Genomic DNA, 72,089 nt, shown 5'->3' with positions numbered 1-72,089 from the left:
AAGGAAAATCACTACTAAAATGAGTGAGAATACAAATATCTCTGGCAGTTATAATAAATGTCAGGAATTGGGGAAGTATAACTGAAGAATGAACCCCTAGAATGCATGGAGCAAAGTCACCTGATGTTTTAAATACTACTCAAAATACCATTAATGAATTGCCTAAAATGGAATAATATGGCTTTCAAATTATACATGATGTGGAAGGATCAGAGGTAAAAGAATAACTGAACGGGGTAGAGGGAATTATACTTCACCCCTGTAATGTGCACAAGTAGCGCTATGTGCAGGACAGCGGATGAATGTGCACACAGTGTGTGGTTAAAATGTTCCCCAGATACTCTAAATAATAAGGATCAATGTGAGATAAAGGAATTTGAGAATTCTATTTGCTTCAGATTTGAAGTTTGGGGATGGCACAACATGCTGAAATTGCTAAAATGAGTGGTAACACCTCATAACGTAGCTCAGGTAAACGACACGAGGGGTACAGACACAGGGCAGAATCTTAAAGAGATCTGAGTGTCATGGGCGATGGTGAGATGGTGTGGCGGAACTAGGCTTCAAGTTCACAACGCCCATCCTGACATGGGGAACCACGTGCACCAGTTTTAATTTTTTTCACAAGCAAAATGGCGAGGTTCTCACAAGGCAGTGGGGAGGTGAAATTTGATGGAGATTATTGCTTATTAAACTGCTTGTTAAAAGCCCCATTGCTCATTACTTTTCAGCATCCCTTCTTACCAAACAGACAAAACAAACTCTCCATCAGCAAAACTCAACAAGGAAACTCGAGTGAGAACCTGGCGGATTTAGCTTTTCACTTAGACTCAAACAACCTGCATGTTGGAAACCAGCACAAACATCTGAGGGCATGCTACATTGGCACCAGCCTCATGCACTGCACATTCATGGAGATTAGCATCCAACATGAGTCAGCCTCTCAGAACCTTCATGGTTCAACTTCTGTTCCACTTGCTACTGAACTGCAATGCTGTACCTAGGGCGAGAGCAGCAACTATCATTGTAATGCTGCAGTAAGGGGATACCATGACTTGGACACATACCCAGCTCATGGACTGTCCAGGTTACATCTCCAGACTCTTCACTTGCTTTCAGAGCACTCATTCACTTTGAGCCTATCTGAATAGTCACGGCATCTCTACCTTATCTTGTCCTGCCTTTTGCACGTTGCACCGCCCCCCACCCCACCCCTCAGCCAGGGTCTCATCCAGAGATGCCAGGCTCACATTACAGCCGGCCTGCCATGCCATTTAGCCAGGAATTATGTCACAGGTGTCAGCGGGTTTAAGTCCAGTGATGGAACTTAGCCTTCACTTAGAAGTTCCTCACACAGAAAGTCAAAACAGCCTCCAGTACCAGTAAAGGTTTTACTCAGAGCAGTTAGAACAAAGATCCTCTTCTCATAAAGGGCGATAAGCCACATGAGGGGCAGAACACCACTTGGCCTCACTCCTTCTGCCCTGTTATGGGCTGTTATGCTCCTGGATTGAGACAGAGAGAGAAAAAGAGCAAGAGAGGCAGATATTATCACAGGTGAAAGTGTGTGACCGCTGTTACTGTTGGTCAGGTGGGGAGGTGTCCCAAGCAGGGAGTAGGCTGTGCGAGAGAAACTAGACCAGTGAAGAAGTTTGACTGGACAGTTAAACTGCTTTTACAGTCAGACCAACTCCAATGTTAATTATGCTGTAAGGGAACTGAGAATTACAATGAAATATGTCACCGATGAAGAAGTCTTGAGAGCAAACAAAAGAAATTAAAATCAGAAAATGCACATTCAAGATTCCAGCCTTAAGTGACTCAGAAGATATGAAGCAAGTCATTTTTGGTGACGCTTCACACGGTAGTCCGCTGGATGGTTATTTAAGCGTGACAGTGTTTATCAAATTCTTGATAGGAAAGATTAATAAATATTTCCATTGGCCTGGGAAGCCAAGAAAATAAAAAGGGGAATTAGAAGTACCTTAGCTGCCAAAACAATGTGCTAGTAGAAATTCTGGTTGGACGGATGTATTTAACCAATATTCTAAAGGAAGTCTTATTACAAGAACAATCTGAGAGAGGTTCACACATTGTATGTTACATGGATAACTATTCTCTCTGGGTTAATGCACATTCAGTGAGGTGTGTCTCTGAGAAAAAGTTGAAGATTGCCTTTGCTAGCATAAAGGAAATGTTAGAAAGAATAGATTTCAAAATAGTGTGGGTTCACAGAAGTCTTTATTTGTCAGATTTTTTCACAGAAAATGATCCTGACTCCAAGAAGTTTTTAGAGATCCTTGAAGAGTTTGCCTGGAATGTTAAGTTGAGTTGGAAATAAAGCTTCTGAAGAGCTACGATCAATATCCCTTAAAACCAGTGATCAGAAATAACATGCTAAATATGGAGAGACAGTTTATGAAAAATAACAACCATCACCACATGTCATAACAGTTTTGAAACGAAAGAGCAGGCATGTAGGCAAGTTTCCAGTAAGTTTCTCCCACACATCAAAGTGTCCTGGAAAACAGCCATATATAAGAGTTTGGAATTTCAATTAAATCATCACCATCAAGACTTTTGAAACGAGTTAAAAAAGAAGCCAGTCTTCTATTTGCAATCTTAAAATAAGCAAGAGAAAATATGAGAAAAAGGACACTCTTCCAAAATATTAGTGGGTTAAAGAGTAATGTGTATTTTCCAGTTTCTTTGGAGAAATTCATTCTTAATTATTTTAATTATAGTACTATCAGATTCAACAAGAAACCCTTGACGAAAATGTTAAAAATGGGATTGATGATATACTGTCTGACAGGAGAGGATAATGTCACTCTGCCCAACCTGTCTGTAAAATTAAACATATGCAAGCAGTGGAGTGGTGCAGATTGAAATTGCTGATGTATTATTTGTGCCTTTGGTGTTACTTCAGGATTGTCATGATCCAAATGCCATCATCATGGAAATTAACTGAAATTAAACAGCTGCTTTTTCCTGTGAGCTCTGCTGTCTAGACATTTCGATTTTCCAATCAGACGGCTGGCTGACCAGAAATACAGCAGAAAAAAATTCCACATCCGCTTTAGGGTAGTAATGAGTGCTGACCTCACAATAATTCCCTGAGTTGGCAAGTTTATCCATAGTTTGGTCTAGAGGGTTGTGAAAGTTTAAAGGGCTAGCCATCAACTTGGTAAGCATATCTGTAAGCTCAGATATCATCAGCAAGTCCCTGCATTTTGGATTCTGCTGTGAAATTTGTGCAATACTGAGATTGGAGAATGGAAACAGTTCTGCAATTAAGTCACACAGCTCCAATGTTGCGACTTCACTCCAGCTGAAAGAATTGGCCACACTAGTAATGCCAATTCTGACATCCTGTGCACTGCAATTCAACATCCCAGTAAGTATGACAACTTTGACTGATTGGGAAAGGTATAAGTAGCTACCAACACTTTAATCTTCCTTATGAACATCCCTACTCTTTTCGGGGGTGTTCACACAGACCATAGATCTGGTACAGTGCAAAATGTGACCATTTGGCACAATCATGCTATACTGACTCTTCAAACGACCATTATTGCCTCCTGCTTTTCTCCATTCTACATTAAAGTGTCTAAATAGGTTATTAGGAATATTCATAATGTAGTGTAAAACTCTTTATGCCCATGCCTGCAACTGAAATATCGCCTCACTCTCATCCTCACTTGCTCTCTCCGCTGACCTGAAATCTAACTGCTTGTTGCCTTTTCTTGTCCTCACATCTATTACGGATTTATCAGCATATCATGGGAACAATGAATAATTCTCTTTTATTTTCTTCTCTTGCATTTTCTTTTATAGAAGAGATTTTTTTCACAATGGTGGGTGTCCCATGTCTGCTGGGTGGCAAACAGCTTGGGGGCCATTCTACATCCAAAAAGTAGAAATAGACTCCCACTTCCAATAAGAAACCCATTGTGCCCCCAATTATAATGTTGGTGGGGAGGGGAATGTGGCAACAGGAAAACGGTGACTCCTTGGTAAATAGCCCAGTCAATTGTCGAAATACAAAAATACCAAAATGACATTAAAAAATTCTCCGCATTTTTCCGTTGGCTTGTGTAAATTATGTCCACACCCAACTACTCAAGCTATAGTTTTTACTAAAATGAGGGCATGAACTGATGCTAATGTTGCAGAAGAGATAGGAAATGAGAATGTGATGTTGCCTTGCCTTTACTGGTTTATTTTAATTCATCTGCTTCTCCTAGTTATTAGAAATGACAACAGAAAATATGGCAGGTTTTAAAATGGATGATGCTTCAATACAGCAGAAACTGCAATCATTTCATGCTCCTGGCCAGCTGATATTTACCAGTATAACGAACAAACAGTAGAAATCCTGGATATATTTGGAAAACTTACCAGACACATCTGTAGTAACAAAAGTGACAATAAGCTTACATTTTAACCATGGGAACTCTTCAAAATGCATGTCATTGTGCAGCAGAGGTGGTGGAACACTAGTGTACACTTAAAAGGGAGCTGCCTTGAGAGTCCTCAACATTGCCCCCAAGAAATCTCACGGCATGTTGTCAAACATGGACAAGGAAATAACCTGCTGAATGCCACATAAGATACACTGAGGCTGGAAAGGGTGCAGAATATACTGTAAGTAACAAACTTCACTGCCCATTGCCAAGACTGGCTCAATAGTGGCACTGCTGACAAAGAATGTCAATTCCTAAAGGATATAGCTGCTAGACTGGGTCTGAGTCAAGTGGCGAAGAAACCAACAAGAGGAAAAAACATTCATGACCTCATCTTCACCTCTCTGCTGTAGATGTATCTATTCATCACTGTATCAGGAGTAATAACCACTGCACAGTCCTCATATTCAGGTGGTCTTCCATTGTCCTATGTGGCACTATCACCATGCTAAGTGAGATGGGTGTCAAACAGAACTAGCAAATCAAAATTGAGCATTCATGAAACACTGAGGGCTATTAAGAGGAGCTGAATTTACTCCAACGCAACCTGCAACCTCACGGCCCAGCATATTCCTCACTCCAACATTAGCATCAAGCCAGGGACCAACACTGGTTCAATGAAGAGTGCAGGAGCGCATACCAGGAGCAGTATCCTCCATACCTAAAAGAGATATGTCAACTTGGTGAAATTAAAATTCAGGACTACTTGCATGCCAAACAGCATTAACAGTGGATTATAGACAGGGGTAAGAAGTTCCAAAGCCAACAGATTTGATCTAAGTTCTGCAGTCCTGCACATCTAGTCATGAATGGTGTGCTCAAGAAAGCAGTACATCGGAGGAAAAGGCTCCACAAATATCCCCAGCCTCAATGATAGACAAACACAGCACATCAGTGCAAAAGATAAGGCTGAAGCATTTGCAACAATCTTCAGTCAAAAGTGCTGCATTACTCATGTATCCAAAGGTCCCCAGAAAAACAGATACACAGTTTTCAGCCAATGTGATGCAAAGTAGCAAGTGACATCCACACCATACATGTGCCAGACAATGACCATCTCAAACAGAAGAGAGTTTAACCATCACCCCTTGGTATTTAATGGCAATACCATTACTAAATCCTCCAATATCAACATCCTGGGGTTATGAGGTTGTAAACTTACTTGCCGAGCCAGTGTGTTTGGTTGCAGACTTTTTGTCACCCTGATAGGTAATATTATCAATGCGCCTCAGTGAAGCATTGGCGTTCTGTCCCACTCGTTATTTATATGCCTCAGTTTGCTGGGATGGTTGGCATCACTTCTGGTTCTGTTTAAAGTATTTGTTGAGAGTTCCGGTTGGCATGCCAGGCCTCTAGGAATTCTCTGCGATGTCTCTGTTTGGCTTGTGCTATTATGAATGTGTTGTCCCAGTCAAATTTGTGTCGTTCTTTGTCCATATATATTGAGACCAGTGAGAATTGGTCGTGTCTCTTGGTGACTAGTTAGTGTTTGTGTATCTGTATTGCCAGTTTTGTTCCAGTTTGGCCTGTGTAATGTGAAAAACAGAAATATGCCAGGGAATTCCTGGAGGCCTGGCATTCCACCCAGAACTCCATCAACAAACACATTGAACTGGATCCGATATACGAGCCACTGAAAAGCAGAACCGAAGTGATGCCAACCAGGCCAGCAAACCGAACCAGATAAATAACAAACCGGACAGAACACCAATGCTTCACCAGAGGTGCACCTACAATATTACCTAGCAGGGTGACGAAACATTTGCGATCAAACCCACCAGCTCGGCAAGCAAGACTAAAACCTCACCCACAACCCAAGCTATGAATCTCAAAAACTTTATCCTGGGGTTATCATTGAACAGAAACTGAACAGGAATAGCTATATAAATACATGAATACTGCAGCTGCAAAACAGGTCAGAGGCTAGGAATCCTGGAAGATATAACCCATCTCTTGACTCCCAAAGCTTGTTCACCATTTACGAGGCACAAATCCAGTGTGTCATGGAATACTCCCCATTTGCCTGATTGAGTGAACCTCTAACAAACTCAAGGAGCTTGACACCATCGAGGACACAGCAGCTACTTGATTGTTAGTGGATGTGGTAACATTCACTTCATCCATCACCGATGCTCAGTAGCAACTAAGATGCACCATTTCATAGATGCACTGTGGAAATTCACCAGGGCTTCTTAGACAGCATCACAACCATTACTATCTGGAGGAACAATGACAGCAAATATATAGGAACACCACCATTATCAAGATCACCTTCAAGCTCCTCACCATCCTGACGTAGGAAACACAACACTGCCCCTTCACTGACGCTGTGTAAAAATTCTCGAACTCCTTCCCAGCAGCATTTTAAGTGTTCCTACACCAAATGAGCTGCAATGATTCAAGAAGGTGAGTTATTAACATCTTCTGAAAGGCAATTAGGTTTGGGTAGTAAATGCTGGCCTAGCCAGTGAGGCCCAATTCCCTGAATTAATAAAAACAAATGATTAGTACTCGAAAAAATTTTATACATTACAGAGCTATGATTACTCAGGTTATAATTATAACCTCATATGATGTCCTGGAATATTTCTATGCACATGTGCAATTGTAACAATTGACTTTAAACTTGTCTGGTGGAACACAGGAGAAAACTGCTTAGTTAGGCAATTGAAGATTCTCAAATGGTATTTTTAAACAGCATTACTGTCTGGCCTACCTCCAACAGGCCCATTTGACAGCTGATAGAACTTAAAATTTACAAAGGGAGTAAATACAAGGTCATGAGATTTTTAGATTGAAGTGGAAAAAATGCTGGTAAGTTTGAGACATAAAAATTTCCCAGGAAAACTGATGAAAATCTTTAGTCCATATAAAATGATTTCCTGTATGATGAGGAAAGGTAAATAATAAAGTAAATTGGGCAATTTGGAATAACTAACAAAGATATAGTTTTCCCTTAATTATTTATTCTTTTATGGAATGTGAGCATCATCAGCAAGGTCAGTGTTTACTCTCCTGCCCCAACTACACACGAACTTGTTCAGTCATTGCAAATGGCAATGAACAATCAATCATTTGGTATGGGCCTGAAAGTACATGTGGGCCAAAGCAAGTAATGTTGGCAGATATTAGTGAAGCAGATGAGTTTTCAATAACAAGCAATATTTCACGGTCACTGTTGATTAAGCACATTGGGACCCTGGAGCAATCTTAGGATAATGAGTTGTAAATCATGGACAGAGTGGGTGGAGTAATGGCCCTGAAAGAAACTCAGGCAGACCATGCTGGAATCCCACACTGGAAGCAGACTGCGATACTCTTTCAGGAAGTTGAGATCTTCATTATTCATTTTTTATTTTGTGTGCTGTGAACTGTGAGCTGAAGATGACCTTTGGACTGTGAGCAGCAGCTTGCTTTAAAAAGAAATAGGAGAACAAGTGGGCTGTTGTTTGTTCATGAGGTCAGGCCTAGAAGTTAATTACAGGTTGATTCTTGTTCAAAGCACGCTCTGTAAACATTTTGGTTCTGGAATAGCATTATGCTCAAAAGAGATGGCAGATGATAAACCAAAACAAAAACAGAAATTGCTAGAGCAACTCAGGAGATCTGTCAGTTTTATAGAGAAAAAGCAGTGTTAATGTTTGAGATCTGGAGACCTTCTTCAGAACAGTGTTCTGAACTAGTCTGAAGGAGGATTAATGGACCCAAAACATTAACTCTGCTTTCTCTCTATAGTTACTGCTAGAGTTTCTGAGTCTTTCCAGCTATATCCATTTCTGTTTTTGTTTCTGATTTCCAGCATCCACTGTTCTTTTTTTTTAACCATTTTCAGAGATGTTAAACTTTAACTGCGACCGTTTTAGGGAGGCAGCCAATTTGCCAGGGAGAGGACAGAAGTTGAACTAGTTTTTGAACTGTGTTTAAGACAGAAGAAGTATTCCTGCAAAAGGTAAGGACAGAGGCTTGATTCTCATTTTCAATGTATTGAAAGTACAGAACGTAGAATCTTTGTTATAGGATTTCAACAAATATTCCTCAAAGCCTACTGGGAGCTATCTACTTCCTTCAGTGTCATCAGATACCAAGCAAGACACAATCATGTGGTGGTGAAACTATAGACTATGGAGCCTGTTTAAGAGAACTAGCCACTTACATCACATTTATTTCTTTTTCTTTTGATTTTTGTCTTAACTGTATCTGTTTAAATGCTTGTCTTATGTGAGAGTGGGGTCTAGAAACAAAAATGACTAAGCTCAAATTATAACCATTATTTAGATTATTTGCTCTGCTAAAGCTACTATATTATTAATAAATCCAGGTTAAATTTTGGTGAAACAAAGTGGATGAAACCTTTTTGTTTGCATCTGTGAGAAAAACATGCAGCTACCAGTCAAGCTAAATTACTGAATTGTGCGTCATTGTGAATGGACAGTACAGCATATTTATTAAGTCTTTTGTTTAAGCCATAAAACCCCGGTATCCGTTATTCAGAAAGTTTGATCATTTGGGTCAATTCTGGGGGTCATTGAATATTTTGATTTTATTGTATTGTGAATACAAGGATAGGGAGGGTGATTTGATTTGGCATTCTGTCTCTATGTCATAACAAGGAAGATACACCAAGAGCATATTGACATGAACATAGAAAGAAGATAGTTCGTATCTTACCCATTATGACTAGATGGTCAGAGCTTGATATATCTATGATTACATTGCACAGCAGTACTTAATATTAATGCATAATAAATAGTGTTACTTTGAAGGCTAAACCAAAAAAAACCCAAATATTCTTTGGCTTTGCCATCTCTTTGTCCAGTCTATAAAGAAACCAAATTCATAGTCTGGCATCAAACACTCAATAAAAGAATCACCGTTGCTAAAAGTAGTTTATAATTCAAGATTTTAAACAATTTCTTCAATTTAAATTCCACCAGCTAGCTAGTTCGGATTTGAACACCTGTCCCAAGGGTATTAGCTAGCACCTCTGAAACAGAAACTTTAACACTGGACCACCATCTCCCTCATATTGCAATTTAGAAGTGAGCAAGGGACCATCTGGAGAGTTTTGTGGCCACTAAAAGATACTAGTTATGAAAGACTTTATACCAGTTTCACATCAGATTTGTTTACCTCACAATTACTCATTTTGAGACTGAGTTAAGTAATTATTTGAATTATCACTTGTCAGAAAGATCAAAAGCACCATAACTGCTATTAGTTTATGTCTTGCTTTAACATAAAGTAGTGTTAGTTTAAATGAAAGATTAAAGTTAGAATAATAAACAAACATGCTGTACTGTCCATTCACAATGACGCACAATTCAGTAATTTAGCTTGGCTAGTAGCTGCATGTTTTTCTCACAGATGCAAACAAAAGGGTTTCATCCACTTTGTTTCACCAAAATTTAACCTGGATTCAGCAGTTATAAAATGGCTTTGATGTGCTGGTATATATATTAGTTACTTAAAATTGTTCTATTCTTATCTATGTCATGAAATTAAACATGAAAATGCTTAGTCCTTATTACTGTTTATACTGGCATTGAAAGTCCCATTAGAAACCATCGAAGCTGCAAACACTTATGAAGCATTTGGATGTGCACTTGTGATGCCAAGGCACAGAAAGCTATGGAATAGGTGCTAGAAAATGCGATTTGAATAGTTGAGTCTCAGAGATAGTAAGAGCTGCTGATTCTGGAGTCAGAGATAACACAATGTGGAGCTGGAGGAGCACAGCAGACCAGGCAGCATCATAGGAGCAGGAAGGTTGATGTTTCAGAACATCAACTTTCCTACTCCTAAGATGTTGCCTGGCCTGCTGTGCTCCTCCAGCTCTACACTGTGTTATCTTCGAATAGTTAAGTGGCTGTATTTGACCAGCACAGAAGCGATGGGTTGTAGGATCATTTTCTGTATTATAGATCTCTACACCCCATGACTTTATGACTGAGAAACAATATGTGAGAAACCAAATGGAGAGATTTCATAGCTGGCTGAAGACAATTTGTGGTCAATTATCAAGCTCAAAAATTAATAAATAGTCTCCTTGAATGTACTGATCTGGTTTGGGGGTCAGCCTAAGTGGGATGCCTTTAGGAACAAGGTGACTTCACGATGATCTGCCTGGCAATAGAAGTCTGAATCCAGCTAATTGGCAGACTTGGAAAATGACAAATCAGCAAGCCAGGTCTACAGTATTGTGAGGCACCACTGATATTTGACAAAGCAGCTCAGCTGAAGAAATCTGGATTTTTGGTCTTGTCACTAGAAGGTTTAATTTTTTTCCATTTGACACCAAATAACCTTGTATATCAAAGCAGTAGAGAGTATGGTCCTGGTATCCAGGTAGGACTGCTAATCACATTTTCTCCACATACCCTGCCACTCCATTCTATCTTGGAACTAAAAACGAATTAAAGTATAACTTCACACAAGTTGATATTCCTAACACCTCCCTGGAACTTGGAGATTGATAGTCTATCCAGAATTAGCATGGCCGTTATGATCATTGTGTATAAGTGTGAATTCTTGTACCTTCTTGACAAAAAAACAACATTGGCCCCATTTAACTTTTAACATCAAAGTCACCCAGGCTTGTTTTCACCAGAATTCAGAACAGATTAGAATAGGCCCTCTTCATCCCTCCGTTTTACCCTAAATTAAGTAGTCCTAAAACATAACAATCTCATGAAACCTCCCATATGTAACAATTTTTTTTAACAAATACGTTTACTATTTCAATACACACAGCACACAAAAAGGAAAGCTTTTCCCATATGCCGTGATCACAACTTCATCAAAGTATAGCCCCTGCTGCACCAAAGTTTATTTATTCATGAGATGATACATTTTGATGTATCTCAACAATAGTTATGATCTCTTTGAGAACAAGTTCCAATTGTTACCTGAAAGAGTACTTCAACCTTTCAAGTATTCTTCCCTTGTGAGACAGACAAAAGACAGGGTGTCACTTCGAAAGTTAATTGAAGAAACACTTCTTTATGTAATTCCTTAGCTATCAAAATAAAACAAAAGTTCATTACAACATTTACTTCTTACTTCATCTAACTGAGCTTTAACTCTTTTCATTTAACTTTACTTTAACTTAATCAGATATTTAACTTTGGCGATGCATTTGGCTTGAAACAAATAGTATCCCGATTCGAGGGAAGCACCAACTTTTGCTCTCAGTGTAGATCTTGCCTCGTGGCTCCTTGTTCCTTTGAAGATAACTTCAGGGCATGTACATGACAAATGTGGGTCTCGAGTGGTCAAAATCAAAGTGTGCCCATTCTACCAGAAACTTCTCTGGCACTCACCCAATGAATTGACCAAGTTTGACCACAATATTTGATCCCAGCCAATGGAGTTTACTGGTAAATAATTCCCAAATGTTTACACCAAGTTGCAAACAGCAACACACCATGTTCCATTTAAGATAATAGTGGTGCCAGTATGTCTCGCAGGCCAATATGACATCTCCCTCATTTGATCAACACAGGAAGCTATGGGTTGCAGCTTCCAGGAGAAGTCCAAATTGGGTTGGACTTAGCCAAATGTCCATCTGACACGATTAAACATGGAACTGCAGATGCTGGAAATCTGAGACATAAACAGAAATTGCTGATAAAATTCAGCAGGCCTGGAAGCATCAGCAAAGAGAGAAACAGATTTAAATGTTAACTCTGTTTTCTTTCCACAAGTGCTGCCAGAACTGTCATACTTTGCTGTGAAAATATTACATCTATATATGCATATATCTTACTCTAAATTACATTGTTTGTAACATGTCTATTATGAAAATGCAGATCCTTGCCAGAAGGCCTCTGAGGTCACTTCAGGGAGAAAGGAGGAGGAAAATGGAGAGAATGAAGGAAAGAGATATCAGAGATCTCTTTCCTCTGGAAGGCTGCCTGGCTACTGGGACTCCAGTTCCCTTGAGACATCATCCTGTCATCACCATTACTTCACAGTTCCCACTTACCAACTCATTGGCTACATATGTCTCAGTGTTAAGTTGGCCAAGATCTTAGAGTAAATGTCACCAGCAAAAACAGTTCTATATTAATTTTACCCAGTGACACACTCAATAATGCACTTGAAACTGAACAGCTCGCCCGTACATCCCCTTAGTATCTGTTTTGTAGGTGCCCTTGCCAGAATTAGTGCTCCTACACAGTCCTACTTCAGAAACTGCAATACAGCCAGTGGAAGGCTGTTGGCTTCCACCAGGAGGCACTGAAGATAGCTCTTCAGGGTTCGTCAAGCAGCACTGGGACCTTCAAGTCCCAGCTGTAGACTTCACCACCTTACTGTGAGTGGTGCAGTCTGGATTGGGTGGATGACAGACAACAGCAGGAACACTAGCAGAATGACAGTTGTGGAAACTTGAATGTTACCATCCTGGAAGAGGCCCGGGAGGTACATGCACTGAAACATTGACAAATATAATAGTCTGTTGAATGGTTTAGTGGTGTGAGAGTTTGCCATTTGGAGATTTGAGTGAGTTATTTCATTTGAAGATGCTTCAGCGTCCCTTAACCCTAAATGTGAGGTTGTTGTAACCATTATGGCACAGTTGCCAGGTTGCTAGGGCAGATCTTTTTGAAACCAGTTGCTCCAATTGTTTTTTTAGATGTGTTTTAAGAACCTCCTCCATCTTTGCAGAAATGTGACTTCTTCTCCTTGATCTTCTGTACAGCACAAGAAAAAACTGAACGTGCTTTCTTTTATCTGTTGCTCCAGTTGGTCTGTTTTTCCCTTTTCCAGGACATCACTGCAGGAGTTTCTCAGGGTAGTGTCCTACCACCAAGCAAATTCACCTGACCTTCCTTCCGTCATTAAGTCAGGAGTGGGGATGTTTGCTGGTAATTGCACAATGTTCAACACCATTCATGATTCCCCAGATACTGAAGCACTCGTGTCCACAAGACCTGCACAACATTCATTCAGGCTTGAGCTGGTAAGGGACAAGTAACATTCATGTGATAAAGTGCCATCTCCAACAAAACGAAATGACATCTCCAACAATGAGGGAGCCTAATTATCTTGCCTTAATTTTCAGTAGCAATGTCATCACCAAATCTCCCCATATCAATATTGTGGGGATTACCAAGTGTAACTAGACCAGCTATACAAATTCTGTGGCTACGAGAACGGATTTGAGGCTGAGAATGGAGGCAAGTAGTTTATCTCTTGTCTGGCTAAAGTCTCTCTACCATGTACAAAGTATAGTCAGGAATATGAAATATTCTTGACTATCCTAACGCATCACCAATAACACTTAAGAAGCTCAGTGCTAGCTAGAACAAAGCAATCCATAGAATTAGCACACCCTCCACTGCTGATGTACAGGTAGTTCTCTAATAATATGATAGTTGTGTTCTTGTGTGACCTGGTGCTGTAGAAAATCACGTTATAGAGAAATTCCCATTGAAAATCACTATACTGTATAATAGACAGTTTATGTTATCCAAACAGTGTCCACTATTCGTCAATCACATAAATGAAATATGCGTTATAGCAGAAATGCCTGTACCGACGCAGCAAATGTTTACTTCCACAGCACAATAGAAATGCACGAAGCTCCTTCTGTTGCGCTTTCCAAACCCACAACGTCTACCATCTGGTAGGATAAGGGCAGCAAATATATTGTAGCACCACCAACACCTACAAGATTGCTTCCATAACCACACATCATCCCAACTTGGAACTATATCACCGTTCTTTCACTGCCACCAAACCAAAGTCATGAAAGTCTCTTCCCAAATATACTGCAAGTTAATCTACATCATGTAGACCTGTGCTAGCTCTGGATGATACTTAACCCTCATCCAAAATCTAAGACAAGTTGTCTAGTTATTACCTCCTCATATAACTTAGCACTACCTCCCCAAGGTGATTAGGGATAAATTACACGTGTTGCCCTATATCAGCAATGCTATCATCCCGTAAAAGAACTTAAAAACAGTTTCTATACAATGCATTTTCTATACAAGTGCAGCTCCCTTAAGAGGAGCAGACAGCCATCAAGATGTACAGGCAAGTTGAAAGATGTGCTGATCATGCATGCTGCCAGACACCATACTAAGTTTGGATCAAACAGTGTTTCATGCTGAACTGTCAGATGAAATTATTGAAATGAAGAGTCAACATGGTGTTTGTGTTGAATTGGCTTGAATGTGACAAGTGAGGGGTAACTGACTTCTAATATGACTTCTGTGCTGTAAAACAGACTTGGTTCAATGGTTTTCTCATGTCTTATTAACCTAATGTCATGAATTACTTTAAAATACCTTTTGAAATGTTCTCTTTCTACTACATTTTGCACATTTTGTTTACCATTTAGTACAGCTGTCTAGCTACGTGCTGTTGCTGACCTATTTTGAAGCCTAAAAATCCTTATGCAATCTATTTCCCTTAACTCAGTCCTCCAATCCTTGAGATCAATCTTGTGGTATTCTATGAGCTGTCTCCCCAATTTAAATAATCTCCTCACGTCTTAGAGACCAGACTAAACACAGAACTCAATGTATACTTTTAAAATTTCATGTATTGGAAATAGTGCGACATATAGATTATGTTACAAACTCACAAAGAAATGACTCACTGTATTGCAGATTGCACAACATCTCTGTACATTATTCCATTGTGGGGGAGAAAGAGCTGATTTAACTGACTTCTAGGTGCTTAAGAAGAGCAAATGTAAAAAAGTTCGGTGCAACATTAGCTGCTCAAATGTTATCAACATTCGCAATATGAATCGTACAAAATATTCATGGCTGCAAGTTTTTTTTTAGTTTTAGTAACTGGTGGTGTGGTAGTTATTTGTGAAATCCAAGAGTTTATAGATTTAGTTCAAAATGCACAACAGATTACCTCATGATTGAAACACTTACATTGGTTTCAGTATCCTCGGTCTAGAAAATTAAAAACCACTCTTATTTCTTAGTGATTCCAGTCCATACACACAGGAAATGAGCCACAATAAAAATGAACTATCAACGTACTAGTTGTAGCAATCAACCAGGAAGAATTGCCAGGTAAGTATATTACAAGCATGGACAACCAGCTTTTAAAGGAGAGAAATTAAATTTAAAGTTACAGGTTGCTGTTCTTAGGAAGGGTCACTTGATTTGTAATGTTAACTCCGATTTCTCTTCTCAGATGCAGCCAGACCTTCTGAGCTTTTCCAGAAACTTCTGTTTTTGTTCCAGATTTACAGCATGTGAAGTTCATTTGGTTCTTATTGAGTTTATAAGGAGATTATTGGAAAGGGATAAAAGTACACACACAGCTTTTCACATTCTCTGGAAGATCAAAGCATTTTATATCCAGGTAAGCCTTTCATAAGTACAATTACAATTATAATGTAGGAAATATGGAATCCAAATATTGCAAAGCAGCAGCCCACAAACCTCAATAGGGTAATGATCAGATAATTTGTCTTCAGTTTTGGTTGCAGTTTAAATATTATGCACAACAGTGAGGAGAACTTCACTGCTGCTGCTCCTTGAATAACACAATGAGACTTTTGACTTGACAGGACAGATGGGCCTCCACTGAACGATGACACTCCGACATTGCAGCATCACCTTAGTATTTGACATGAGTGCCAAACCTAGATTACACATTCAAGTTTCTGGAATGGGGCTCAAATCCACAACCATCTGACTCAGAGGCAGGAGTGCTACCATTCAGCCAAGGCTGAAACCAAGAATGAAAATTCTGATTTAACAAAAAAATGGAGTCTGAAAGACAGCTTAATTCATATTATGAAAAGTCAATTCAGGATGAGCCCCTTGCCAAGATATTGTCAAAACGAACAATGTTGTGGATTGGATAAATTTACTCATTCAATGTGCTAGACAAATGTATTAAATAATCTACTGCCAAATTCAAATTCATCAGGGCATGTTTTTTCAGCTGCAATGACCAATGTAATATCCACATGTTATTTTGTAGGTTATTCATCACGGAAATGAGAAATACAATTTTGGAAAACATTTCAAAAAAATAAAACATTTTTCTTTTCCGAGAATCCAAATGATTTTCACCCTTCCGATCTTCATTTCCTATCCAAGAGAGCAAGTTTCTGAATGTGCGTGAGTGTACTTGAATTGCTCTCTGATTTCCCATCTCTTCTCTTAACTAGGAAGCACCTGACACCTTCTTACAGCCTTCCTTTAAAAACCATTATATCATCCATGAGATTATTAACTGGTCTTGCTTTATTTAGAGAGACATGGCACAATCACAGTAAGCACACTAAAATGTTCTGGAGGCAACTGGAGGAGATCGGAGGCAGCAGCTTCAGCAGCAATAGCATCGCAGTCCGCTGTGGGAACAGCGAGCAGTGAGGGAGGTCCCCCAGTATTTGCGCGACAGTGAAAACAGGCAGCTGAGGTCTCCCAGACAGTGAGCTAAATGGACCAGATGGGGGCCCCAGCAAGCAACTTATCAAAGACTGTTGAACTTTTAACTTTTATTCTTTTAGTTTTCTAATTTATGTTAAGGAGGATTTTAATGTTACTACCACATTTCTTTATATTTTACTCATTCTATGAAGGACTGTAATGCCTAACTTTTTAACTTCTATTTCTTTTACTACTTTGTACCTGAATGTTTTGTACCAAGGTACCTTTGTATGGCGACGTGACACTTTTCATTGTACTCCTATACTTGTGTACACATGACAATAAAATCTGAATCTAGATCTTTAATGAAAAGAAAATGTACGTATATGTTAAAGTTTGGATTTCAGACCAATGGAATATGGATGTTAGTTACTTTTGTATGGGTTTGAAATAAAAACAAGGCTGTTAAGTCCTTTGGAATATGTCTTATTCCAATATGTGTCAGAAAACTGGTCACTGTAACCACCCTCTTGGGTTAATGGAAGATTGTTGGTTTATACTGCGAGGTTGGCGAAAGGAGTACTGGCATTAGCTTGCTTTTGGTTTGGAATAATCAAGGATCGATTGTAGCTTAGAAAGAAACCTAAAACTTGAAAACTTTCGGAACAGTTTTGCAGGAGATGTAACTGGGGTCAGAAGCAAATGTAGTTGCTCTCCTCAAAATAAGGATAAGATAGTGCAGGAAAAGCTCTGCTATTTTGGTACAAAAATTTAGCTTGTGAAACTTTCAGACCATGAGTGCTAGTTAGCTATCAGGAGATTAACAAAGAACTGGGAAATTCCAAGATTTCAGGTTGGTGAATATTCATGTAAAAAGGCTTCATAGTTCACAGGATAGAACTTGGTGAGAAACACCCAATTCAAACCTAAAATTTTGATATAGAAGACCATTTTTTTTTGGATTTGAAACTGTAAAGTAGCGGTTTTGCTGAATAGATTCTTTGTGCTTTATATTTAGGTGACTAGTTTTTTTGTAATAAACTTGTATGTCATCATTAAAGAAAATGTGGAGACGTGTGGGCCTGGGTTTCAACGAATGAGCACCATGCTAAATAAAAAAAATATATAAAACCAGATCGTAGTCTGGGATTTGATTTGTCCAGTGATAACATCAGCTAGGATTACAATAGTGATGAAAATTTAACAAAAACATATTATTGTAAACACCCTTCAAGTCAGTCAGCATATAGAGAGATAAAGGGAAATAAGTATATGTAAAGGATAAAACAAAGTACATTATCTGCATACAACACAGTTCAATAGATTTCAAGCACCTAGCAAAACATGATCCTATTTACTCTCCAACATCCCTATTTTACTGTTAATCAAAAAAATCCAGATAAACTTTCTACCTTTTTGGAATCCATACATTGACTTAGCTGCTTCTTTTCAGTTCTGGCTGAGAGGTGTGAAGCTTTTTCATTTGACTCTCACAACTGAGATCTTAGGCTTTCATAGCTTTCAATGACCAATGCAGACTTCTAACCAGACACTCCTGGTCTAGAAGTTTTCACAAAATGAAACCCTTAACTGTTTTGTTCCCTTAACTACTGTGTACATTTTTTTTCCCCCCATGAGAAAATATTTTTAGGCTATACTTCAGTTAAACTCTAAAAATGGATCCAGAGACTTTTAACTGCATTTTAAAAAAAACTTGTTCATTCTATCTTCTGCAAAGCTGATGGATTAGTGTTTCTTTTTTGGTCATAGAATCTTGTAACATAAACAAACTTCCATTAATACTCCAGTTATCTTTCAGTTATCTGCTGTCTGCCACAAACCACATAAAAGATTACAATGCAAGCCATGAACAGATAATGTTTAGATGATATATCAGTGTCGACAAAGCATTTGCTGGCTAATATGAATCACAGTGTCGTGATAAGTTGGTCACTTTCAGACTGACACAATAACTAGTGGAGTATCACAGGAATCAATGCTGGAGCCTCAAGCCATTACAATCTGCATTAATGACTTGTGTGAAGGAACCAATTGCATTATACTCAAATTTTCTGATAGTAGTATTATCTTATGAAGAGAGGAAGTTCGGCAGATACTCAGTGCATTTTAGAAGAACAAGTGGGCCAGTTGAAAGCCGTGATACGGAGATTCTGGTTTTGGACTGGGGTGGACAAGTTCAGAAGTCAGATGACATCAGGTTGTAGTCCAACAGGTTAATTTGAAATCACAACCCTTTGTAGCCTTACCCCTTCTTCAGGACCAAAGTGGCAATGCTCCCAAAGCTTGTGATTTCAAATAAACCTGTTGGACCTCAACTTCTGAATGTGTTGAAACAGATGAGATTCTGAGGGAGTTTTACAGGGTAGATAGTGAGAGGATGTTTCCCACCAGAGTAAAATCTAGAACGAGAGGTTACAATGTAAAAGTAAGGGGTCTCCATTTTAAGACCGAGATTAGGTAATTGAGTGTGTTTTCTCTTTTTTATGATTCTCAGCCTCTTCCACAGAGAGTAGCAAAAGCTGGGTAATTGCATACATCCAAGGTTGAGTTAGGCAGATTTTTCATCAACAGGGAGTTAAAGATTGTGAGGTAAGGTAAACCAGCCATGATTTTATTGGATGGTGGAGCAGACTCAAGGGTCCAAAAAACTTTGCTTTTTTTTGGTAATGTTCTGAGGAAATTACCATAATAATTTTAACTTGTGTTGCCTGGTCCTAATTATATTTTCCCTATAATTAAGGAAATGCTGTAAAACCTCTCATGATTAAACTGGCAAGCTATAGCTAACTATTTAGATAGCCTATCACTCCAGAAACATACAGGGATGGGAATGCTACTTAATAGGCTACATTCAAAAAGTAAACACACTCACTCATTTGTTTTACATGGGTTTCTATCCACTTTCTCATGACAGTTTCACATACCATTCTCAGGTATTGGCTTCAACTGCTCCTCAGCCAATTATAAGAGTGTGAATTCAAAAGAAACGTAAAATGGGCTGATGGCTCACTGTCACTCATATGACACTTATCCGCAACAAAATCCAACCCCATGAAGAATACTTCAAGCTGCATGTGAAATGTGAGATCAAAAGAAATATTTCAATATCCGTTCGCAAGGAAAATGGAATGTTGGCATTTATTGCCAGGGGAATGAAATGAGTAGGGAAATCTTGCTACAACTGTACAAGATATTCAATCAGGAACAGAACTTTGGATGCCTGAAAGAAGTAGTAATAAAAAAGAAACCCAGGAACTGACTAGAAGTCACCTACAACACATATCAATGTTTTCATAACTCTAAACATCACACAGTGAGGCAGAGCTGTCAAGTTAAAACAGCATAGCCGGGGCTGGGACATCTTCCGCTGTCATGATAGGAATGGAAACAAGAATCTGGAGCCTTAGCCAACATAAATAAGGCAAGGAGCAGAGGATCACAGATTGAGAGGTCCCACATCCCAGCCCTGTGACAGGAAGGTTCATCACAGTCTGTTCTGAAAAGGTATATCTAAATCCTGGGAAGCAGGCAAAGATGGAGTCCACTCAAAGACCCAGACTCTGATCAGGCGAGAAAATCATAAAAGCTGAAAAGTATTTCAAATAAATATTTTCTCTTGGATCATAAATGTGAGGCAAGAACTTGTTATGCTGCTGGAATGCAGTCTGAAAATAAAACCAGAGGTTGGATCTTCCTTTCCCAACATTGCTCCTCAAGACATCCTTAAATGGCAATTTTAAAAAGAAGCTTCATGAGATTGCCTGAAGGGTTTAGAATTTGATAGAGTCTGGGAACAAAATTTGTGTGAATAGTTTCTGAAGACTAATAGGAAGCTTGTAATTCCACACCAACATTTGCTTGCTGGAAGCTGAGAGTTATCTGCCCATGGTCCACAACTATTTATAAAAGGTGTTGTCTCCTGTAAATGAATTTGATCAGTTACAGCATAGCAATAAGGTCAATATCAGCTCACGTCCTCCTCCAGCTGGCCTTAGGTGCAGTTGAGAAACAAGTGTAGGGTGATGCCAAGCCAGTGGTGCAGATACAGGAAAAACAAATGTGGAAGTGATGAAGGAAGCAGCACAGAAATAGGAGGCATCTACTTGATTGACGCTTCTCTCTGTAGCGTTTTGAATTCCAACTCCAGCGCCAAGCGTAAAATGACAAAAAGCATTCTACATTGCACAGAGAGGCAGGAAAAAAAAATTCAAAGAATAAACAGTAAAAATCTTTATTGGCAATATATTTAGCATGACCCTCAAACCAGATTATCCATAATCCAAATAGCAGGTCAGGAGGCAGTAGCAAGTTTTTTAAAAATTGGACAGTGTTGCCCTGATTTGCTCCCAGTACAATTTGAGAACCTTTGTGTGGAACCTGTTGACATTCACTTAAATGCAAATCACATTTCTGTACACTTTTCAGATATAGTCATATTCAGTCAACTGTAGTACCAGCAAAGATGATCAGTTTCAGCGCTGTTCTAGATAAAACGTGGGCAAAGATTAGTACCTATTCTTCCAGTGTTACATGCAATTTTCAGATGCAATTTGGGAGCAAGGCAGAGAAAAAATGCACTCTGGTAGTAAAGTGCTCTCTTTTAAAGTAATTAGTAGCTAGTCATTCTTGGTCACTCCTGGCTTTGGCCTTAGTTCTTAGTTCTCTTGCCAATTTGTGCATTAAAATTCAACTAAAAAGTTCATTAACTAGCAGCCTAGACATGTGGCAGCAGACTCTGATGCTATTCCAGCAGAAGTACAACATAGGCTGGGATTTTCCAGTTTCAGTGTCTCATTTGCTTTGTGAAAAGGTGGTCTGAAATCTCACCTGACATTGCTTTTTATTCATTCATGGGATAAGGGGCAAACCAGCTAGGCCAGCATTCATTGCTTATCCCTAAGCTAAGAGTCAACCACATTGCTGTGGGTCTGGAGTCATATATAGACCAGACCAGGTAAGGATTGCCATTTCCTTCCCACATAGTACATTAGTGAACTAGATGGGTGTTTCTGGCAATTGACATAGGTATCTAACAATGGCCACGAAACCAAATTCCAGTTTTTTTTTGGATCAGAGATAATGGGAACTGCAGATGCTGGAGAATCCAAGATAATAAAATGTGAGGCTGGATGAACACAGCAGGCCAAGCAGCATCTCAGGAGCACAAAAGCTGACGTTTCGGGCCTAGGCGTTCATCCAGCCTCACATTTTATTATCCAGTTTTTTTTTGTTTTATTGAATTGAATTCCACCGTGTGCCACTGCACAGGGGTTCCCAGAATATTACCTGGGTCTCTGGAATAACAGCCCAGCAATAACACCCCTAGCCTGTCAACTCCCCCACAGCAACGCCTGCTATATCTTCCTCCAATCAGGCAGTTTGGAGGACAGCAGTGGGCCTTCCTTTGAAAATTAATTCTCCCACAGCTGAAATCCTGCCCAGCAAGAACGGTCAGCTCCTGCACTCGGCAGCGTCAAAGTGTGTGGCTGCTGCCTGGATGACATTGAACATCACAAGGGCCAAGGTCTTGGCTGTCTTCCTTTTGGGGTTGGAAGGTGTTCCGAGGTTGGGGAGATATGGGAAGCGGTCCAGGGGCAGGTAGCTCTTTGTGGCCCTGCCCTGTATCCAGTCATTCAACTGTTCACAAATTAGCACAGATTGAGGGAGCCGACTCCTTGGTCTACCTGTAAGGTTTACCAGTCATGTGGTCTGACTCTTATTCGTCCAACTGGAGTTGAGATTACTGTAGCCCATGTGGGAACAGATCCAATGAAAGGCTGAATTTGGGCATTTCTTCCCAGAACATAATTCAGACAGAGGTGGGATGGATTCTGTGAAGCGACAATCCTGCCTAATTAAGTTGACTTCCAACCTCCATGACTGGATGATTCTGCACTTAAAAATCAATGAGTGAACAAACCAGGATTTTTGCAAGCCCCATCTCCTAGCCTTCCCAATCTTTGAATATAATCTATAGACAGCAATATTGGGAGAAGTCTGATGTACACCCAAAATTACCATGTGGGAACAGGAAAAGTGTTAATTTACAATGGAAATGAAAATCAGAGGCAATTCATCTTCAAATCCCTATAGTGAGAATGGCTAAAAGTGGCTTCAATGGCTCTCTGAAGTAATTTGGCTCCTTATTATCTGAACCTTATGAAACTTCTGATTTGGAGCAAACACAAGCACAAACTGGTGGGGATGGGTGGGGAGCAAAAGGGAGGGGGAAATGAAGATCAAATTTTGACAAACATGCCCAAAATTATTTCACAGATTTTCGATATTGTGGGCAGCCAGGTTATTGCATTCGAATATCCCAAAAGGCAGGAAAAAGACTGTGTCAACATTTGAAACCTGCCAGATTCCCCCACACAGTTGCACACATCTATATTTTAAGAGGTTTGATACCTATAGCAATAGTGTATAAATCCCCAACATTCCAAAAAAAAATTCTTGCAAGCGAATTGTTCGCATTGACTTCTCAATAAAAAGTAGATTACAATACAATGAGGCTGGAAAAAAAGGATAAATCAAGGAAATGCAAGGAGGAAACAGGTTTTAATTTCAATAGCTTCAGGATCATCTCAGCTTGTAACCCCAGGCAGGAATATATCCAAGCTGCAGATATCTCCTGGTGTTGTGCAATAAAGTATCAACAGGTTGGTAAGCTATTACGTAGATCCAGATTCTTTGTTACATCAGTCATATTGGCAAGGAGATCCAGCTCCCTTTAAGGTTCAATTTCTTCAGTCACAACATTTATTATCACATCCTCATTGCTTCGGCGAACCACTATTGACAGGTTTGGATCCTTTTTAATGGCTTCACTGACGTCACTGGATGAAGTCACCAATTGTTTATTGATATTAATAATCACATCATGGTCCTTCAGGCCACCCCTGTGAAGGAAAATAAGAGGAGAATGGCTCATTATTCTGGAATCATTTGACATACAGACAGACTCAGGGTCATTTTACTGCTCTCCAAACATGTTTTTGTATCTGCTGAAACCACACAAACCTCTGCCAGCAGAATGAGGAGCTGGAAAAGATAAATATGCACGAGGATGACAACTATCAACTATTGTTGATGGCTGTATTTAGCAAGACTGGGGTTTGCACATTCTCTCCGCATCTACATGAATTTCCACCAGCTGCTCCAGTTTCCTGGGCAGCTTAGGTGGATTGGCCATGTTAAATTGCCATAGGTGCCCAGAGATATGCAAGCCAGGTGCATTAACCAGGGTAAATGCAGAGTCACAGGGATGGCAGGGGGTGTGGATGCAATGCTCTGTGGAGGTTCAGTTCAGACTGGATAGGCTGAATGGCCTCTTTTCACACCATAGAGATTCCTGAATTCTATGGCCATTTGGCCCAACTTAGCTCATCCATCCTCAAGGTCTCTAAGCTCTCTCAGCATTGTTTTCAACCGTACCATAAACAATTCAAAACACTTTCAAAATGCTGGGAAAATGCTGCAGATGCTAGAAATCAGAAACAAATAAGAGAATACTAGAGAAACTGAACAGTAGTGTAAACATTTCTGTTCTGAAGGTAAGTGATGTGATCTTTCATGAGATTAAGGTTCACACATTAATGCCAGTTGCTGTGGGGTCATGGGAATTGTAATCATCTTATTAGAAATTCTAAGAGATACTCTCTATTTCTGTTACTTTCTCACTGTCCATCAAAGATGACAGTTTTCCATCAGCATTACAAATTATTCTTCTGCCCTAATAACAAGAATAAAGCCCTGGAGAAACTCAACAGTTCTGGTAGTATTTGTAGAGACAGAAGAACAGTGAATGTTGAGTCCAATGTAACATTTAATTCTGAAGAAAAGTCATGACTACTTGCTCTCCATAACATCAGCAGAAGCACCACTGCATTTCCCGTAACTTGCATTAAAAACTCAAAAGCTGCTACTACTTTTGGAGCTATCTTGTCCTCTTAAATTCCTGGGTTGGTTGCACATAAAAAGTCAACTGATAAATGTTGAAATTGAAATAAAACTTGTACAAAACAGAATAAGGGCTGGCCATTTTGCAATTGCTTATGTTTCTAGTAGACTATACCATCAACATTATTGGATGAAGAACAGCAAGAAACTTGGGAGGTGGTGAGACGAGGGGCCTGAGACAGTACCTTCCCTTCCTTTTCCCCTTTTAGTTAGCTGTTTGGCATGCATTCAAATAGTCGGCATATCAACTTGCTGGTGAATGCACTGCCTCTGCTCTGCTCACGCTTACTCAAATGAACTGAGCTTCATCGACTGTCCAAGAAAAACTGCAAAGGCACAATTAGATGACGTAAACACTAGTGGTATTTTGCCAAGATAGGTCCAAATATAAAATAAGTCCTGAGAACAATCCACGCTAAATCACAGGAGTCAGAAACTAGCTATGTAATTGCTAATAAACAATTTGTTTGACTTCCTTTATTTATCTTTGGTTAGCTATGTTTATTTTCAAATAACTGTTTAACTTTAATTTATACTTGAACATTTGTAAGTAAGTAAATGTTTCACCAGATTTTCTTGAACAAATTAATGCATAAGATATTAAAAATAACTGTGGGGAGTATATAATATGGAGAAAGATTGCTCACTTAATAGAGACATAGATATAGAAAATGGGACTGAAAGTAGGCCATTCAATATGATTATAGCTGATGATCCATCTCAGTATGCTGTTCTCACTTTTGGCCACACCCTTTGGTCACTTTAGCCTTAAAAACTGTATCTAACTACTTCTTTGAAACTTTCAATGTTTTGGCCTCAACTGCTTTCTGCGGCAGAAAATTCCACAGGTTCACCACTCTCTGGGCAGAGGAATTTCATCATCTCAGTCCTAAAAGGCCTATCCCACATCATCAAACTGCAACCCTTTAATGCATTCCAAACACACTAACTTGTGACAAGTTTCAAAGGCACCTAATGTATCATTTAGAGGCAAATCTCTAATCTCTGCTCACAAAACCTGAATCATACGATTTCACCGCCTGCAAAACAACCATAAATCGCTGTGTATTTTGGCAGGAGGCAAATTCTGGGCGCAGATTGTGAATTGCGGTGGGATAGATTCCAAGTGACCTCTGCCGATAAAAGGGTTCCAAACAAAGCAGCCCCAGAGAGCAGCTTAGATGGGGAGCCGATGGCCTAGTGGTATTGTTACTGGATTATTAATCCAGAGACCCACATAATGTTCTGGGGACCCAGGTTTGAATCCCACCACAGCAGATGGTGGAATTTGAATTCAATTAGAAAATGTCTGGAATTAAGAGACTAATGGTGGCCGATGGAATCCAGAAAAAACCATGTGGTTCGCTACTATCCTTTAGGGAAGGAAACTGCCATCCTTACCTGATCTAGCCTACATGTGACTCCAGACCCACAGCAATGGGGTTGACTCTTAACTGCCCTCTGGGCAATTGGGGATGGGCAATAAATGCTGGCCTAGCCAGTGACGCCCTCATCCCATGAATAACTTCAAAAAATTTTGCCCTGACATGCTGTTGAAGGTGGCCTGCGACTCTTGGAATCTAAGTTTTCAGTTTGACAGCATTCCTTTAATTATCCATTTGTACATTTTTAAAAATGCTAATTTTGACACTCTACCCTGTCATACTAGTCTTATTACTGTCTCACTTTTGAGAAAATATCATGCAGCTGCTCTGTATTTGCCGAGGCAGGATTCGAACCTGGGGCCCCAGAACTTTGTCTGGGTGTCTGGATTAATAGTCCAGCAATAAAACCACTAGGCCTTTACCTCCCCATCTGTGCTACTTTCTGGGGATGCACTGTTTGGAACCCTTTTAAAGACAGAGGTCACTCAGAACGCAACTCACCACAATTCACAATCTGCACTATCTGTAAATCGCCACAATAGCTCATTTCATCTCATGCATCCTTCACTCTAATTGAGACCTCTTCACATCCATGCCAACCATTGCGAAGCATGCCTGAGACTATACAGCTGCTCCATTGCTAACAGCACTTACTTCAAGCTCCATAACATCACTCAGCCCCACTCCTGCTTCAGCCTAACTGTTGGTGACACCCATAGCCATGTTCTTCTCATCTCTCAATTGTATAATTCCATCGTCTCCTGTCAATCCTTCAGAATATTTTGAGTCATCAGAATATCCATCATACCAAAATCAAACTCTTACACACTCCCTAACGTAGAAAAATGAGATATATTTTCAGTGCAAGCTTAAGTTTCAAAAATTCGTAGGAGACAAGATAATTGGCAGGGATATCAACACTAAAAAGTCTTTGCTCAACATGTGCCTAGTGTTAAACAGTTCCACATAATTTAGCACCATCTGTTTCATTTTAAAGTAACTTGGCCTATCACATGGAATTCCTTTACAAAACATTGATTGCGATGTATTATCAGGTATAAGGGCAAGAGTTCACAAAAAAATCCAGAAGCTCAAGTTTTTGTCAAAAGCTGCAGTAATCAGGGAAGAATAGATTTTCACACTAGTTCATATGTCACCTAAATGTAATAAGTACATCTTTACATTGTCATTCCACACATTATTTATTTTTATGTTTCTCAAGTATTGCAAGAAAATTCTTGTACCGTGTAGATTTTCCAATCTATACATACCAATATTTCGACCGGAGGATGATGAATTCAGTTACAAGTTCAAATATTTATTCTACCTTTACCAGAAGCTAATTATAACTGGTTTATCTTCAAGCCTTTGAAATTCCCTAAAATTTTACTTTTAGGAGGATTCAGCCTTCAGCAATAAATTACAGGATTTTCGGTCTGGGAGTGTACAATGTGTCATCCTTCTCCAGACTGCTTAGGTAGAATATCATACCTCAATCTGAAAGCTTCTCTGTTCTAAAGTGTTCCACAAATAATGCTGGCATAAAGGTATGAAATCTTTGAGTAATAATTTCCACCTTTGATTTGTTCTGGCTTTTAAATTAAGGAACTTTATGCATTTGAACCTAATGCCCACAATTATGGAATAAAAGGGAACACAACTCAATGTTTTTCATAGTCAATAGCTTACCACTAAGATTCAAATGAGATTAAAAGTACTAGGCATGATTAAACATACAGAAGTTATTTTCTTGTCTTACCTGGAAGCTGGTGTTCGCGGAAGGACCTCGATGATGTAGGCTCCAGCATTAACATCAGGAAAATCCTTCTGGCGCTCTTTCAGTTCCTTTGCAAAGCTGAAAAGCAACAAAGACTCTGCAAAACTATACGAATTCAAAAAGAAAACTGCACCAAATCTTCCTAATTTAGTGATTTTACTTTTTGGTCAAAGCAAGATTATCTTCCACCATGATATGTTACTGAATTCAAATGCTGAGTTGCATAAGTAATATGTTTGAAGTTATTGTGGTTACAGTCTGAATCAATCTTTCAATTTTGTTTTACAAGTAAAATACCACTGAATATCATGCAGATGATTCACTACTGGCAACCAACATACTATTAATTTTGATTGGTCAGCTTTAATTATTTCCCTAATTTTATTGCTTGGTTCTACTCAGTTGAAGGTTTTGCTCACTCCGATAACATTGCTTCCCATCCATCCTTGCCCTATTCCTCTTTATCCAAGTGCCACAGGGAAGCACGGTCACCTTTAGGCATACGATCAGCTCTCTCTCACACACAAATAAAAAATACACCACCCTATTTCTTTCACCCTCCAGTGTCTCTGGTTTGCTGGATGTCTGGTGGACATCCATATTTCAGCTGCAAAATGCTCCTGCTAAAACACTGGAACAATTAAAGCAATACATTTCCATTGAATATACACAAAGGTAGAAGATTTCAACCAGTAGTTACAACAACTTTCAATGCATTCCAGAACTTAAGTTCAGATTCAAGAATTTAGTTTAACAATTAACAGTGTTGACTACAATCACCGCCACCATATACTTCTCCATGCACGAGCTTCTGAGCATATTCATTAAGCTAGGGATCCTACATTCATTTGCAAAAATTCATGACTTCAGTGGTTCCAGGTTTTCTGGCTCCTTCTTAGCTGAGAATTCTTTGGATAACAAGTTTTAAACTACCGTCTCATTTGCAGTCTCCCTCTGTCCTCTTGCAGCTTCCCTCTCCCCCCACACCCCATCACAGCCTCATCTTCTCCCTTTATACTCACTCGCAGCCTCATCCTTTATATGTAGCCTCACTGTGGCCTCCACCTTCGTGCTGCATCCCCCTTTGTCAACCCTCCCTGAAGTCTTTGTTCACCCTTCCTCCCCAGGCCACTTTCTCCTCACACCCTCAGGCTTCCAAATACCATCACCTTCCCAACCATACCCCCTTCCTTCCCTGTAGTTTCTCATGAATCTCAAAGGCCAGTACGCAGGTGCAGAAAGTAATTTAAAAAACTAGTAAAATGCTATTATTCATCCTAAGGGCAAGTGAATACACAAGCAGGCAGATTATGCTTCAATTGTACAGAGTATTAGTGAGATCACATCTGGAATACTGTGTATAGAAACAGCCACCTTGCTTGAGGAAGAAAATACAGTGGAAGCAGCTCAGAGATTTACTAGACTAATTCCTTGGATTCAATGGGCTGTCTTGTGGGGAAAGGTCTAACAGGTTGGACTCTATCTGCTGGAGTTCAGATCAGTAAAAGGTGACTTGATTGAAACACAAAAGATCCTGAGGGGTCTTGAGATAGATGTGGAGATGTTTCCTCTTATTGGTAAATACAGAACATTTCAAAAATATAGGGTTATTTATTTAAAACAGTGATAGTGATTTTGTTGTTCTCAAAGGTCATGAATCAGATACCTCCACCATCCCTAGACCAGCTCTGCAGCAAATTCCATTAGTCCACCACATTTGTCCTCAAAAACCTAAATTAACTTTCAGTCCCCAAACTACTCAAATATAAAATTCTCATCGGTTGTTTAGATCCATGTAGTGTCTTGTCATTTCTATAGCTTTCTTTAATGCTGCAAGCCCACCTCTCAAATATCACCATCAGGAATCTGCATACTTTGAAATGTTCTGTATCTAATGAAATTCCCATTACAATCTATGAAAACATATATTACAACTATGCTGAGAAAATCAGTCATTCAATGGTTTTTCCATGATCTTGACAAATTGACTATATCCTAAAAGAGCTAGGATTTGCCAGGTACATTTGTATGGTCCTATATAGGATTGCTCTGCACGTATGGCAGAAAAACCTTTTCTGAGAGGACAGACCATCTTAGCAAGTCAATGTCAGCAGAACACTCAAAGCCTATGGGAATTATCATAAGCGATCAGCTGTATAAATTTTGATCCATTTTACATTCTGTCACCATTACTTTGGTTCCTCTTAGCCTCCAATATAAAATGTTGCAATAACACAGTTTAGCAACAAGTGAAGAGTTAAGCAATTTCACAGTTTTTAACGTTATATTCATACAGCAGCAAGCATTCATAATGCCGAACAGTTAATTGGAGTTGCATTAGGCAAACCATATGATAGCTGTTTATACTGCAGGGGGATGCTTAAGCAACTAAAATCAATGCCCAATAAAGTAGCAAACTTCAGTGCCAGTCTGTACTGGGAGCTGAAATCTCGACAGTATCACATTGGAGTTGAATGGTTATTTGATCTAATAGTGGCTTACAATGTTATCAAACCCATGGAAAATAGTCTATCAATGCCAAGTATTCATATTACATTAACCATTAAGAGGTTAAGTGGTTTGCAGCTGTGTATTCCAGAAGACAATTCTTTACAATGAAGCAGCAACAGCCAAAATAGTTTAGGATTCATATTACAAACCTCTGACACAACTCGCTATCCTTTAAGAACCAACTTATTGTACCTACCTCTATTCAAAAATACCTTGTTCTATGTAAAAATACCTCTCAGGCTTACTCACCTAGGGGTAAGTGTCACCATCCTCACTCCTAGATACCTCTTTTTTATTGGAGCCTGCCCTGAAAAACAACACAAGAAAATAAACTTACTTGAAAAAGAATCTCTTTCTGGCGAACATTAGATTTCTGAACACATTTTACATAAATTACTGTCTGTCTAGATTTTCAAATGTATCTATTAGAATATTACTGGGTCATCAGAAAATAAATGTCAATCCATTAACCTTACAATTTCAGGGAGACTTAGTAGTGGAAATTCCCATAAAAAAATTAACATTGCTACACATAGCAAATGAAGAAATCCTGACACAAATATTTAGTGCATAATTAGGAAAGGAATTGTGCATCTGTTCCTCAAATTGTTCTAGTTCAGAAGTGGTAATCTTTGAGGTTAACAAAAAAAAATGGTTTATGTACTGTTTGAGACCTGCATTAAAGGCTTTGAGTCAGGGCACATCTTGGCATTACCCTCCAGGGTAAATGTGGTACTGTTAGCAACATGTTCTTGATTGCAAAGCTATTGCTTAATAGATTTCTTGTTGTAACTGACAATATTGCAGTTATGAAAGAGGGAACAATTTTCCCCTGCTTTGAATGTGTGGCAATAATTTCATACATTGCAGATGGACAGAATGTCCACTTAGGTCTTGTCCATTCTTTCAGTTTATCTATCTAATGGTTAGGTGTCTGAGCCATTAGGAATCAAACTTATTTGAAGACATTTTTGAAAATAGGCAATGGATAACATAATGCCATTAAAAGTGCTCTCAAGTATTGGTTCTTGTACTCTGACATCAAACATAGGCTCTAGCTCGAAATCTGACAGCATTGTCACATATGAATCCAATTGCAAACAGTTGCATCAAAAGAAATACAATTTAGTGCCTGTCAGCACTTGCAAGGACAACTAGTATCAGTACATATTAATGTTCTAATGTACTTCAAATTCTACACGCAATCTAACTATTCAATCTGAGGAATGGTGAACTATCTTTGCAACACTTAGTGCAGCGAGTCACAGCTGGGGCAGTATAAAAAAAATCTACAGAACTGATTTATGGGCCGTTCTGCAAAATTCTCCATTTCCACTAAACACAGATCTGAAGATTTTGTTTCATCCTTTTCTGAGAGTATTTTAAATGACAGAATATTTTGATCCAGGGAGTGCATGAAGTTTCTCCGCTTTATTTGCTTTTCTTCTTTTGTTTGTGGGTTTTAGTGAGCACTCCACATTTGTTTGAGGACCCAGTTCCCCCTCTCTCCACCCCCAAATTGGTGAGGTTCCTTGATTTTGGGTGTTAACCCATCTGTGTAAATTGGAATTTTGAAATGACAATTGATAGCTCCTTTCCCCATTGATGCATGACGTCTGTTAATTGCACACTTCCAACTCTGACTTCCATGTTGTACTATTATTGCCCATGTTTCTTTCACATCAATATTGTCCCCGTTTTTCCATTATTATTGCCTCCTTGCCATTTATTACTTGATGACTATTCTTACCTCCTTCACATGGCTGCGATTGTTACCTAATTGTCACACCTTCTTGAAGCCTGCTATACTGCCTAACGGTTACAATGTTCATTTCACAAACACAGTATTAGAGATTTGAGATGATTCCAGCAAGGCTATACTTGGCAATTTTCTGTTTGAAGAGGGCTGTACTAACTTGAGGATCAGAGTTGGACATGCAACGTAGCGTGAACTTGTTCTGCAATGGAGGTGAACACTTTGGCTTTACTTCTGTTTTCTTTTGTGCAGTTCGTAATGTACCAGCCTACTCCAGAAAATCTTATCTCAAGCCCGACATTTCAGTCCATGGCTAGAACCTGTCAACAGTGGCCGAGTTCACTTATCTCAGTAGCTCACTGCAGTGGGCTCTCTCAAAGGATGGTGGGACATGTGCGCAAATTGCCAAAGCAAATGCAGTCTTTGGCAGACTTCGAACAACAGTTGGGGAAGAAACGGGCGTACATCTGCGGACCAAACACAGCCAACACAGCAATTATCCTGCCCACTTTGTTCTTCACGTATTGAGCTTGGGCTGTGCACGAGCGTCAGGAGTAAAAACTCTTAAAACTTTCACTGGAACAATCTCCAGAAGTTTCAACAATTTGGGGGTGGAGAGAGGGGGAACTGGGTCCTCAAAATACAAGGCAATGAGGTGTCTGTCTGAATTGGCCTGCCAAACATCTACACCATTTTGAGACCATCACAACGGAGTTGGGCTGCCAATGTAGACAGAACGTCCAACATTCACTTACCAAAGGAAATCTTGCATGGGACATTCAAGTCTTGGATACATTCTCATGGCCCTGAGGACACTATGAAGGCTTCACTTTGGAGCTTTAGTATCTGCATGGAATCCTAGGAGAACCTCGCACCACCCCTCCCCCACCCCGCCCCAGGACTGCTGCATCTAGTACAACCAAAATAGAATCAGAATCACACAGCACAAAAATAGACACTTCGGTCCAACCAGTTCATGCTGAGCATAATCGCAAACTAAACTAGTCCCACCTGCGTGTTTTGGCCCATACCCCTGCAAAGTTTCCAATTCATGTACTTATCCAAATGTCTTTCAAATGTTGTAAATGCACCCACATCCACCACCTCCTCAGGAAGTTCATTCCACGTGCAAACTACCCACTGTGTCAGAAAAATTTGCCCTGCATGTCTTTTTTAAAATCTCTCTTCTCTCATCTTAAAAAAAATGTGCCCTCCCAGTCTTGAAATCCCCCATCCTAAGACAACTACCATTAGCTCTATCTGTACCCCTCATTATTTTACAAACTTCTATTGGGTTGCCTCTCAACCTCCCATGCTCCGGTAAAAAAAATGCCATCCTATCCAGCCATTCTTTATAACTCAAGCTTTCCATACCCAGCAACATCCTGGTAAATCCCCTCCTGAACCCTCTCCAACTTAATAATATCTTCCCTGTAACTGGCCAAACTGGATACAGTATTTTAGGAAAGGCCTCAACTAAAGAAAGGTATAGCTTCCTTTATAAACAAGTGCACAAAGGCAGAGAGAAAAACGTAAAATGAGAGAAAATCCAAGCTAACAATTCTTCAAAAGCCCACATGGTTGCAGTAACCTGTCTGATTTGTAACACGTGAATATACAAACAAACAAGGAGCATGAGAAGGTCTGGGTGATCCGATTGTTTCCTCAGATCTGCACTCCTGCCTACCACCTTTCACCCCTTGGTTAATAAGAATTCTTCTACCTCTGCCTTAAAAATATTCAAATACTATGTTTCCACCATCTTCAGGAAGTGAATTGTCCATGTTCAAAACAAATCTATAGTGAGGTCAGAAGCCGACTAGCCCTTGTGTAACCCAATATTAACATCGGTGAGCTGGTTATTTTTCAGACATTTCTAGCTAATAGCACTGCCAAATGACCCCAGCTATCATTTGCAGAAAAGAGAGTGAAGATTAATTGGGCAGTAATTAGTTGGATTGATTTCCTCTGCTCTTTTTGCACAGGACATTCTGTATAATTTTCCATATTGATAGACAGATACCTATGCTGTAGCTGTCCTGGAACTGCTCAAATAAGGACCCAGCTACAACAAAGCCCATTCATGCCAAAGCAACATAATCAACTTTTTAACAGAGTAATTCAGAATCATTTCCGTATCTGTATATATGTCTGCATCTTCCTCTGCAAACTGTTAATACATTTTCCTTTAGAAAGGGTAAATATTTCTGTCTCAGCCACTCAAATGTGAGCAGTCTTGTGCCCATTAGATATTGATGCGCAACTGGCCAGATCCAGTGTACAAATCCACAGTCACAAGGGACAGAAAGTAAAATTACTTTAAGTGTGTCAACCTAGGTTGGATATGAATTCAGATTGCAGGCAAGAACCACCAACATGGTAACCAACTGAGCCGTCAGAAAGTTTTCCGTTTGAGATCCAATTTGTAGTTTCTGGAATTATCATTCACCAATGCTTTGGTATGGTTTCTTCATTGTTTCATACCACGTACCCTCCTCTATCCTACTGAATAAGCAGCAAGAGGTCCCAGATACCAACAGAAGTTTGTAATTAGTTGCTGGACAAGAACAACACATGCAAACCCTTGTATCCAATTCTGCTTCAGGAGAATTCTCCTTTTGGGATATCTCTGCTGCCAAGCACTTCACAGCACAGAGAGCCAGGACATGATTTCACCACAAAATTGATGCGCTAACTACACTGATTTTAGTTTTTATAAGCTTTCAATATCCAGAAGAAAATTTTAAAATGGCACCTCACAGCTGCAAACAGGGCTTGATACAATTTATTATGTTAAAGAACCAAAAATATATGCATACCTTTCACTTGTCGGTCATAAGATTCAACTAAAAACTGTCGAATTTTGTCTGATGGAATTGCAAATGATATTCCAGCAGTCACCTTTAAGGTGTTAACTCCAACAACTTCACCATCCTAAATGAAGCAATATACAGATATGCAATTAACTGGTTATTTTGTCAGAACAGAGAAACTTATTTGCATTAGACAGAAATCCCCACAAAGTTCAAAGAAATTGACAAATGTGGAGTGGTAATGTATATTTCTGTCTCAGCATTAACGCAGCGTTTGGTTTAAAACCCCAATAACTATTAAAGAAAACTACTTTGAAAGATTAGCATAAAACTATAACTAAAGATAAAAACAGCAATAAAGCTTACATAAAAATTAGGCTGTTATCACACAAATCAGAAAGAAAACACTCTTACCAAATTGACCAACGGCCCCCCTGAGTTTCCATACTACAGAATAGAAGAGAAATAATTTTCAAATCAAAATATGATTTATGGAAAAGTTTGAGTAAATATTTTTCCTACAAAAAGGGTATCTGCGTCAAACATACATTGATGATTGCATCCGTCTGAATGTAATCGATATCGGAGTTTCGAAGGCCCAGCTCCTTTCCTCCTCGCTGAGTTGTGCTCACTATTCCAGTGGTCACTGTATTTTGTAGGGAAAAAGGGCTTCCAATGGCCACCACAAACTCGCCAGGTCTTAAGTCTGTGGAGCGGCCTAGCAGCAGCACTGGCAATTTACCCTAGCAACAAAATAGCAAAACTGTTATGACTGTCGCTTGGTTACACTGAAATAAATACTGTAAGCCATTACGAGAAATATATGATTAATTAAAAAATCACGTTATGTTTAAATCTCTCTCATTCTCCAAAATCCAAAAAAAATAGGTGGGGTACATGATGACAAAGTTCGTTAAAAATTCTGGGCCAAACCGCACACTGGTGGGACACATGTTCCTATCTTAATGGTAAGCTCCTGACTTTGCCAGCAGCATCACATTTGAAGCAGGCCTGAGGCCCACTAATTTACATGGAAAAATTACGAGGTGATTCATTTAAACTAAAAGCTTTGTTCAACTATTAATGGTCAGTATACTACCAAGACAGGCAGCACAGCGTATGAAGTTCTTTCCTCTGCCATTTATTTTCCCCCAGGAATAGTGAAGGGGTATTGAGCCTAAATTGGGTAATATTTGGGAAAATTGAGAAAAATGTATTCTTTCAGGAGATATACATACTGTTGTAGCTAGCACATGTTATCCCTCCTTCATTGCCCTTGAAACTAAGTCAGCTTGTTAAGCTATTTCAGAGGGCAGTTATGAGTCAAACACATAGTTGTTGGTCTAAGAGTCAAGTGCAGGTCAGACTGGGCAAGCACATATAGTAAATCAGATGGGTTTTTAATACCAAAGTTTTTGTAGTCACCGTTTTTTAATGTTCTACATTTAGGTATTTAATTTAAATTCTATCAGCAACCACATCCCAAAGAATTAGCCTAGGCCTCTGAATTACTAGATCAGTGACATTGCCACGTGCCGCAGACTTCAATATCTAAGTTGAAGTCTTTTTCGATCTTGTTCGCCTGATTTTGGAAAGATCAATATATAAGTGGGTCGCTTGCTGAGATATTTGTATCATCAATAGTCACAGTGGAGGTGCCGGAAGACCGGATTTTACCTAATTTGGTGCTATTATTTTAAAAAAGGCTGCAAGGAAAAGTCAGGGAACTGTAGGCCAGTAAGCCTTACATCAGTGATGAGTAAATTGTTGGAGTGAATTCTGAGGGACAGGATTTACATTTAGAAAGGCAAGGACTGGTGAAGGATAGTCAATATGTCTTCGTGAGTAGAAAGTTCTATCCCACTAACTTGAAAGAGTTTTTTGAAGAGATGACAAAGATGATTGAAGAAGACAGAGTGGTAAACATTGTTTATATGGGCTTCAGCAAAGCAGTTGATCAGGTTCCACATTGTAGACTGATTAGTAAGGTTACATCACATGGGATCCAAATGGAACCAGCCAATTGGAAACAAAACTGGCTTGAAGGATCGAGACAGAGGGTGGTGGTAGAGGTATGTCTTTCTAACTGGAGGCCTGTGACCAGTGGTGTGCCACAAGGATCAATGCTGGGTCCACTGCTTTTTATCATTTATATAAATGATTTGGATGAGAATCTAGGAAATGTGATTAGTAAGTTTGCAGATGACATCAAAATAGCAAGTGTAGTGGAAAGCAAAGAAGAGTACCAAAGAGTATAGCGTGACCATGATCAGATGGGCTAATGAATTGAGGAGTGGCAGATGGAGTTGAATTTAGATAAGTAGGAGGTGTTACATTTTGGTAAGGCAAACCAGGTCAGGACTTTTACACTTAATGGTAGGGCTCTGGGGAGTGTTGCTGAACAAAAAGAGACCTAGGAGTGCTGCATAGTTCCTTCGAAGTGGAGTCTCAGGTCAACAAAGTGGCAAAGGCAGCTTTTGGTATGCATGCTTTTATTGGTCGTAACACTGAATGTAGGAGTGGGATGTCATGTTTCAGTTGTGCAGAACATCAGTGAGGCCACTTTTGGAATACTGCACACAATTCTGGTTGTCCTTCTACAGGAAGGATGTTGTTAAACTTGAGAGGCTGCAGAGAAGATTTGCAAGGATGTTGCCCAGACTGAAGGTTTTGAGGTATAGGGAGAGGTTAAATAATCTGGGGCTTTTTTCCCCTGGCGCATCAGGGACGGAGGAGTGACTTTATAGAAGTTTATAAAAATCATGAATGGTATGGATAGAGTGAATAGCCAAGTTGTTTTTTTTTGTTTCAGGATGGGGAATCCAAAAACTAGAGAACATAGGTTTAAAGTGAGGCGGGAAAAATTGAAAAAGGACTTGAGGGGTAACTTTTTCCACAGAGAGAGTAGTGTGAATAAGGAAGGGTATGACTGCACAACTGGCTAAAGTGATTTGGTAAATTTCCAGAAAGTTAATTAATTATTTTCAACCACTGACAACTGAGCTGACTAGTTGAGACGTTGCATTTATGAAATCTAAAATGTAATATTCATCAATGACGGATGCATTCAAAAATCCGTACCCTAGGGTGAGACTCTTTCAAAAAAAAGAGTATTGATGTCTTTCCTAGCTTACTTAGCAAATTGATGCTTCATGAGGTTCTCAGTCAACTAACTCAGTAACAACAGCTAATTTTTCTCAGCACATTTTTTTACAAACCCAACATCATGGTGGAAAAATTCTTCCATCAGTAGATTTAATAAAACTGCCAACTTAAACACAATCTTCTGTATGCAGGTAATTTTTTAGATTCCTGAAGTTTTTATTTAAATGGAGAAGTCTCATTCCTTTGAGTCTGTACTTCCAATGAAATGCAGTGAGTAAAACGTAAAATTATTGAGAAATAACATCATGAAATCTATGTTTTTCTTCTTCATAACTGGGATGTGGAATAATCGTGAAACAAATGATCTGCCATCCTAAAACTAGCTTTGGGTATTAATATCTCTTTGCTAATTTCACAGAATTTTAACTTTACAAATTGATGCATTTACCCTAACTGCTTTAATAACCTGCTGCAAAATTGCAAAAGCAATGCTTCACCTCATGAACCCTTGCTGTTTGTCTTGGTGACTTTAATCTAATTTAGAGCTCTAACTACATACACTTCTATTTCCTTCAGTTTGATTCAGTTCCTGTTTCAGTACCTCATGCCACCCCGTAACCAAGAAACAGGAAGGCAAGGAGAAGTCCCAAGGAAACAAATCCAGCATGGAACGTATTGAAGAATTAGCACTGAACTATTAAACTCGACAATAAGTTACCTTGATACAGAAAGTACCCAAATAAGCCTTGATTGTTGCAAGTGCTTATTTTTTGCACTGCTGTGTTAGCCAGTCATAACAGATGGAAATCTGAAGCTGTCTCCTCCAGTAAGTTGTTTAATTGGCCAAAACCATTCATGGCTGAATGTGGCAGGATTGCAGAGTTTAGATCTGATCTGCTGAATGGGCAGATGCTTCTGCAGCAGGTAGATTGTTTAGGCCAAGGACAAGAAGGTATGTGTCTCAACGTTTGTTGCAAACCTGAAGCTGAGACTTCATGGGGTCCGGACCAACTGTTAAGAGGACTCTTAGGGCAGCTCCCTAATCCCTAAGCCATCTTCGGTTTGTTCAGCACTGCATCAGTTTAATGACCCTTTGATCTTTTGCTTATAAATTCTGTGTCCGATGTCACCTCTCTCACTGACACCTGAAGGAATGAGACTCTGAAAGCTTTTGTCTTCAAGTAAAGCTGTTGGACTATAACCTGGTGTCATGTGATTTTTGACCTTGTCTGCCCCAGACCAACACCAGCACCTCCACATCAATCTATAACAATACGCCACCACCTCTGGTGGATGGGGCAGAAGAAGGGTTCCGTGGAAGGGTCACCGGACCCAAAATGTTGTCTCTCTTTCTCTCCACAGATGTTATCAGACCCACTGAGTTTTTCCACCAAATTCTGCTTGCGCACCATATCCAGGAATAGAGATGGTGTAGGGTATACTGTCTGTAAGGTGCAATTCCATGACTATTTCAGACTGTTGCTTGATTTGCCTCAGACAGCTTTTCCAGTTTTGGCACAGGCCCCCAGGTATGAGCAAGGAGAACTTTGCAGGATCAACAACAATGGCCTTGCCATTCCCAATGTCGATGCTGGGTTGTCAACCCCATTTCCTTTCTTTTCCTTGGCATTGTATCAGCTTTGTGCAACTGAGTGGCTGGCTAGGCCAAATCCAAGGGATTTAAAGTTTCAACCACATTGCTGTTGCTCTGGAGTCACATACTGTCCAGCAAAGGCAAGGCAGATTTCTTTCTTTAAAGGACCTCAGTAAACTAGATGATTTTACAGTGACTTTGGTCACTATTACACCAGCTTTTAATTCCATATCTATTAACTGAATTCAAACTTCTTCAGCTGCTGTCCATGGTGGCATTTTCCCAGAGCAGTGACCTGAGCCTCTGGATTACTAGGCCAGTGACATTGGCACTTCCTTCACTTGCGTGTGGTTGCTATTTTGAGTGATTACTGCTCAAAATACATAGATGTGGATATCATGGGAGACAAAACCAGACTTGACCTGATCGTATCCTTGAAGAAGTAACATGTGCGTGGACAATGGGAAACTAGTGGTTGTACTGTACTAAGAATTCAAGAAAACAACTGATAAAGTGTCATATCAAAGTGTGGAAAATAGAAGCTCAAGCTATAGTGACTAGCACGTTGACATGAATAGAACATTGGCTTGCTAACAAGAAGCAGCGAGTAGGCATAAAGGAGTCATTTTCAGGCAAGGTGCAACAAATGGTGTGGTAGAGAAAAATCGCTATCTGGAACCTCAACTGTTCGAAATTTTTCAAATGGCTTAGATGAAAAGATGAAGGAATAGTTCACAAATTTGCTCATGACAAAGAAATAGTTAGAATATTATAAAGGAGATTACAAAAAGACAGGTTCAAAAAATTGATACAGATGTGGTATATGGAGTATAGTGTAGGAAAAATGTGAAAGTTTCCTATTTTCACAGATAATTAAGCATACTCTCTCAATGTTGAGACTATAGAGCTCTAAATAAAACCAAGGCAATAGAGAGTACAGTTAGTTGACCATCAATACAAAAGCTTGAGGCTGCCTTTATATTGACCAAGAGATGTATAAATGCTTGCTGTTTCTCATGCAGCAAACTGGGACTTATCAACAAAAGATTCACTAATTCTATGAACCTGTCAAAATCTACCTTTACTTACAGCCAATCTTAGCAAATCCCAGCAGTTTCTAATTAATTTGTGCCCAGCTGTATTCTCTGGGCCAGTAACAGCTAGCAATACGACAGCTTTGGACTTGCACAAGCGAGCTAAGTGAGAGTGTGAAGATAATAGAATCATTAAATCAATCTTATTTTCTGCTACTTCATGTCAGTTGTTTTTATATATGGTTATGCAATGAAACAACTTCTCAGTCAATGCTCTTATGAAAAAAATCTGGCAAATATACAGATCAGGAGGATATCTGGAATACAGGTAAATGAAATTACTCTGTAAACTTTAATTAATATACCGCTGGCTAGCCAAACAGAACAAAGTTTCCCTGTTTCTGCAGCTCCATTCATGGAGAAAGTGGAGAATCCATCTCAAATGCAGCCACTTAAATTTATTCCCTAGCTGGCCATTTGAACCATGAACAAAGCAGATATATATTTACAGGGTGTGAAGTAATAAAATTGAAACGTTGCTTTAAAGTTACCAATCATTCAGCCCATGACTTCTTTAAAATATCCTGAATTCTTCATTTCTCATATGAATAAAATGTGGACAGCTGCAGATATTTTGAAATTGTAGAAAAAGGACAAGGAATTTAACTACAATTGGGTGATTTGACTATTCAATCTTTGCAACTAAATCACTAATTCAAGTATTTCAAGAGCAAACAGAAATATGATATTCTTGGCAGAGTCCTACATGCAGCTGTGTGAATGTGGCAAAACTCATGAGTTTGAGGGTAACTGAGGAAAACCCTGAAAAAGTGAATTTAAATATTTGATTCTCACAGAAGTAGCTTTTAAAGAAAATTGATGTACAAGTAATATTAGCAGTGGATTTTATATCTCTGAAGTTGTGTGCATAGCAATGACGATAATACAAGCTGCATCAGATGTCCGTAATAAATATGTTTACGTATCCAATTCATCCTGAATCAAATGCAGATGGCTGGCTATGTGCATAATTTAATGCAGGCAATGAGTACATCTCCCACGTCCTGGACAGCTGTGCATCAGCTACTTTGAGAAAAGCCTGTTTCCTAGGCTGCCTGTCAGGCACCTAATGTGGACCATAATGGATCTTCCAAAGCATGGGACTTCGGAGCATAAACCGTATTCTCCGCATTACAGCAGGCTGGCTGCTGTGCATTGCAGGCAGCACATCTAGGGGGAGCAGTGGCTGCTGCCAGAATTGCACCCACAGAACAGCCCCACATCAAAGGACCCAGTCCACAAATGGGAAAACAGGTCATGGTCTGGGGCAGACCTTCAAAGCACCCCCTTTCTAATATCAGTTTCTTCAATCAGGCACAGCTAGGGAACTCATATTCACCAAAGGTCCACAAGTAGACACAACACAATCACTTTGAGTTTCCACATAGTGTCTGCTGCTTTTTGAAGACTTGCAATGGTGGGATGAGGTCCTTAATTGGGCATTAATTGTCCATTTAAGAGCTTCAATTGGTAACAGGACAGGAAGGTTGCCCATAAGCCTTCCCATGGCACACTTTAATCAGGCAGAGGCATGAAACCAGTCACGTCCCTGCATGTCAATGAAGCCACTGAACAATTAAATGTGTCATGCCCATAAACTCACCTCAAGGGAAGACATTAAATTTCCAACTCATTTGTCAACCTCAAGAAACTAAGCAAGTTAAATTTTCATTATTTTCAGCCATCAGAATGACAGCTCAACTATAAATTCTGTGCAGCATTTACATTGTGATCCCACTGTGTTGTAAGTGCTACTGTGAAATATTAGGGCTGCTGATTGTAAAAATAATAAATTCAATAAGTTCCAAAGTTTGATAACTTAACCGACTAAATCTGGAGCACTAAGCTACAGTTTTCACACCAATAAACCACTGACACATTTATTGAAAATCAAATACCCAGATGTACGTTATGTCACCTGGAAGAGAGAAGAATGCTTTTGAATTCACATTCTCCTTGAATTTCTCAGTCATATAGCAAGATACTGTCACAACAACACTTATTATTTAGCTGCTTAATGTTTGCAATTCACCTAGACCTCTCCTTCAACATGATCAGAGTCTGGCATGTGAGAAATGTGAGTTGGGCTTTGTGATTTCATACAGAATAATTTAGTTAAAAGACATACATGATCAAACTTGCCTTGTGTTGCAGAATTTCTAGATAAATTTAATGCAAATCAATGGCAAATATGCTTCACAATCTGTTGCAGTTTAATAATGGCATATAAAATGATCAAAGTAGTAGTAACTGGAGGCAACTTACTGACTAGGCTTTTACTGTATCCAGTCATGTTTCACAGCTAGTCACTTTCCCTGAAGGAAAAGGCTATTAAAAGGTTGTAGAGGTGACCATATTATTTCTTCACACTCTCAGGCCTCATTAACGCCACTGCCTTGAATTATTGGTTCTCTCCCAACAGATGCTGTCTGCCTTGAGTGTTTCACAATGGGCTCGATTTATATTTCTTACCTGCTGTATTTTACCGCCAAAAGAGAATCTTCCTGGTCCTCACATACCACCCCACCAACTTTCAGATACGACGCAACATTCTCCGACACTTCCACCATCTACAATCTGACCCCACCACCAAAGACATTTTTCCAACCCCACCCTTCTCTGCCTTCCGGAGAGACCACTCTCTACAGGAGTCCCTTGTCTGCTGCAAGCTCCCCTCCAACCCCACCACTTTCCCCTGCAATGGCAGGACGTGCTACACCTGCCCCGACACCTCCTCCCTCACCCCCATCCCAGGCCCCAAGATGACTTCCCACATCAAGCAGATGTTCACCTGCACATCTGCCAATGTGGTATACTGCATCTGCTGTACACGGTGTGGCTTCCTCTACATTGGGGAAACCAAGCGAAGGCTTGGGGACTGCTTTGCAGAACACCTACGCTCGGTCCGCAGTAAACAACTGCACCTCCCGGTCGCGAACCATTTCATCTCCCCCTCCCATTCCTTAGACGACATGTCCATCCTGGGTCTCCTGCAGTGCCACAATGATGCCACCCGTAGGTTACAGGAACAACAATTCATATTCCGCTTGGGAACCCTGCAGCCCAATGGTATCAATGTGGATTTCACCAGCTTCAAAATCTTCCCTCCCCCCAGTGCATCCCAAAACCAGCCCAGTTCGTCCCAGCCTGCCTAACCTGTTCTTCCTCTCACCTATCCCCCCACCCTCTCCACCTCAAGCCGCACCTCTGTTTCCTACCTACTAACCTCATCCCGCCCCCTTGACCTGTCCGTCCTCCCCAGACTGACCTATCCTCTCCCTACCTACACTCTTCTCTCCACCTATCTTCTTTTCTTTCCATCTTCAGTAAGCCTCCCCCTCTCTCCCTAATTATTTCAGAATCCTCTCCCCATCCCCCTTTTCTGATGAAGAGTCGAGGCCCGAAGCTCCTAAGATGCTGCTTGGCCTGCTGTGTTCATTCAGCCCCACACTTTGTTCTTTTAGCTTTCTGCTTAGTTGACTGGACGACTGGTTTGTGGTGCAGTGATGTCAACAGGATGAGTTCAACTCTTGCACTGGCTGAGGTCAGCATGAAGGTCCCACCTTCTCAACCTCATCCCTCACTGAAGCAAGGTAACCCTCAAGTTAAATTTACCACTCGTCGTCTCTTTCTAATGAGAGAACAGCCCTATGGTTGTTTGGGACTATGGTGACTTTACCTTTAGAACACAGAACACAGAACACAGAACAACACAGCACAGAACAGGCCCTTCAGGCGTCAATGTTGCACTGACCTGTGAACTAATCTAAGCCCCTCCCCCTACACTATCCCATCATCATCCACATGCTGATCTAAGGACTGTTTAAATGCCCTTAATGTGACTGAATTAACTACATTGGCAGTCAGGGCGTTCCAAGCCCTTACCACTCTGAATAAAGAACCTGCCTCTGACATTTGTCTTAAAACTATCATCCCTCAATTTGTTGCTATGCCCCCTTGTACATGCTGAAGTCATCATCCTCAGAAAAAGACTCTCACTGTCCACCCTATCTAATCCTCTGATCATCTTGTATGTCTCTATTAAATCCCCTCTTAGCCTCCTTCTCTCCATTGAGAACAGACCCAAGTCCCTCAGCCTTTCTTCATAGGGCCTGCGCTCCAGACCAGGCAACATCCTGATAAAATGATGTTTATTGTAGAGAATGGAGGAAATTGCTAATGTATATTTTAAATTATTATAAATAACAAGGCCAGAATTATCTCATGTTATATTAATACAGTGTAGCCTTTATATGATAACATCGTACAAAAACTGTCCTAAAACAGTTATAATCTGTGTGGTCAGTTTTTTATTTGCATTTCTTCAAATGCTTAAGAAAAATCTCCCAGTAAAGTTCCCAAAAAATAATACAGCTCCTACTTAATTAGCTCTGAGCCTCTAACCTTTTGTCTTCAGGTGGTTAGTTAACTTAAGAATGAGAAGTGAAAATTAACACATGCGTGCATCAAGTTAACATGTCCATGAAAGAACAGGGGCCTGTGGTAGTTATATTTGCCATTTCCCTCCCTGCTGCATTAGCAAAACCAGTGACTGGAGACATTAAATTCAACTGGATCACACCAATTTTTATCGAATAAAAATTGGTGATTGATTTACAGTAAAAAGCTGGGCTAACTAAAAAAAAACAAATAAAAAAGCAAGATTAAAGAGATTACAACGATTAAGTTTCTCCAAGTGTTGTACATTAGAAAGCTGAATAGATATGTCACAAAAAAAATGCTACAAATACCAGTTAGTCTAGTAGAATTTGATTGCAAAATGCAAATCATTTGACCTTTTCTGTAGAAAGCATTCGTCTAAAACCCCTCAGTTTTGAGACAAACAGTATTTAACAAGGAACAGTAATGGAAAAAAAAGAGACAAGAAGAATGAGGAAAGAAGCACAATGACAGCATATAAGAAGTAAAATACAGTTACTAAAATGTGTTTCATTAATGTGAATTGGCTGTAACGTCACTGATGAATAGTGAATACTGTTTATACAATGCAAACTTCCTGTTGTACAGGTGGAGCCATTTCCCTATAATAGAACATAGAACATTACAGCACAGTACAGGCCCTTCAGCCCTCGATGTTATGCTGACCTGTCATACCGATCTCAAGTCCATCTAACCTACACTATTCCATGTACGTCCATATGCTTATCCAATGACGACTTAAATGTACCTAAAGTTGGCGAATCTACTACCGCTGCAGGCAAAGCATTCCATTCCCTTACTACACACTGAGTAAAGAAACTACCTCTGACATCTGTCCTATATCTTTCACCCTTCAATTTAAAGCTATGCCCCCTCGTGCTCGCCTTCACCATGCTAGGAAAAAGGATCTCCCTATCCACCCTATCTAACCCTCTGACTACTTTATATGTTTCAATTAAGTCACCTCTCAACCTTCTTCTCTCTCATGCAAACAGCCTCAAGTCCCTCAGCCTTTCCTCGTAAGATCTTCCCTCCATACCAGGAAACATCCTAGTAAATCTCCTCTGCACCCTTTCCAAAGCTTCCACATCCTTCTTATAATGCGGTGACCAGAACTGTACACAATACTCCAAGTGCAGCCGCACCAGAGTTTTTTACAGCTTCACCATAACCTCTTGGTTCCGGAACTTGATCCCTCTATTAATCAAAAGCTAAAAACACTGTATGCCTTCTTAACAGCCCTATCAACCTGCGTGGCAACTTTCAAGGATCTGTGTACATGGACACCCGAGATCTCTCTGCTCATCTACACTACTAAGAATCTTACCATTAGCCCTGTACTTTGCCTTCTGGTTACTCCTACCAAAGTGCATCACCTCACACTTGTCTGCATTAAGCTCCATTTGCCACCTCAGCCCAGCTCTGCAGCTTATCTATGTCTCTCTGCAGCCTACAGCATCCTTCGTCACTATCCACAACTCCACCGACCTTAGTGTCGTCTGCAAATTTACTAACCCATCCTTCTACGCCCTCATCCAGGTCATTAATAAAAATGACAAACAGCAGTGGACCCAACACCGACCCTTGCGGTACACCACTAGTAACTGGTCTCCAGGATGAACATTTCCCATCAACTACCACCCTCTGTCTTCTTTCAGCAAGCCAATTTCCGATCCAAACTGCTATATCTCCCACAATCACATTCCTCTGCATTTTGTACATTAACGTGATTTTCCACATGCAAGGTCACACAAGAACGCAACTATCGTGTTATCGGAGGAATAGGAAAGGTCACAGGTAAGTTTAAAACTCGTTCCTAATAGTACTGTGCATGTATCAACACCCCAAGTACTGCACTGGGTTAAGAAGCAAACTCATCACTATCTTCTCAAGGACAATTAGAAATGGACAAAATGCCAGCCTGTGTACAGATGCCAACATCCCATGAATGAGCAAAAAGACTGCAATAAGTTCAATTAATCATGACACCGAAGAACAAGAAGAGATCAAAGGTTTAAAGAAGTGGTATGGGAAGCATAAAAAAAGCCTGAAAGTGGAGCAAGTTCAACCAATTTAGGAGGAAATTGTTGGGACAAAAGTAGGTCAACATCAAGATGCAGATACATCAGTCTTTGCAGCATTTCAGCATGGGAGCAAAGTTTCCTACTCAGTTAATCAACCTGCTTACCTCCTCTAATAATCCACAGCTGTTGTACAGAATCTAAAAGTGTGTCAGAATGACATTTCAAACATAATTTAAAATACAGCTTGGTAACAGAGAAAAGCAGGAAGAGAGATGGGTATGTCCATCATTACCCAGAAATAATTACTCAACATGTGCTCACTTCAGAAAAAAGTACTAATATGGGGTTTCTCATGAAACATCTGTTAGGTTACACCATCAATATACATATTTGAGCTGAAGGGTGCTGTTTCCCACCTAAATCTCTGTTCATTCAATGACAAGTAGGAGAAATTGAACAGTAGGTTTCTTGGCCAGACCCAAATTTACTTCCACAGATGTCAAATACTTTATACTGGCTGCTAGCTAAATGCTGGATTGAGTCTTAAAGTTCCAGATGTGGTGTTCATCTATTCTGCTGACAAGCAATTTCACTATGCTCTCAGTTAGTTTTAAATCAAGGTCACCAAACAGAAGAAGGTTTGAAAAAAAAACAAATCTAGCCAATATTCTTGTTACATACTTAACCTTGGAGTAACACAGTGGTAAACAAGAAATGAGGATTATTCCAGTCCCTGAAAATAGAAAACCAAATAATACAAAGCTAAATCTCAATTCCAATTTTGACTCATACAAATGACATATTTTAGAATTGTACATTCTGCTCAAGCAAGCTATAAGCATTCAAGGCATCACATTTTCAAACAGTATTAAGTCTTCATTAAATCACTAATATTCGTATTCTTCAAAATGACAAGTCAATGGATTTCTGACATTCAAGTTCCTACTATTTGTGCTGCCCTGAAAGTTCATTTTATGCAATCTTAAGTCAAGAGTTTATTGCTAATTATTTCTGTTGCAATAAATTTCAATTAATATATGTAAGCAAGATAATTTAAAAATTTTTAAACAATTAGCTGGCAAATGCAAGTTTGCATTTCATCAATGTGCCAACTATTTAGGACTTGCAAAAACCCATCAGTTTGTGCAGAAAGCTGACTGTGGTTTCTCCAAGACAATTATTCATCCACCCAAACCAGCAACCAAAATTTAGTGCATGTATTAGTTGCCTTCCCTACTATGTTAAAAAGGGTACGTGATAAAATAGGACGGAATAAAAATGAAAAATAATTAACAATGTCTGCTAATTTGGCCTTTATATAGTGTACTTTCATGGGAATGCTTATCTGTATTATCCAAACAGAAATCTTGTGTTTAAATCAAATTACAATTTTACAAAGCTCTGCACCCACAATGTTGAAACACCACTTGTGTACTTCTCCACACACGATCAAGTCAACTTGGCACTCTCGAGTTAGAAGGTCGAATCACTAAATTACTTTGAAAAATGTGCAAGTACTTTAAGTCACTTATAATCAAAGCAGTTTGGAGAAACTACATTGGTCAGGGTGCTATCCTGAATGGAGTTATTAAATTAGGTTGCCATCCGAGTTACAATGATTCAGGTATACATTAGGGCTCTTATGACATCATCGAAATGTGGAGTCGTCCTGGGTTACATTTCTCCAAAGACTAATACTGACAAAACAAAGTGACTGTGTTACTGTCAATAAATGACTGATGAGTTTCACTGCATTATAAGCAAGCAGTTTGACTGAAAAGCACTTCACAAAGCGTCTAAGTAATATGGTAAGAACTAAATAAATACACGCTCCTTACTGAAGCACAGTGTTTTGCCGATAGGAATATCTATCATATTTCATTGTGTAAATGGCTTCCATTTTCCTAAAAATGCAGTGCAAAATGCTAATATGATAGGCAAATTCTCAAGCATAATTTTCATTGTGGCGCGACAGTCTCAAGAGTTTAGTCAATTATATAACCACAGTCTTAATTTCTAAATTATACGTCTTTTTGCTTCAGATATCTGACTGTCTTAGTTATAAAACCATAAGAAAACAACAGAACTGGAGACTGCTCATACATTGATTAGAATGGTGGCTAATCTGCTAGTGCATTATTTTGCATATTTTCCTGCTTACTCAATAAAACCTTTGAATTTCTTATCAATCAAAAATCTGTCCAAGTCATTAACATATTCAATGACAAAGCCTCCACTGCTCTCTGTGGAGAAGAGCCCCAAAGTCTGACAACTTTCCAAAGAAACTCCTCATCTACATCTTAAATAGGAAACACATTTTTAAAACTGTTCCCTTCAGCTCTGGATTCCTCCATGAAAGAAAACATCATCTCAGCAATTGCCTGGCCATACTCACTCGTAATATTGTGTTTCAACATGTTCAACTAAACTCCAAAGTGTATAGACCCAGCAAGTTCAGCACTTCTTGCTGTGTTCATCCAGCCTCACATTTTATTATCTTGGATTCTCCAGCATCTGCAGTTCCCATTATCACTTATCAATGATAAGAAGCCATTCAGTCTCTAAGATTAATGCATACATCCCTCCCAGGGGTAGATAGATTTTTCTTCCAATATGGATGTTGGGTAAAGAACTCTTCCTTCACCACATTTCAGTTTAGGTTCACATTAGCTGGATCCAATTGTGTAATTTCCTCTCTCCAGCCCTGTCATATCATCCCCTTCATTGCAAATAATGGAGACTCTTCTCTATGGAATAATGAGCTGGTATCAGAAACAATCTAGGGTTGGGAGTCACCTTCACTGTTGACAAGAGAGGGAGAGATTGAGGAACAGATGTTGATGGCCAGGTGTCTCACTTTCCTAGAAATTATTTTTTGTCTGCTAAACATGTCAACGCACTCTCATTTCCACCATATCAACAGGCAATTTAGAAAAACTGGGCATGCTTTAAAAGCAGAACATCCTTTCCATGGAATTATGCTGAACTTCTGATACAGTCAGAAGATAAAACCAATGATCTAGAAATTAGGCAAGATTCTAAATTTGAGGAGATGCTGAGTGAAACAGTAGTTTTCCGCCTTTTATAAAAGAAAAATATAGAAAATATTGCAAATAATATTTATTGTTACATAGTATGTTAACTAAAGTGTCACAGAACAGAAAACTTACCAGAGGGTCTATTTTAATTAAAGCAAGATCTGCTTTTTCATCTATATCCTTTATTTTGGCGTTGTATGTGGCTCCATTCTTTAGCTCCACTTTCACTCTATGCTTGTTAGTAACCACATGTGCATTAGTCACTATCAATCCATCTTCAGAGACGATGAAGCCTGAGCCACTCGCAACAGACAGTTCACGGTTAGAATAAGTTGCCCTAAAGAAAATGAATTAAAAAACACTTACAGAACTCTATTGGATGTGCTCTGTACCTTTTCTTCTATTTGAACTGAAAATTTAGCAAACTCTCTGCGCACACATCTTCAGTAAACACAGAACTTGAGAAAAGTGATGTTAAATGTGACACGCTCATCCTGGTATAATCTTCAAAAATTTGTCCGCAAAATATACTTAATTGTTTTAGCCCAGAATTAAGCAATGTGCACTCGTTTGGACTCAAAACATGAACTCTGTTTCTCTTGCCCAGATGCTAGGAGACTTGCTGAGTTTATTCAGCACTGTTTTTGTTTCATCTCCAGTAGTTCTTGACTTTATTTTGCTGTCAGAAAGCAAGCAGTTTCAAATCCCTGGAGTGGTAATGGAAAATTGTTTACATTGTGGTGGTTTAAAACCGGCAGGGTAAACATGCAAAACCATTAGTGTGTTTTTAATTCAAAACAATCAAAGATTAACTGTACTTTAGAAAAGCTCAGACTGAATGCTTTTAGGGAGTTTCAGGAGACCAGACTAGCATCAGTAGCAAGTATAGTTTCTCTCAAAGAGAACATTCTTTTAAAAAAAAAAAGTACAGGTCATGGAAAGCACTGTTAGTTCAGCAGAAAAGTTCAGTTTGTGGACCTTCCAAACTAGGATTATTTGGTTAGAAATCGGCAGATTAATATAAGATAGTTTTATCCCCATTGTACAAATCTGGGAGCAGAGGACATAATCTCAGAGCAAGGCATGGCCCAGTTAGAATAAAGACGAATCTCCCCTCTTAAAGGGCCAACAACCAGCGGAATTCTCCACCATAAGGCATCCGAGTATATTTAAGGTTAAAATAGAAGATTTCTAATCAATAATGAATTATAAGTTCTGGAGGAATTGAGGATTCTCACATCGGCCATGATTTTACTGAATAGCAGAACAATTTCATGGGTCAAATGGCCTACTTCTGCTCCTACATCTCATGGTCTTTGTCTTAAGATCTCAGTTTTGACAGTATTCCATTAAAACTCTGCAATTCATGTTACAGACACTGGGGAAAATAATTTAAGTGGAACTTAAGATACGCAGAATCTGGACTTGAGCTTCTGTAATGGATAGTGTCTGGAGCTGAGACAAAATTTTATTTTGTTGTATTTTTAAAGATCTTTTTTAATTGTGTTCTACTCTAATAGCTGATTTTTTTTAAACTTTGTTTCATCTTTTCTAATAGACTTTTCTTCAGTTCTTAAAAGAAACCCTGCAGACTTGTGTGATTATGTTACATGATGTAATATCATATTTTTAAAAAAGATTAACAAGCTCTTTCAAGCCAGACTTCATGCTGAAATCTGTCTTGCCCATTAGAACTCTTAGCTGGTATTATAACAGATTGGGTAGGAAAACACCTTGAACTTATCCAACACCCCAGGGTACTTGCTTCACGAGGTGCTTCCCACTAATATCTACAGGGGCCTTAAAATTTTAACTAGTTGCAGTGGGAGGGCCATTCAGGTGTAGCTGCTTTGAAGTGATAACTTTTGAGGGTGGAGGGGGCAAGCGGTGGCCCTCAATGAAGGTATCCACTGCTAGCTCAATAGTTCTTTAGATTTCACAAAGAGAAAAATGAAAAAATTTAGAAACAAAAGAACCCTAAACATTAGAAATCTGAAGAAGGGTCACTGGACCTGAAATATTAACACGAATTTCTGTTCATAGATCCTACCACACTGCTGAGATTTTTTTGAGACCACTCTCTCCGTGACTCCCTTGTTCGCTCCACACTGCCCTCCAACCCCACCACACCCTGCACCTTCCCCTGCAACCGCAGGAAATGCTACACTTGCCCCCACACCTCCTCCCTCACTCCTATCCCAGGCCCCAAGATGACTTTCCATATTAAGCAGAGGTTCACCTGCACATCTGCCAACGTGGTATACTGCATCCATTGTACCCGGTGTCGCTTCCTCTACATTGGGGAAACCAAGCGGAGGCTTGGGGACCGCTTTGCAGAACACCTCCGCTCGGTTCGCAATAAACAACTGCACCTCCCAGTCGCAAACCATTTCCACTCCCCCTCCCATTCTTTAGATAACATGTCCATCATGGATCTCCTGCAGTGCCACAATGATGCCACCCGAAGGCTGCAGGAACAGCAACTCATATTCCGCTTGGGAACCCTGCAGCCCAATAGCATCAATGTGGACTTCACCAGCTTCAAAATCTCCCCTTCCCCCACCGCATCCCAAAACCAGCCCAATTCGTCCCCTCCCCCCACTGCACCACACAACCAGCCCAGCTCTTCCCCTCCACCCACTGCATCCCAAAACCAGTCCAACCTGTCTCTGCCTCCCTAACCTGTTCTTCCTCTCACCCATCCCTTCCTCCCACCCCAAGCCGCACCTCCATATCCTACCTACTAACCTCATCCCACCTCCTTGGCCTGTCCGTCTTCCCTGGACTGACCTATCCCCTCCCTACCACCCAACCTATACTCTCCTCTCCACCTATCTTTTCTCTCCATCTTCGGTCCGCCTCCCCCTCTCTCCCTATTTATTCCAGAACCCTCACCCCATCCCCCTTCTCTGATGAAGGGTCTAGGCCCGAAACGTCAGCTTTTGTGCTCGGAGATGCTGCTGGGCCTGCTGTGTTCATCCAGCCTCACATTTCATTATCTTGGATTCTCCAGCATCTGCAGTTCCCATTATCACTGAGATTTTTCAGCAATGTGTTTTTGTTTCATGAATAAAGTTAATTTGGAGAATCCGATTTCTGTGTGCACTGCACATCTGACTTAATTTCCAAACCCTTTCCATGGATTTTGACAAGCAACAGCATGTTATAGAAGGAAAATTTACAGTTGACTGAAACACTTGTATAGGGACTCAAACCAGATTCAGTAAGCTTGGTTGAATACAATGAAAACTCGATGATATACAAAGTACATTTTACCAATATATTCCAGTTTGTTTTACAGCTAATTTTCGCCTATACTTTCATTGCCTCTATCCATTTCTTCAAAACAACAAAACTATAAGAAATCAAGAGGTTTGAGTCCATCAATTTAAGAAATCAGAGAAATAAGCTGATCTGTTTGAACATGACTAGAGATCAGAGTCAGTTCTGATGTTTTGAACATGATAGCAAGGACGTGCATGTAGTTTCAAAGACTTTTTATGACAGCCATTTTTAAAATGTCCCTCTATCTACATTTCACCAGCAGACATTTCCTTTTGGGAATTTGATCTTTATTACAATACCTTTCGGTAGATAAAACCTCAAAACCCAAACTGGCATTCAGAATGTGACTGGGGGATGGATTACTGAGGTGAGAATCTGACCAAGTAAGTTTTTTTTAAGAATCAGAAGCAAAGATGTCCCATCTCTGTCATTTGTTCTTTAGTATAGGTTTTATTAATACACCAAATGATATATACAGGTTTAAAAGGGTGATATTGAGGAGGCACCGCAAATACTATGACAATCTCACACAAACTTGTGGGAGGGACTGCTTAAAGTCTCAAAAGGAGTGAAACTGAACCTCTGGTCCTCCTCAAAATCTCTGAAACAATGTCTACCACATCAGTGCAACCTGTCACTACTGGCTAACTCGCAACCAACGAATGGTCACGTCAAGAGACTCTTCTAGTTAGAAGTGGTCTGCCTGTTCCACACCGGACCAAGCAGGCCCTGCACTTAAAGAGAGTGGTGGCAGCAACCTTCATCAATGACGAGCAGTTTATACAGTGTAGAGAGGTGACACGCGCGTACCATTTGGTAAACAGACTGCGGTGTGGATTTGATCCAATAGCATACACCACAATTGGTGGGCAGCAGTGTGAGATGTTCAAACTCAGCTTTACGGTGTCTGCTCAAACTGCACGGTCAGCAGCAAGGAAAAGCTTAAGCATTAACAACCCTAAAATTCGAAATCTTCATATTGATCCTCATCGAGGAAGAATGCTCTAAATCATAAATGTTTCAGACCTGGTCAGAGACACAATGCAGCAGGAGAATTTGTAACTCCAGAGCAGAGACGGGCTGTATTGTGAGGTGGTGGTATGTGGGAGTGGTCCTTAGTCAGTGCTCAGTGACGAGCGAACGCAGACTTGGGGTTCCATGAGTAAAGCCTAAAATCCCTGGCAGCATGAGGAAGAAACTCTACAAATACTGCAGTATTCATATTTAATTCATGGTCTGTATGGATTTGTGGTAAAGTGAGACAATGGCAACTTGACATTAGAATTCACACGGGACACAATTGTCACATAAATTGATGCTGATTGTTTGTCAGATTTGTTACAGTCCAAAAAAAACACAACTCTAGAAAAATTCAGATGATCAATGACTCTGAAATCTGGAAGCAATACATAAAAGTACTGAGAGGGGAAGATCAATGGAGACCCAGGCATCAGTTCAGTGCTTCAACTCTCATGGTACAAAAAAAACACAAACAAGGGAAACAAGTACTGACAGTGGGTCAGACATGTGACGCTAAAAATCTTTACTGACACTATGGAGCAAAGAAACCTCATAGGTACCACATTGTTTCATTAGTCAAACAATAGGACATTTTCAGAAAATGTGCACATTGGTTCCAGAAAAGCAAGCAAACACCTAGCCACACAAAAGAAGTTTACAAGGTAGAAAAGTCTCCAACTAAAGTAAAGCCTCAAGTGAGGGGACTGGAAATAGATGATGCAGACCTGACATTTTGGCGCACTGACATTTCTTTGCCAATGGTCATCTCATAAATTTTGCATAGTGACACTCACCCTGGTGTCCAGCGTTGTTACAAGAAACTTGGGGAGAGATGACATGGGTTTGCATAGTTATCTGGACTTGTTGGACAAATATTTTTGGACCTCTAAGAAGTGAGAACTAACACCCAGCCCTCCTTGTGGTCTCTGTAACAATGTCAATTATATAAATTTAACCTGTAACTAATCACAACGTAATTTAGAAAATAAGATCTTCAAGTTTCTGCTGCAGGGGAACAACTTAGTGCAGAATAGCTTTCTCAATAAATGACAACATACATTTTTCTGTCATCAGCATTTTCTGTAGATATGTTACTGACAAACTGACTTACAAAGCAAACGCGTGAAGCAACTCAAGGAAGGGCTGACGTACCTGCGGAAAAGTTCAATATGAACCACGGCAGGAGCAATCTTGTCCACCACGTCAGCGATAAAATTATATTTATGTCGAAGACTGTTTGGATCATTCTGACCTGCGAGCAAAAATTTCTAAAATAAAATTAGACAGCACGTGGCAACTTTTGCATTAAATCAGCCTCCTAACTGCACTATGGCAGTTTGGTATTAATATGTCAGTGCCATGTCTTAATTTTTAACAGGACTCCCATGTGACTAAACCCAACATTGTAAATGCAGCAGATTGGTTAATTTCTATCTCACCTACCCATTACAATGGAGTTAACGTTGAGGTTGTAGAGTATGTTAATAACAGTTTACATTTACATAGTTACTTAAAGGAATACAACAAGGTAAATTGCTTCATAAGTAAATAACACAATAAAAATGACCCCACGCCATAAGGATATAGTTAGGCAGATAACCAAAAACTGGACAAATAGATCAATTTTAAGGAGTGTCCTCAAGGCCGAAATTGAGATGGAAAGGTGGAGAGGCATAGGAAGTATTCCAGCAAATTCTCACATTCGCTACCAACTCAGCACTCTGCCAACCCCTCGTCTCCATCTGCAAACACCTGGTTTCCTTTCGCTCTCCCCATGGCCATTCTGGCTCCTTAGTCCTGATGATGTCAGAAGCAACACTGACATCCTAGATAACTGGGTTACTTTTTTGTCATGTTTAGCCCTGCTTTGCCAACTTGCACCTGTGATCGAGTCCGAACCCTAGGCATGTATCAATCCATGTAAGGTGTTTACAAAGAGGCAAAATTCTCTATCAAATAGTTACTGCTACTTTAAGCATCAGAACTTCAGAATTATCAGTGTGGATTTCTCTGGGGCTGATTAAGATGCACCGCATGTTCTGGATTTCATCTTGTGAGATATCCAGAAGTAGCAATGTCATTGGTGCTTTCAATAGTAGTAAACATCATTCATTACTATTGTGTAGGGAAAATGCCAAGACAATGTACTTTTATTTACCCCAACTTTGCTGTAACATTGTGAACATCTGTACTCAGCCCATAGATCATGTGGATAATACAAGTATGAGCAATGTCTAAATACTGATATTATCTTAAAATTGTGATTCATTGAAATTAAACAACAAAGAATCTTGTAAAACAGGATTCCTAACGATCCTCAAAATTATGGCCATTCAAATTAAATTCTGAGAAAGTGCTGTAGCATAATTTATTGTTGGGCTTTATAAGAAACGATGAGGTTTAGTTAAACAGCACTATGACACAGATCAGCAACCAATAGCTTCCAAAACACACTTCAAGTAGCACCTGTCAGTCATTGCAGAGATCAAGTTTTTTTTTAAATGCCTGTTATATGCTCTTTCCACTTCACCATTTTTCCATCAAGTCCCAGCTGTCAGTAGTCATGATAAATTTAAATACTGTTCAATTAAATTTTCAATCAATTATCATTTGACAAATCTATGAAGTCAGACTCAGGCATCCCTTATTTAATATGCACTAGCTGCCAAAATGTAGATTGCAGTTTTGAGCATGAAATATTTCTGATATTGTCCAATGAATCAGAGCTGTCAGCACGTATTATTCTCAAACACACAAAAACAGAAATTGCTAGAGAAACATTTAGTAACATCTGTGGAGAGAAAGAAAAGTGTTAACATTTCAAGTGTAATGATCTTTCTTCAGAGGTCTACAATATTTACAGTTCTCAGTTTTATTTTAGTGTATCACGCTCAGTTTGTGCAGCTGATTTAACTTAAACTGGTAAAATAATTTTCCCCGTGGAAGAGGTGCAATAACATCACACGCCATTTATTTCGATCAGGCCTACAATGTTACAGAACATAGTGAGCAGAGATGATCCCATAGATTGCCACGGTACCATTGATTTGTCTAAATGGTTGGCATTTTTTGTGTGTTTTTGCATAGTTGCTTATCAGATGTCTGTGAAGACAGGTTTTGGATAGCCCCATCAACAATTTAGCAGTTTTGATTCCCTTTGAAACTGCATTCCTTTTACAAAGACTGCAACATAAAGCCTAAGGTTTCTAGGAACAAATTTTAAAAAACCTTCCTAATCAATTAAATAACTTTGCATGCTGTGTTAACTTGCATATATTGCCAGTTATGTACAATATATTTGTAGATGCATGCAGTAAGGGTTTTACTGAGCTTTGATGTTTCTATGACACACATTAATGTGTAAAAAGATGATAGTGCATCCTTGGCAGTCACAAAGCTTGAATCAGATTGAGGTGAGTGGGTCAAACTATTTAGTGGATGGGATCTAGTGTATAGTTTCTTGGGCTTTATAAGGATAGCGAAACGGGTCTTATCTCTTCAGCTACCTGTCTAACTCCCAAAAAATGATGATCGTGGGCATAATTAGAATGGTAATAGTGACCGAGGCCTCTGGAAAGAGGTCATATGTGAATGTTTCAATAATTCCATAATGTCATTCAGTTTGCTAAATAACCTAGGTTGTCCACATGTAGAATTGTAGTTTGTTTGGTGGAGTCATTCACTCATTGATAAAAATGGGTCCAAAGGTTACAGGGACATTCTTTTTTATGGAGGTCTGAAGGAAACGTGGGGCCTTCTGGGCCTCTAACAGCAACATTCGAGACTGGGGCATGACGAGAATGTTTGGATTAAGTGCTTAATTAGCCACAGTCAGAGCAAGAAATTCCATTCTATGATTAGAATGTCTACCTCAATCTAGAGGGATAATTCTCACAAAACATGCTAGAAACATTTGCCAAAACCTCAAGACATTTACATAGCCTGTTCATTCAGCATTTATATTTCAGTAGCTCTGACTTTCCTCTCTCACACAAAACCCAACTTAAATTGCAAATAAATTTCAAAATGACAGTTCATTTTGAATTTTGTCCAAGTTAATGAAGAAGTTGATTGCAAAATCTGCAAGCAACAGTCAAACGTGTTAGTTCATTTGCTCTGTAATTTACTACTTCAAGGGCCACTTTAAAAATGGAAGCCACTTACTCCGTGTTTGATGAATTATTTATCTAAATCTCAATTACTTTTCAGTCAGATACATATCGTACTAATTCTGATGAACTTAGTAGACTTCCATCTTCACCATTTCGGGAGTACAGGAAATCACCATTCAACATTTATTGGTTCCTGAAGAATGAAATTGTTACACATTGTAAAATAGCTGAATATTTTGTTATACTGCTGCCTCTGGCAGAAAACTGCATATAAGCTTGTTCAATAATGGCTGTCGCAGTTGAGCATGTTAGCGATCTTACTCTATGTAATACACAACAGAACAATGCCAACAAATCTGGTTCGAATCATTTTTATTTTCCCTAAAATACTAAGGACTGAAGAACATTGTAATACATTTCCAGAATTTCCAATGTTGATTTTGAGGAAGTCAAGTGATTTACAAGATTTCCCTGTTTGCCCGTTGTATTTGGGTGAACACTGAATACGAGGGGTAATTCAACTCCAAAGAGAACTGGTTTAATTACCAACAAAAGATTACACATTATTAAAACTTTATTATTAAAAAGAAAAATAGAGCTTTTTTCTTCACCATGAAGGCAGTCAGAGGCTTTGAGGTGGCATCTGACCAAAAAAGCCAGTGAGATCTCTGTTCTCTGGGCAATTCCAAAGTTAATGAGCTTTTAGGCTCATATCGCGCCAGATAGATGTTACATACGGATATAACAATGTAAAATTATTCAAATGTCCCTTCAGAGTAGGAGGGGCCATCAACATGAGTTTTGCTGAAGTCCATCTAAAGATTCTTCTACAATAATTATTCTAAAATCCAAACCTATGGCCATTTCCATCCACAAGGGCAGCAGATACAGTGGAACACCTCGGCCTGGGAGTTCCCCTCTAAACTTGGAAATTTATCCCCATTCCTTCAGTGTTGTGGTGTCAAGTGCTAGAATTCTTCTCCAAGGGCATTGTGGGTCTACCTATTGCAAATACACAGCAACAATTCAAAAAGGCAACTCTTCACCACCTTCTCAAGGGTAACTATGGGATGTGCAATAAAAGCTGGACTAGCCAGTGACACCCACATCCCATGAGTGAATTTTAAAAAAAAGAACATTAAAGCCAAAATCTCCTCTTTATCTATGCATTAAAAAATAGAAATGATATTGGCCTACAGAGGTCTACAATATGTTTGTGGAGAAATATCATTGTATCCTTTACATACTGGTGGACTTGCTGTAGTCAATATAATCGTCATTCTACTGTAAATAACAATGTATGCAACCAGCGGCAGCCAGTAAATGCAGAAGACATGGAATATGGTGTCAGAATGGAGCAGCTCAAAATATTTGAATTTCCAGTGCTGTCAGAGAGCAGTTATTGCAATTAAGTAGCATTAAAAAATGAAGTATTTGCATTTTCCACTCCCTGCTACTTTTTTCTCCCCCTATTTTGGTGACAAAACTACGAAATAGTTACAGAATTGATTAGACCCGAGTATTTAAAAGGTGCAACCCTGTCATCAGTGCGAGGGAAAAAGAGGGATACAAGTTATATTGTAGCCGACATCTCATTGAGGACCAGGAAAAAAGCAGCCTGCAGATGGTTTGAAGACAATTCAATCTCCACACTAATATGTACATTATTTGTTAAAAATAAAAGAACTCAAGGGGACAGGAAGACTACTGCAGCCACACTGGTACATCAAAATGAATTCTGAGAGTATGACCAACAGAAAGTGAATTTTGGAGGTAGCAGGATTTCTTTTGCCCAAGAAAATTCTATGAGAGGAGAAACATATTCTCAAAAAACTTGTCAAAATATGAAGCAGTTCTGAGATTGTCCAACATCAGTGCATTAATGGGAGAACAGAAAAAAATCTGCATTATGCTACAAACATACTGGGCCAGGTGAAAATGTTTGTAGGAAAACCTGCAGAAAGATAGACACTTGAGCTCAGGATGTAAAAATTGAGGAGAACATGACACAAAACAAAAGGATGCATATCTAACACAGGAGAAACAGTTATCTAACTGGAACAAGTTAAATTCCTTTGCACGCCAGTGCTTAGCTTAGAAGAAGCAAAGAAAGCTATAAAGATTACGGTTGAGAAGGTGCAAGTTCATGAATCTGACTAGTCTCTCAACATTAGGAAACAAACTGATGTAATCAGGTCTAAAGTTGATAAATGGTTTGTGACTGGTGGAATGATGACTGCAGGAGAGCGTCAGCTGAATGTCATGTCAGTTAGATACTATGCTTCAAGCAACATTGAGTGTTTCACAGATCTATGTAAAGTCATTGTAGATGGTGACTCAAAAATGAAGACCTTTAAGTATGCTTGAATCTGTGTGTTGGAATAATATCACTACAAGATGGCAAATGAATCTGAGAGCCCAATGCAATGAGGTGAAAGAAGATATGGAGTTTCAGATTGCACACGTTAAGCGAAATTCACTCATCTTAACTCAAGCTAATCTAAAGCTTAGACTAGTAATCCTAGATGAGCTTGCATCATTTTGCAGCCTGCTCAGCTATTAAGTGCTGAACAGATCCTTGAAGATCACAACCATAATTTTGACAGGTCTTGGCGGTTTTCCTGGTGAGTACAACCTTAAAATAAAATGAAATACAAGACCAACGCAGCACGTGCCAGACAGAGTTCCAGCTGGCCTCAAGTCCAGCCTGAAAGACAGAAGGGGTAGAAAAGAAGACAGCCATCAAAAAAGTGACAACAGGAGGGAAAAAAAAAATCAGGTAAACAGAATATGCATATAACCAAAAGATTTTAACCAACCACTAAAGAAATGTTGCCACAACTTGACAAGGTCTATGCTACCTTCCATGAGAAGAATGGCTGACAAGTGAAGCAAGATGAGAGTAGCAGTTTTTAAACTACATTTTGGATGCCATTTGGAAGACACAAAATGGTTGTGTAGCTGTTTGGCATTTCCACTCATCCGGAAGGATATCAACTCAGACAGCACAAATGAGTCATTGTATTTCCTGGAGTAGAGACTATTATGGATGTGAAGAAGCTATCATAAACCATAATCTGATGAAACTGCTAGAGAGGTCAGTTATCATCAGGGTATGAGCCTTCATGCCAACTCACTGTCAAGATCATACATGTGACGCAGAACAGCGCAAGCTGCAGTTTTCACTCGAATCCAATAATGACAACAATGCCAGTGCTGAGGTACTATGGCTCCCTGATCATATGTGATGACATACACAAATATGTGCATACAACTGGAGAAGTTGTTCCTTCATCACAGATGGATGATTAGGAAGAATTGATTTCATCAATGACATAGAAGTACAGAATGACTGTCAGTCATGACTGAACCACTATTCCTATCAATAGCAGTGAATCAGAAAGGGTTACAACAGCAATGGCACTCACCACAGAACTTTCTTGGAGAAAGAACTACAGTCCAGAAATGAGCAGACACCAGATGAACAGCTAACAGTGAAAGTTGTGTTCTATTGGAGGACTTGTACCATTTAAAGACTACGTATGTAATATATGTACAGAAACTGAACGCTTCAGTTTTGAGGAAGAGTCATACTGGATAAAAAATGTTAACTGTTTCTCTTTCCATAGATGCCAGAACTGTCAAGTTTTTCCAGTAGCCTGTGTGTGTTACAGAATCAGGTCATTTAGCCTCAAGAGCTCTATGCTGATGTATGTACTCAGTGGGAGTCTGCTCCCACCTTCCATCATCTCACACTATCTGCATATCGCTTCCTGTTTCTTTCTCTTCCATACTTATCTAGCTTGTCCCTTAGGCAGGGCATACATGGTAAATCCATTCTGCCATAACATTGTCCAGACTTCGGATGAATAAGTGCAGTAATTAAACAAGCACAACATTTAACAAATAAGGTTTCACAACAGTATGTGGAACAGATAGAAAAGGTGCCTCATAGCAAAGGGAGTGCTAATGATACCAGAGAGACGGTTGAAGAGTGGGTGTTAACAGCAGAAAACAGGTCAGTTCTAGTGAGAGCAACCCCATGCAGACATAGTATTGGGAAGTGGGGCTGAGGAGAAAGGTGCAGTGAGAGAAAGAAAGAGGATCAAAATGGAGAACAGACCTCACAGACTGAAGTTGTCAAACTCCATGTTGAGTCCTTAAGGTTGCTCAGTGTGAAGTTGAAAATGAAAATGAGCTGTTGTTCCTCTAACTTATATTGTTTATTTTCTTGGAATGGAGGGAAGTTTTCTGCAGAATGTGACAGGGGAAGGGAGGAGAAGATGTATTTGGTGCTGGCATCTTGCTGAAACTGGGGGAGGGTGGAAGGAATGACGCAGAAAGATCCTTTGAATGTCAGGTTGGTAGGATAGGAAATGAGGATGAAAAGAACCGTAACATTTGCCATTTTCACAACTTCCAACAGGACACCAGCAAAAATATCTTCCTCTCTCTAACCTGCGGCATTCCATAGGGTCAGTAGTCTCCACGTCATGGTCTAGTGCTCCAAAGCCAACATCACCACCAATGATACCCACTCCAATAGCACCTTCCTGTGCGATTGCATTTGGCCTTTACCTCCTTCATCTTCATCATCCAAGGCTGCAAACATGCCTTCCAGGTGAATCAGCATTTTATTTGTAATTCTTTCAATATAGCCTACTGCATTCACTGTTCACCTCTATATTGGCAAGACCAAAAGCAAATTGAGTGAGCACTTGGGAGAACACTTCAGCTCTGACCTTAAGAATGACTCTGATCTTCTGGTCACATGTCATTTCAGTACATGTTCTTCCTCTCATACAACATTTTGTCCTAGGTTTTATGCAATGTTCCAGGGAAGCTCAATGCAAGCTGCACCTCATTTTCTGTGTAGGCACGGTATATTATAAAGGACACAACATCAAGTTTGACAACTTCTGCCCATGAACTCTGTATTCCATCTCCCTACACACCATGTGTTGTCTGCATTGATTTGCTCTCACTCGAGCTGACATTTTTCTGCTATTAACACCTATTCTTCATATATGTCCCATCTTTATTACAATTAGAACTCACTTTGCCTTTTGCTGTGGGGCACCTCACCCATTGGTTCCACTTGTTCCTCCTTCGCCCAACTTTTCTCTACAGCTAAAATCCTATCACTTTTCCAGACCCAGAGATAGTAAAAACTGCCAATGCTGGAGTCAAAGATAACACACTGCCATACCCCACCCACCCCACCTCCCCCCATTTTACACACACACACACACACACACACACACACACACACACACACACACACACACACACGCTATAATTTGGCTTTACTGGAGAAAAAAAGGACTGAATGGCCATTAAGTAAACTTTATTTGGAGAAGTGGGATACTTCAAGAGCATTGAGATTTGATGCACAATGGTTTACATACATTAAATTGACTACAGCACAGTGAATATGTCTAAATGTACTATGGAAAACATCAGCTATGGCACCTGGAAAATATAGACATATATGCATTTAATAGGGTTGGTAAGCATGAGATTTAAGGTGAGCTTGCTAATTGGATACAAAATTCTGATGAAGGGTCACCAGACCTGAAACGTTAACTAATTTTGTTTTACTTCACAGATGCTGCCAGACCTGCTGAACTTTTCCAGCAACTTTTGTTTTTGTTCCTGATTTACAGCATCTGCAGTTCTTTTGGATTTTTTTTTTAAAAAGGTGCAAAATTGGCTTTACGATAAGAGACGGAGGATGGTGGCGGACCTTTATGTTTCGGACTAGAGGCCTGTGACCAGCAGTGAGCTACAGGAACTGGTCCTGGGTCCACTTCTGTTTTTCATTTGTATAAATGATTTAAATGAAAATAAAGGAGGCATGGTGAGTACATTTTGGATGACACCAAAGTTGGTGATAGATGACAGTGAAGATATTAGATAACATTACAAAGAGATCCCGATCAATTGGGTGGAGTAGCAGATGGAGTTTATTTTGGATAAGTGAGGCATCACATTTTGCTAAAACAAGGGCAGGACTTAAATAGCAAATGGTAGGGCCCTAGATAGTGTTGTAGAACAGAGATACCTAGAGGTTCAGGCACATAACTCTTTGAAATTTGCATTAGAGGTAGACAGGATGGTTAAGGCAGTGATTAGCACACTCGTCTTAATTGCTCAGACCTTTGGGTCTAGGAGTTGGGACACAAGGCGGAGGTTGTACAGGAAGTTGGTGAGGCCTCTTCTGGAGTACTGCACACTTCTGGTCGCCCTTTTATAGGAAGGACATTATTAAACTGGAGAAGGTTCAGAAAAGATTTACCAGGATATTGCTAGGAACTGAAGGTTTGAGTTATTAAAAAGAGACTGGATTGACTGCGACCTTTTCCACTGGAGGGTAAGAGGTTGAGGGGTGACCTTATACCGGTTTATAAAATCATGAGAGGCATGGATAAGGTGAAAAGCAAGGTTCTTTTTCCTTCGGTTGGGGAAGTTCAAAACTGAGAGGAAAAAGAGTTAAAAAAGGACATGAGGAGCTTTTATTTTAAAAAATAAAAAGAGTGCTTAGTGTGTGGAATGAACTGCCAGTGAAAGCCATGGATGCATGCACAGTTACATTTAAAAGGCATTTGGAAAAGTACATGAATAGGAAAGGTTTGGAAGGATATGCGCCAAAACATGCAGATGGAACTAGTTTCATTTGAGAACATGGTTGGCATAGACTAGTTGGGCCGAAGGGTCTCTTTCATGCAGTATGACTCTACAACTATGATTCTAAATTGGTTGAGTGTCAAGCAGCAGAAAATAGTGCCAATATGCAAATACTCAAATTGACAGGATGCAATCAGTAATGTCCCACAAGCACCAAATTCCTTGATGCATAATGGACCTGAAATGTTAACTCTGCCTTCCCTCCACAGAAGTTGCCAGACCTGCTGAGTTTCTCTCACAATTTCTGTTTTTGTTTCTGATTTCCAGCATCTTTGGGATTTTTTGTGAACCACAAGGGCCTCAATTATAAACATTATTTATTAATAACTTACATTCTGGCATTGTAAATCAGCTATCCAAATTTACCGATGAGACAAAGTTTGGCGGTGTTTTAAATATATGGATGATAGCATAAAATCACAAAAGAATGTTGATATGAGCTACTTCTGTTCCTGGGATTATAATGCACAGGCACTAACTTCATTATAAAGTATAATGAAAGGAAAGATCTTGCCTTCAGTATTACTCACTCATGTTTTAAAAAAATGGAGGTATTGACTTGAATGCAGACACTATTTTGTTTACGGGTCCACATATTTATCGGTGCGTACGTGCAGTCATTGGGCAGTTCCAGAAGTGCTGACAAAGCAACATGAAACACAATTGCACACATCTCAGAATCACTCTTACCCAGTCCGCAGGCTCCTCTCTGGATGAAGATGACGGGCGGCTGGTTGAGTGCCTGTGCCCGCCGGCTCACCGCCTTCAGCTCACACACGTTGCGGTAGGTGCTGCCATCGCTGCCACACACCGGCTCGCTGTTGTCACAGACACACACGCCTTTGATCCACCGCTTGGCCGGGTTGACCGCCGGCGGCACCGAGCAGCGCAGCCCTTCCCCGCATCTGACCTCGTCCCCACGGCCGTTGCACGACTCGCCCTCGGCGGCGCCGCACAGCCGGCAGCAGCCGCAAGCGTCCAGCACCAGCCCCGACCAGCAGTCAGAGGGCAGCACCGGGCAGCTAGAGACATCACAGAACTGGGGACAGCTCGGGGAGCGCCTGGTGATCCTACCGTCCCCCAGAAGGAAACAGCTCCCCAGCACTGCACACAGCAACAGTAGCATCTTCTTCCAGCAACTCCGCAAAAGTTCATACAGAATTACACCAAGCTCCTTAATTAACCCGATTCTCCCAGAAACTTGTAAATCAACAGCTACTCAAAAACATAGCACCTGGGTGAGAAAGGTTTGTATAAAGTTTGGAAAACAATATAAAGAAAAAAATTATTTCCCGTTATTTCCAGCTCAAAACAAAGAGCCGTCCCCTTTATCCGGACTTCCAATTTCATAACAGCGAGGCGGCTCCTTTATAAAAAGCCCAACGAATCAAACAGACCCAACTCCCAGCCGCGTTCATTGGTCTGCTCTGAGCGATGAGTCCGGCCTCCCCTGACTACCGCCTCTTCCACACCCAGATGCCGCTAAAAGCTGCCCAGTTCTTCTATTCACAGCTTCATGGTCTGTCTTTTCGACGACCTGTATTCAATCGAATCGCTCCAGAGTAGCAGGGACCCATCATTCTGCACCAAAGGGCTAACACCATTTACAAAACAGCATTTTTCTTCAATTCGTCCCTAATGTTTCATGTTCGGGAACAAAAACAAAGAGCTTATTATATAACAAATACGGAGAGGCTGGAGAAACAAGGGAAGTCTGTTCTGAAGAAGCGTCACTCGACCCGAAATGTTAACTTGGCTTTCATCTACACAGATGCTGCCTGACCTGCTGAGTTTTTCCAGGAATTTCTAATCTTGTTTCATATCTCTAGTATCCACATTTTAGAATCGTACAATCCCTACAGTGCGGAAGAACGCCATGCAGCCCGTTACGTCTGCATCGTCCTAATCCCGGCCCCTACATTTTCCCAAAAACCCACATTTCTCGTGGCTAGCCGACACAACCCTGAACACCGCAGACAATTTTCGCATGGCCAATCCCCTAACCTGTGCATTTCTGAACCTCGTTTTATCTTCTTCGGAACAGATTTGCATGTTGGTTTCATTATTTCCAGGATTGCCAGCATTTTGCCTTTAATCAAAGGCTTATTACAGGGTATTTTCAGATCGGTCTTCGGGTACATCGGTTTAAGGAGAATCTATGATCGCCTGTGGGGCAATCTTAAATTTCATACGAATGTCTAAATGTTACAGAAGACCGTCTCATTCAGAACTAACTCAAAATTTCGCATTATGCTCAAATCTCTCGCAAATTGCAATGTGTTTTTAATAACGAACCTACGTCGATTTTACTTTTGGAATAATTGTAAACAGAATTTGTTATTGCATTAGTTATATAACTTGTTGCAGCATCAATTACACAATTCAGACTCTAGCTTGGCGCTTGTTTCGAAATCCTCCAATTATTCCTCCTTGCATCCATATAAATAGGCTGGCTGGGTTTATTAAAAACATTTATAACCCAGCCAAATGGGATATGACACACCTCACGCCCTGTGAAACATGATCTCTGCAGCACAAGAACACCCACTCTCGTGGATTATGAGGGCTTCCATAATTGAACACTAAAACATGTCTTATTATAATCAAATATTCAAACTGTAATTGGATAGCATTTTATTTCTATGCAGATTTCCAGCTTCCTTTCCCAATTGACATACTTTGTTCCCCAAATTTTGCACAATTGTAATGGTGGGTTGGCTCATTGGAGGATTAGCCATGATACATGTGGGGTTGCAGTGAATAGGTTGGCTCAGTGTGCTGCTTTTTGGAGGGTCAAGAATTTTCTCAATGGGCTGAATGGCCTCTATCTGCACTATATGTTGCTAAATGTAAATTAAGATCAAGAGCGCACCGGTGACCAAATTTTTATGGCATTTAGCTTTGGCTCAGGGTTAGGCAAAGTCATTCTGCCCTTAATGGAAATATTGAGCTTGTCCTGTAATCTGCATTACTATTTAGAGATCATTCAAGAACTTTGTAATAGATTTAGAATAATCTTAACAGGATAACACCAAGGAACACCTATACATTTCTTGCACTGCTCAGCTAAAAATGTCCCACTGTCTTTTGTCTTGCTAAAGACAAGAGTGCGCAGCATTTCAGCACAAAAGCAAAATACTATGTATACTGGAAATCTATACTAGGCAGGCCTGACAACATCTATGAATTAATATTTCAGGTCACAACCTTCACTTCAGTGTACTTAGTTATTTCCACAACAGTGTGTTTTTGAAGATGGTGCTTTATACATGTGAGTGGAGCGTTTCTAATAGATGCTCCACTGTGCACTGACTTGTTCCAGCAGCTGTGTCAGCTCCTGTGAATGGTTCCTTTCTAATATCTACGAAGTATACAACAATGCTAATTTTGTTCTCTTCTCAGTGCTCATTTCACAATTATTAAATGCTATGTAAATAGCAGCAGCAGCAGACTGTCATTTGTAAGAGCAGTGCCTTGACATATTAACTCATGTTTATACTGCTTTGATCCAAAGTGTGGAGGTACTTGTAAGACTTTTATCACTAGTCAACTGCCTCTATCATGCTTTTCCTTCCACCAGTCCACTGAGCTCTCCCGGAACACTCATTTTCCTTCAGCTTCTTTCCCATGTCCCTTAAGGTTCTCTCTGAAGGAGTCTTGTCCACAAGTTTCACTACTTGCTCCCGAACCCTATTCCCATTATACTGCTGAAAACCTAACTCCTCCTATCCATCATTTGCAAAGGCTTTTCTCTTCCTGCTCACATGCTGTTACCATAAGCATGCCCAAGTCTTCATCCAATCTCTCACCTATAGGCTGTCCCCAGCAGCATTATCCAAAAGGACACAGATGACTGAATCCTTCATTTAGTGTTCTCACTCCTAATTATACTTCCTTGCTAACATCTCAATCTCTCATGATGGCAACAAAAAGACCAAACACGTTGACTCATAACCTTGATGGCCAAGTTTCCAAACATGTTCGTCCTATTATTAACAGACCCAACTTCCAAGTTCAAAAATTACCCAGACTCCTAGCATTATTCCTCTTGACTATTTCAATACACATATGGACAGTCTCCCACATTCTACTCTCCATACACTTGATCAGCTAAAACTCTGCAGATTGCAATTCAACTAATACCACTTCCCATTCACCTAACACTCCTATATGCTTGCTTTCCCACTAGGGAAGGTTTTGATTCTAAAACTCTCATCTTTGTTTCCAAATCCCTCTAGGGCCTAGCTGCTCCCAGTCTCGCTAACTTCCAAGATCTCAGAGAGCATCTAATTCTCATCTTTTGAATATCCTTAATTTTAATCACCCTACCATTTGTGACTATGCCTCCAGTTAAGCTCTAGAATTCTTTCCATTCATCTCTCCCACTCTATTTTGCTTTCTGCCTTGAATTAATTCAATCTATTTCTTTGACCAAGCCTTTAATCATCTGACCTAATATCTCATGAGTTGGCAGTGTCATCTTTTTATTTTACAATGTTTTTAAGAAGCACCTTAGGACGTTATATTAAAGGCTCTAGTTAATTTTTACTTGTTTCATTCACTGTAAATGCTCTTTTAGTTCTCAGAGAAATTTACTTTCCATTGTACTCAGATTAAATTAACATTACCTAAACTTCAATCATGTTCAATCTCAGAGTCATACAACATGGAAACAGACCCTTCAGTCCAACTTGTCCATGCTGGCCAATTTTTTCAAACTAGTTCCATTTGCCAATGCTCGGGCATATCCCTCTGAACCCTTTCTATTCATGTATCTGTCCAAATGGCTTTTAAATGTTGTCACTGTACCTGCATCTACCACTTCCTCTGGCAAATCATTTATGATCTTCCCTCTGTGGACAAAATTGCTGTTCAGGTCCTTTTTAAATCTTTCTCCTCTTAGCTTTAAATTATGCCCTCTAGTTTTGAACTCACCTACCTCATCTGCCTCTCATGATTTCCCAAACTTCTGTAAGATCACTCCAGTGAAAATAGATCCAGTGTATCCAGCCTATCTGTCAAAACATCTTTGTTTAAAATGTTCTTATTCTCCCAGACACAAGTTTGACTACGGCCACATCTCCAGATGTGTGCCATGGTTCTGCTGGTGTGTGTAAATTGTTTCTAAAGAGGACATAAATATGAAAATGAATTATTTGTAATCTTTGAATACATAGTAATAGGATTTGAAAACATAATGTATGCAAACTTGAGATACGTCACTAGTCATAAATGAAACATTTGTTTTATATACAGTTAGTTGAGCAAAAATAAAGGACTTCACTCAGACCCAATTGTTTTCCAAAGCATGAGCAATGAAGCTAGCCACTGAGCAGCGGTTGGGGAATAATGGCATGGAAATCTTTCAAAGAAGTTTCTAATCTGCAAGAAGGGATTTTTTTTCAAAAGCACTTTATTATTTCCCAAAGCTTATGAAACAACATCCTGGAAAGAGCATTAACACAAAAAATAATACAAATGAATCCAAAGCAGGTGGTGAGATTTGAGCCTTTGTAATCTTTGAAGAGCTGTGTAATTAGTGCCAATTCAGTTCTTTTTCTACAGCAATTTTCTCCATTTCAAGCATTTATCCAATTCATAGTTGAAAATTCTGCTGCAATCACAAAACAGTCTATTCCAGATGACTGTAATATGACTTACCACCTGCTCATCCTGATTTTGATTATAGTTGCCAGATGGCTTCACTATGAATGCTTGGCTAGTCCTCAAGATCCATCAGCTGTTTCAACCAGCAGGAATTGTTCACAAATCTGTGATGGAAACTGCTAGCTTTGCTTTATTGACAGTTTATGAACATATACAACAAGAAGCTCATCTTTCTTTTAAATTGTCACTTTCTTTAACAAGATTAGGAGATATTAGGTGAACTAGAGAGCTTCCTTGGCTGTATTTACTTGATGTTTTCAGAAGCTAAGTTGGGCAATTGAGAATGGCTGATTCATAGCATTTCAAAACACTTGTTAACTTATTTTATTTTATTGACTGTATCTAGAGGATATTTTAAGGAGTGCTTCCAAAGGAAATCTTACAACATTAAATCAATGTAGTAATCCAACTGCAAAGTCATACAACATACAGATTCTCCATATCACCGAATATAGAACAAATGTATTTGAATCCTTACAAAAGAATTGATCAATTTGAAGTACTCTTACTTTTAAGGACAGAACTCCACCATCACTGTATTAGTAACATATTTATCATTTAAATATAATAATTGGAAAGAGATTTTAAACCTACTGAAAAAAAAAGTTCTCAATTACACAGCATGCTTTCTAAGGTTCAGAAACTGAATTACCTGGCAAGGTTCTCAGAGTCTTCAGGAACTTTAATCCACCTCTGCAAAATGACAACTTAAAGAGAATTAAGTAGAAAATCCAATGTCACAAGTGAACAGTGGGTTATGACCTGCCATATTTTCCTATATTTTCCTTAGGTAGAAAGAGAGAATCAGATCAGTATAGAATTGTAGTTTCCAGATGTCCCAATTGCTCCTCCCAGCGTGGGGTTGATCACTCCTGGGAGACACAAATTCAACCACAGTCTTCTCTGTGCCAATTTACATAATGAGGGACAGTTCCTTCACACAGGAAGACAGTGTTATTAGTGTCAGTCACTGAGG

General features: G+C 39.7%; 1 protein-coding gene across 1 annotated transcript; it reads right to left on the bottom strand.

Moving 5' to 3' along the window:
• Positions 1–21,058: 21,058 nt before the first annotated feature.
• Positions 21,059–66,888, bottom strand: htra1b (HtrA serine peptidase 1b). Its single transcript, XM_048551400.2, has 9 exons — positions 66,137–66,888; positions 55,800–55,899; positions 50,475–50,679; positions 35,596–35,790; positions 35,462–35,494; positions 35,054–35,168; positions 30,728–30,785; positions 27,950–28,045; positions 21,059–23,745 (listed from the first exon to the last, which is right to left on the bottom strand). The coding sequence occupies exons 1-9, from the start codon at positions 66,570–66,572 to the stop codon at positions 23,577–23,579; spliced, it is 1,407 nt and encodes a 468-aa protein (XP_048407357.1). The 5' UTR covers positions 66,573–66,888; the 3' UTR covers positions 21,059–23,576.
• Between the last annotated feature and the right edge of the window lie 5,201 nt (positions 66,889–72,089).

The sequence above is a fragment of the Stegostoma tigrinum genome, chromosome 20 (genome assembly GCF_030684315.1).
Source record: "Stegostoma tigrinum isolate sSteTig4 chromosome 20, sSteTig4.hap1, whole genome shotgun sequence".
In the NCBI taxonomy this organism is placed as follows: Eukaryota; Metazoa; Chordata; class Chondrichthyes; order Orectolobiformes; family Stegostomatidae; genus Stegostoma; species Stegostoma tigrinum.
The sequence above is the reverse complement of the archived record's forward strand: the minus strand, read 5'-3'. Positions and strand labels throughout refer to the sequence as shown.

Bases quoted from the DNA above. Each gene is read 5' to 3' on its own strand.
- htra1b (XM_048551400.2), bottom strand. From the start codon at position 66,572: ATGCTACTGTTGCTGTGTGCAGTGCTGGGGAGCTGTTTCCTTCTGGGG. The intron at 35,495-35,595 runs GTATGTTTGACG...TCTATTCTGTAG, and splicing joins AGACGGATGCAATCATCAAT to TATGGAAACTCAGGGGGGCC. The intron at 35,169-35,461 runs GTAAGAGTGTTT...TGCTTCATTTAG, and splicing joins GGGGGCCGTTGGTCAATTTG to GATGGTGAAGTTGTTGGAGT.